The 62,427-nt window shown below is 44.3% G+C and overlaps 1 protein-coding gene across 3 annotated transcripts; it reads right to left on the bottom strand.

Annotated features, from left to right (window-relative positions):
- Positions 1 to 22,930: 22,930 nt before the first annotated feature.
- On the bottom strand, positions 22,931 to 53,624 carry NPL (N-acetylneuraminate pyruvate lyase). 3 transcript variants are annotated; one of them, XM_077453123.1, is made up of 12 exons: positions 53,461 to 53,624; positions 39,665 to 39,733; positions 39,429 to 39,505; positions 36,161 to 36,248; positions 35,103 to 35,160; positions 32,866 to 32,941; positions 31,576 to 31,668; positions 29,910 to 30,052; positions 29,746 to 29,792; positions 27,737 to 27,821; positions 27,582 to 27,621; positions 22,931 to 25,308 (listed from the first exon to the last, which is right to left on the bottom strand). In XM_077453123.1, the coding sequence occupies exons 2-12, from the start codon at positions 39,727 to 39,729 to the stop codon at positions 25,163 to 25,165; spliced, it is 918 nt and encodes a 305-aa protein (XP_077309249.1). In that variant the 5' UTR covers positions 39,730 to 39,733; positions 53,461 to 53,624; the 3' UTR covers positions 22,931 to 25,162. The 3 variants fall into 3 exon arrangements, with proteins under 3 accessions (XP_077309249.1, XP_077309250.1, XP_077309251.1); XM_077453124.1 differs by lacking the exon at positions 53,461 to 53,624 and adding an exon at positions 51,941 to 52,079; XM_077453125.1 differs by lacking the exon at positions 53,461 to 53,624 and adding an exon at positions 52,013 to 52,036.
- Between the last annotated feature and the right edge of the window lie 8,803 nt (positions 53,625 to 62,427).

Genomic DNA, 62,427 nt, shown 5'->3' with positions numbered 1-62,427 from the left:
TGCTCTCACACTTTGAATGACAATTACTCAGTCATGCAACACTGTACCCAAATGAATTTTTTTGTCCTTTTTTTCCCACAAATAGAGCTTTCTTTTGGTGGTATTTGATCACCTCTGGGGTTTTTATTTTTTGCGCTATAAATTAAAAAAGACCGAAAATTTTGAAAAAAAACGCATATTTCTTTGTTTCTGTGACAAAATTATGCAAATTATTAATTTTTCTTCATAAATTTTGGCCACAATTTATACTGCTACATATCTTTGGTAAAAATAACCCAAATTAGTGGATATTATTTGGTCTTTATGAAAGTTAGAGATTCTACAAGCTGTGGTGCGAATCGCACAAAATTGATCACATCTGATGTACTGGTGGCCTATGTCGCTTCTTGTGACCCGAACAAGCCAGGAAAGTACAAATACCCCCCAAATGACCCCTTTTTGTAAAGTAGACATTGCAAGGTATTTAGTAAGAGGCATGGTGAGCTTTTTGATGTTGTTATTTTTTTCCCACAATTCTTTGCAAAATTAAGATTTTTAATTTTTTAATTTTTTTTCCACAAAATTGTCATTGTAATAGGTTATTTCTCTCACATGGCATGTGTATACCACAAATGACACCCCCAAAAAAATTCTGCTACTCCTCCTGAGTATTACAATAGCACATGTGTGGGACTTTTTCACAGCCTGGCCACATAGCGAGGCCCAACATGCAGGGAGCGCCATCAGGTGTTCTAGGAGCATAAATTACACATCTAACTTGTTGACTACCTATTACACTTTTGAAGGCCCTGGAGCACCAGGACAATGACACGTGACACTGATGACAGATGGCACTGATAAGTGGCAATGATGACACTTATACGTGGCACTGATGACAGATGGCACTAATATGTGGCACTGATGACAGATGGCACTTATACGTGGCACCGATGACACGTGGCACTTATACGTGGCACTGATGACAGGTGGCACTAATACGTGGCACTGATGACAGATGGCACTAATATGTGGCACTGACAGATGGCACTTATACGTGGCACTGATGACACGTGGCACTGATGACAGGTGGCACTAATACGTGGCACTAATACGTGGCACTGATGACAGATGGCACTAATACTTGGCACTGATGACAGATGGCACTAATACGTGGCACCGATGACGCGTGACACTGATGACAGATGGCACTGATAAGTGGCATTGATGACACATGACACTGACAACAGATGGCACGTGACACGTGGCACTGACAGATGGCACTAATATGTGGCACTGATGACAGATGGCACTATGTGGCGCTGATGACACGTGGCACTGATGACAGATGGCACTTATACGTGGCACTGATGACAGATGGCACTGGGGACAAATGGCACTGACAACAGGTGGCACTGGGGACAGATAGCACTAACAGGTGGCACTGGGGACAGATAGCACTAACAGGTGGCACTGGGGGCAGGTACCACTGGGGTGGATAGCACTGGGGTGGATGGCACTGGGGCAGATGGCACTGGGGTGGGATGGCACTGGGGGGTGAGGAGGGAGAGGGACGGCCTCCTGGACGAAAGCGCCTGCTCTATAGCCGTCATTCGGCTATAAGGCGGGCGGGAAGAGGTTAAGGAAAAAAATGTTTTCCCTATATTATTGTAGTTCACTAAATATGCACTTGATTGATTTTCTGATTAATTATGAATTAAGAAAAACCTTCTGTGTACAGCAGCCCCTCTAATACTTATCTGAGCCTCATTGCGATCCAGCGATGTGCACAAAAGCCTCGACTCTCCGGGGACTCTCCCTCCTCATTTTCAGAGTCAATCACAGCCAGTGAGCAAATGAGGACACTGGACACGCAGAGCAGAAGTTCTGAAGCAAGCCTGCTTGGGTGCCCCCAGAGCAAGCTGCTTGCTCTGGGGGCACTCAACAGGAGGCAGGGCAAGGAGAGCAGGCAGGGGACCAGAGAAGAGGAGGATCAGGGCTGCTGTGTGCAAAACCATTGCCCAGAGCAGGTAAGTATAACATTTTTTTTTTTTTTTTTTTTTAAATAACAAAGGAAAATTATTGCCTTTAACATCATTTTAAAGTGGTTGTAAACCCTTTCATATACATAGTGAGGTGAACAGCCTCAGGTGATACGCAGAGATGAAACAAATCCTCCTACATAGGTTTTACTTATTTATCTGGAGCCATTACTTCTCTACATCCCTTCAAAAGTGCACAATTGTGATAAAATACTTTGGCATCTGTGAGCAGTAGAGAGGAGGGGGTGGAGAGTTGCAGTTAGAACTCTTATAGTGTGAGAGCTGATTGGAGGAAAGGAACCTCCTCCACACATGGCACAAGAACAAAGGAACATGCAGAGCTGTGTTGTGAATAGACAAGCTGTGTGCTGACCTCCCTCCCCTGTAACAAATTTATCTCATGTGTCCGGAAAACTTCTGAGAAGTAACCAAGGCCGTCTTTAATATTGATTAGACCCTGGGCAAACATTTTCTTGCAATGCAATTTCACGCTCCACCTGTCTGTACACCATGTACTGGGGTGGTGAGGGGACCCATCAATAGACAGAAAACTATTAGGGATCCTAGAACTCCTGGGATTAGTGGCAGTGCCGTGGGGAGGAGAGGGTGTGATCAATGACAATGCTGTTTTTTTTTTACCGACGCGACTACCAATATAAAGAGGAGTTTCAACACTGGCCACCAATGTAATACGGGTTTACACTGACCACTAATGTAATAGGAGCATTCACAGTAATCACCAATATAAGGAGAGATTTACACTGACCACTAATGTAAGGGGGACCTTCACACTGGCCACTAGTGTGATTGAAAGGATTCCACACAAAGCCCCAATGTAATGAGAAGATTTACACTGACCACCAATGTAACTGAGACATTTAGCCTGCGTTCACATTGATGTGTGTCGGGAATGCATGCAAAATTGCTTTCCTGAAACCACAGAAACGTGTTGCTCTTTAGCAGATACACAGCAGTGGCATTAATTGTTAATGACACCCTCACGCATTTGCTGATATGTCCTGTGCAACCGTGTGATTTTGAAAAAGGGTTTGGGACTTTCTCCAGCATTTTTAGCACATAGAGCAGCTCATTGAAATAATTGGGCTGCCCTACACACAACCTACAACTTTATCCACAATGTCAGTACACCTTTGCATCCTAAAACCCCTGCACCCCAAACATCCCCCATCCTCTCCACTCCAACGCTCCACACCTTTAACTCTACCTGCCTCCTCTGCTCATCTTTGCACCCACCTTCATTACCTCCATATATTCCCTCCTTGCTCACCTGTGCACCCCAAACTGTAATTCCTTCTCTGCCTACCTCTGCACACCCCACACTAACCCCCAACAGAACAGGTTGATGTTAGGCTGAATAACCACAGTTGCAGGCAGGACTCAAGCATGCCCCTTCATCTCCCCAGTGGGCAGCATTCAGTATAGGTGATGGTGGATATGACCTCAGGGGGCATGATATACATATGAATGCGGCCTCTATTTACATATGAATGTAGCCTCCATTTACATATACGCAACAATAGGGCAGCGCTGGGCCGCATTAATAGCAGCACTTCACACTAAGATATCGGGATGCAGCACAGAACTAAAACTTCAAGGGGCAAAGGAATTTAAACCGGGATAGTTGGCAAGTATGAGGTAGCTGCTCTGGGACCCTCACCAATGACAGGGCCCAGGCAGCTGCCCCTTTTGCCCTGCCTTAAAGACGTTCCTGGAAGTAACAGAGGATTGAAGCATCAGAGAGAGACACTTAGAACCTTGGAAACAGATAAGTAAACAGTACAGACAGTGCAGACATCAGAAATTAAGGGGCCCCTTACACAGTTTTAGGCCTGGGCCCACCACCCACATTCCCCAAGGACTGCCTACTGGCCTTCCCACCAAATCTACCCACTGGCCATCCCACTGAGTCCTTCAGTGCACTCACTTTTATTTTAATACCCTTACAACATAATATATCCTCCATCCCATTTCCTCTGACCTCCTCTAGCCCCATCTCCAGCTCCTCCAGTCCCATCTCCATCCCACATCCTCCTACACAACCATGTCCTCTCTCCCCAACCCATGTCCTTCCCTTACAGTCCCATGTCATTCTTCTCCATCCTTTGTCTTCCTCCTCCAGTTCCCTGACCTCCACCTCATGTCCACCTTCAGCCCCATCAGCCCCATCCCCCCATTCCATGTCCTCCTCCTCCAGTCCCATCTCCTCCTTCTCCAGTCCCATCCCTAAATCCCATGTCGTCCATTGGGAGGTGGTGAGAGACAGTGAGATAGAGAGAGGGGGCTAGAGAAAGTGAGGTGGGGTGAAAGGGAGAGAGAGAGGGGGTGAGAGAATAAGGTGAGAGAGATAGGGAGGTGGGAGAGAATGGGGGCAGGTGAGAGAGAGAGAGAGAGGGAAAGGTTATGTGTGTGAGAGATAGGTGGGGGGGGGGGGGGAGAGGAAAGGGGTGGGAGGATGAGAGAGACCCCTAGCCCTGCCCCAGTCCTTGTCTGCGAGTAGGTGATGGTGTGTGATAGCCGGTACCTTCCAGGGCCCATTCTCCTAGGTGAAGATGAGGGTGCTCAGTAGATCCTTGGCAGCCTGTGCTTCTCACCAGTCCTTATCCTCTGGGCCGCGGTCTCTGTTGATGGAGCGGAGAGGAGGTTGAAGGAGTCTAGGCTCTGGGAGCCAGGGATGCTGTGCCAGCTTTGCTCTTCGGGGGTCAAGGAGGCTGTGTAGGTCTTCTCCAGCTTAGGCTCTCGGTCCTAACCGCCCTTGTTGCTCACCTTACCCGCGGTCGCCTGCTCGCCACGTGGAGAGGTGGTAGGTGCTATTATGCTGGTTGGTTGTACCCCGAGGATGCTGCTGTTTGCTACCCTGCTCCAGCTGGTTGCCGCCACCGGACCCGGTATCTGTAGTCAGGGCCCCAATCATAGCCCTGACTACAGATATATGTGCTTAGTTCAGATTTCATGACTGAGGTTTACAACTACTTTAATGAAGACTAAAAGAGCCACTCTAGCTGTGTTTGAGCATCGTACAACCATGATAGAAATGTCCTATTTTGTATCAAGTATATGCACTCATCTTAGAATCTGCACAATTTACTAAATTTAGGCTGGACATACTGTACATTGCAGTTGCATTTAGTTATTGCCAGAGCCTACTGTTACAATCAATTTACAATATATCCAGTCAGGTGGGGCTTGTACTACATACAGTAGCTGCTGGTAAGGGCCACGTCACACTGTTGATCCAGTCGCTGGTGACAGTTCAGTTCACCTGCACCAAGATCATAATGCAGAGCAAATACTCACCTGGTTCCACATGTTGCTACCTCCCAGTCCAGATAAATGAGCTGTTGCTCAGTCGCTGAAACATGCTGCAGAACGTTACTTGCCAGTGACAGATCATTCATCCAGACAGAGAGAGTTATCAACATAAGATGGGAGCAGGGAAACACTTACTCTGCTTTGCATAGTAATAGGATTACTAGTGTGCTATCATACAAATCTAAAATTGGTTATACACAGCTCAACAGAATCAAGATCATTATGCAGAATAAAAGCGTACCTGGTTTGACGTGCTACTCCCATGCAATCCAGATGAGTGAGCTGTTGCTTAGTCGCTGAAACACGTTGCAGAACATCACTTGCCAGTGACTGATTATTCATCCACATAGGCAGGAAGCAACATGGAATGTGAGCAGGGAAATATGTACTCTCCTTTGCATAGTGATAATATTACTAGTGTGCCAAGACCCAAATCTAAAATTGGTTATACACATTAGCATTTGTGCACGAGTATGTGAATACTGTATTTATTGGTGCATAACATGCACCTTTTCACCCTGAAAATTGGGTACAAATAGTGTGGTATTATCATCTAGCCAACAGGTCCATACCTTTTCAAATTTTTGTGGACAACCCCTGCCCGAGTAGGTGGCTTTATGCAGGGGTAAACTGGCATTCACTAGGCTTTTCCAGAATCTGACAGAGGGGGGAGACGATTGTTTCCAGTTCATCGTATTGGCCTTAGTACAATAGCAGGGATATAAGTATTTTCCTGGCTCTGAGCATTGACAGTTGTTCCACCAGCCCCAGCAGACAATATTTAGGATCATAAGGAACACGAGTCTTAGTGACCTTAGTAATCACCTGGAGTACTATGTTCCAATAATGTTCAATTGCTGGGCAAACCCAAAAAATGTGGAAAAAGTCACCCAGTTGGTAGGAGCAACGCCAGCACGCCGGAGAATATGCCGGCGGCATCTGGTGCAGCCTGTGATGCGTGTAGTGAACTCTATGCACAATTTTGTATTGGACCAGTTTGTCCCTAGCCGAGACCAGAAGGGAGAAGGGAAAGTCCTAAATCTCCCTCCTGTCATCCTTGTCCAGCTCCGGTATGTCCGCCGCCCACTTCCTGCTGAAGGGGTACATCTCGGGACCAGCAGCAACCAGCAGGGACCTGTAGAGCTGAGACGTGGGTTTCTCCAAGTCTTGCACCCGAAGGGTGGATTCAAGCTCCGAGTATGCCAATTCAACTGGTTGGCCTAAGAACCGACACCTGTAGGCACGAGCGATTTGAAGATACCTAAAATAGGCCCGTGCAGGCACATTAAATATGGTGTGTAAAATGTGAAAGGGGGTGAGCTCTCTGTTGGTGATAACATGCTCAAGGGTCAGTATTTTGTATTTGGCCCAGGCCTGTGGATCCAGGATGGTATTGAACTGTGATAGGTTAGGGTTCAGCCACAGGGGCGTGTGAGGAGACCAGGAGTTCAGCTGGGGTGCCCTCAGTGCCTCACCCATCTTCTGTGCCTGCATAGTAGTATGCATATAAGGGGCGAGATGGTGAGGCATTTTAGGCCCCCTGAATAGCAACCCCTTCCAGGCCTCCAGAGACCCCACTATAGCCTCCTCCAGCACCACCGCAGAGTCGGTCAGGTCTTGCTGCAAACACCAATGGGCGGTCACAAGCTGAGTGGCCAAGAAATACTTGTGGCAGTCAGGGAGAGCCAAGCCTCCACTGTCCACAGTCCTGGTCAGAGTGGTATATTTGAATCTAGGCGGTTTGGGCCCCCAAATAAAGGAGAGGAAGAGTTGCTTAATAGAATTAAAGAAAGTTTTGGTCAGCCATTGTGGGGAGTTCTGAAAAATGTATGTAAATTTAGGGAGGACTTTCATTTTGAGACGATTAATGCGCCCAATGAGGGAAAAGGGAAGATTGCTTCACGCCTTCACTTTGGTTTTAATTGCTACCAAGACAGGGTCAAGATTTAAGCCCCATACACACTATCAGATTGTCTGCTGAGTTTTTCCTTCAGATTTACCAAAACCATATAATATAAGGTCAAACCTTAGGCGTTTCAATGTGTATGCAATCAGGCAGGCCCTTCTACTACGTGGTTTTGGTAAATCTGAAGGAAAAACTCAGCAGACAATCTGATAGTGTGTACGGGGCTTGAGCCGCACAAAGTCCCTACTCACTCTTGAGATGATAATTCCTAAATCGGTAAGACATTGTTATATTTGGACAATTTTTGTGTAGATTTTTCTCCATTTTGTATAAACAGGATGGTTACAACAACAGCCCTAATCATTGAGATAGTATAGCTAGCTCTGAGGAGGAGGCTTAAGGAGATTGTGGCAAACAAGACGATATTGAGTACATCAATTGCTGTCACAAGGTGAAAATGAAGGGCAGTTTTGGACCTTTTATCAGGATTTACAAGGACACCTGCAGAAAGTCTTTGAATATATACGGATGTCCATAGCTAGGTAAGTATTTAACCCAACAAACATATTACATAATTTATTTTTTTAAAGTACAGAGTTAGTGAGGATTAACGATGGTTAGGGTGCGTGTCAGGTTAAGGTTATGTTCAGGGCAAAGTTAGGGTTAGACCTAGGGTTGCCATCTGTGCGGGATTCACCTGGACAGTCCGGGTTCTGAATCATCTGCCCGGTTTTCAGTCTGCCTGAAACCCAGACAGAACCATTCTGGCAGGGGGTAGTTTCATTAACATACTTGTCATTGTGGAGACAGTCACAGCAGCAGTATAATTTCTTCTCAATAAATACACACACTGTGCTGTGGAATCTGAAGCTCCTTTCTGTCTCCCCCCTCCAGGCTCTTGCAGTCTCTGTTATCTCTGACCCTCCTCTCCAATCACTAGTGCCGTATTCTGAGAGAACGGGGAGGCGGGATGCGGAGCTGAGGAGATCACTGGAGCTCTTGTCCGGCTGGCTGCTGCTCACTAGGAGGCGAGCTGACTTTTTATTTTACTAAGGAAAGTTTCCTAGGCTGCAAAGTTCCAGGAGCCAGTGGGGCCAACTAGAAAGATACTGAAGCTTGGCCCAGTGGGAGATTCCTCCATTCACACAGTTTAGCGTATATGGAGAAATCTGTTTTGCACTTTTTCCATCTAACCCTAGAAAATCTGCAGATAATCTATAGGTGTATGGCCAGCTTAAAAACGATGACATTATGTTACACATCACCTGCTTTGGTGATGCTTTTCTTCCTCATTGTCCACTTCCTCTAATGTCGCATACACACGATCGGAATTCTTGTCGGAAAAAGCTCTGATGGTTTTGCTGTCGAAATTCCACTCAAACTGTGTTGCCAAATTCCGACTGCCGGTGACGTACAACACGTACGACGGGACTAGAAAAAGAAAGTTCAATACCCAGTAGCCAATAGCTTCCATCTCGTAGTTGAATCTGAGCATGCGTGAGTTTTTGCAAGTCGGAATTGCATACACACGATCGGAATTTCCGATAGAAAGTTTTTCCATAGGGAAAATTGAGAACATGCCATCAAATTTTTGCTGGCGGGAATTCGGTCAGCTAAATTCTGATGGAGCATACACACGGTCGCATTTTCCGATGAAAAGCTCTCATCTGTCTTTTGCTGGTCGAAATTCCGATCGTGTGTACGCAGCATAAGATGGCCACTGATAAGGGTCCAAAATGTATTAAAAAACAAGCCTTTTTTTCTGACTAGCGTGGCACTGAGTTGCTCTACTTTTACACGTGTTGGCCAGCGTTGCGCTAAAATGCATACATGTTGCATTTTAGCACAACGCAGGACTGTGGTGTAAACAGGACACATAAAAATTTTTTTTTTTCATAGGTGTCCTTGCGTTGATTTGCATTTTATGGCTGACCTAAAACGCAGATCAATGCACTAGTGTGAACTGACCCTGAAAACAGCAGAAGTCCATATAATCACGAATGTAAGAATTCCATACAACTTGTTAGCCCTTGTACACAAGGTCGGACATTCCGACCACAAAATCCGTCTGATTTTTTCCAACGGATTTTGTCTGGAACTGGTGTTGCATACACACGGTCGGACAAAGTTGTCGGAAAATCCAATCGTTCGGAACGCGATGACGTTTGTTCGTTACGTTACGTTAGTAGCCAATAGCTTTGGTGTAGGAATTTGATCTGAGCATGCGTGGCACTTTGTCCGATCGGAATTCTCTACAAACCTGTTGTCGGAAAATTTTATATCCAGCTCTCAAACTTTGTTGGTCGGACATTCCAATGGAAAAAGTCAGATGGAGCCCACACACGGTCGGATTATCCGACAACACGGTCCGATCGGACATTTTCCGTCGGAATTTCTGACCGTGTGTACAAGGGCTTAGAGATAAAAAAAAAAAAAAAATTATATATATATATATCAGTTCTAGGTAAGTACTGCAAGAACATGATGACATCATTAAGATGAAAGGCCTAGGGGCAGGCCCGGATTTACTCTCTCTGTTGCCCCAAGGCCGGGTCCACACACCACCATTCTCGTTATTTATCAATGACTGCTACAATAGAAACATATCTCTACATACGAGAAAACTGAACATAACTGGCTTTTATTGTAGAGACTGAAAATACTCTAATGCAGAAAATGCCTTTTAAAGATTATAGCAGTAAGAAACTCCCTAAAATTTTTTAGTTCTAAGGCCGCGTACACACGGGCGGACTGTTGGCTCAACTTTGTCCGCTGAACAGTGTTTCAGCGGACAGTCCGCTCGTGTGTGGGGCTTCAGCGGACAGTTTCAGCGGACAGTTTGACGAACAAAGTTTTTCGGAAATTCCGAAAAACTGTCCGCTGAAACTTGGTTTGAGCGAACAGTCCGCCCGTGTGTAGGCTACTTTCGAAATGAGCAAACTGTTCCCGCTCGGAGGGAAGTCTGCTCATTTCGAGCGCGTGTGCAGGTAGGCGGGGCCCGCGACGGAGACGTCGCGGGCTCCGCCGCCTGGAATGGACTTAAAGGGGAACCCCAACGCCGAAAAAAATCGGCGTGGGGGTCCCCCCAAAGTCCACAACAGACCCTTGTCCGAGCACGCTACCCGGCCGGCCAGGAAAGGGGGGCGAGCGAGCGCGCCCCCCTCCTGAGCCGTACCAGGCCGCGTGCCCTCAACATGGGGGGTGCCTTGGGGAAGGGGGGCCGCGCGGCCCCCCACCCCAAAGCACCTTGTCCCCATGTTGATGAGGACAAGGGCCTCTTCCCGACAACCCTGGCCGTTGGTTGTCGGGGTCTGCGGGCGGGGGGCTTATCGGAATCCGGAAGCCCCCTTTAATAAGGGGGCCCCCGGATACCGGCCCCCCACCCTATGTGAATGAGTATGGGGTACAATATACCCCTACCCATTCACCTGTAAAATAAAAGTACCCAAAAAAAAACACAACACACGAGATAAAATATTTTATTGCACAGCTCCGGGGGTCTTCCGTCTTCGGGGGTCTTCTCGCCGGACTCCTCCGCTATCTTCTTGTAGCTCTTTTGCTAGCGGAGGAGTCCGGCTTTCTTCCTCCCCGCCGCCGGCCTCTTCTCCCGACTTCGGGGGTCTTGTCCCCCTCTTCGGTTCTTCTGCCGGGCCACCGCGCCTTCTTATAGCTCTTTTGCAGGCGGTGGCCCGGTCTTCTGTCGCCGCTGTCGCCGCCGCCTTCCGTTCTTGTTCTTCTTCTTGTTCTTCTCCAGGAGATGTTGACACGTCGCTCTCTCCGGCCGGAATGCCAGAGCCACGCTGTGCGGCCACTTATATAGTGACAATGGGGCGGTGTCACATGGTATATGTCACATGGGTTGGTCACATGGGTTGATGTCACATGGGGACTATGACATCGTAAGGGGGCGGGGTCACCATGTGACCAACCCATGTGACATATACCATGTGACACCGCCCCATTGTCACTATATAAGTGGCCGCTCAGCGCGGCTCTGGCATTCCGGCCGGGGGGAGCGACGTGTCAACATCTCCTGGAGAAGAACAAGAAGAACAAGAAGAAGAACACGAACGGAAGGCGGCGGCGACAGCGGCGACAGAAGACCGGGCAACCGCGTGCAAAAGAGCTATAAGAAGGCGCGGTGGCCCGGCAGAAGAACCGAAGAGGGGGACAAGACCCCCGAAGTCGGGAGAAGAGGCCGGCGGCGGGGAGGAAGAAAGCCGGACTCCTCCGCTAGCAAAAGAGCTACAAGAAGATAGCGGAGGAGTCCGGCGAGAAGACCCCCGAAGACGGAAGACCCCCGGAGCTGTGCAATAAAATATTTTATCTCGTGTGTTGTGTTTTTTTTGGGTACTTTTATTTTACAGGTGAATGGGTAGGGGTACATTGTACCCCATACTCATTCACATAGGGTGGGGGGCCGGTATCCGGGGGCCCCCTTATTAAAGGGGGCTCCCGGATTCCGATAAGCCCCCCGCCCGCAGACCCCGACAACCAACGGCCAGGGTTGTCGGGAAGAGGCCCTTGTCCTCATCAACATGGGGACAAGGTGCTTTGGGGGTGGGGGGGGCCGCGCGGCCCCCCCTTCCCCAAGGCACCCCCCATGTTGAGGGCACGCGGCCTGGTACGGCTCAGGAGGGGGGGCGCGCTCGCTCGCCCCCCTTTCCTGGCCGGCCGGGTAGAGTGCTCGGACAAGGGTCTGTTTTGGACTTTGGGGGGACCCCCACGCCGATTTTTTTTCGGCGTTGGGGTTCCCCTTTAAGTCCATTCCAGGCGGCGGAGCCCGCGACGTCTCCGTCGCGGGCCCCGCCTACCTTGACACGCGCTCGAAATGAGCGGACTGTTGCCTCGTGTGTGGGCGAGTCCGCTCATTTCAAAAGTTGCGCGGACTTAGTACGACGAACAAAGTTTGCCGTATTTGTCCGCTCAAAAAGTGCCGTGTGTGGGCGTGTTCGTTCATTCAAAAGTTTGAGCGGACTGTTTGACGAACTTAGTTTCGGCAGACAGTCCCCGCGTGTGTACGCCGCCTAACTTTTCTTTTGGTAAACTCATAGATAATATCTTCGTAGGACAAAGTATTTAAAAGTTCTGACTCAATGGCAAATAAAGCTAAACTGTTCAGTCTTTCTTGACCCAAAGATGATTGTAAATCATCAAACGCTGCCACTGTGCCCATTACATTTTAAAACTTTCTACTTTTCCAGTTCTACACATGGGGTGTGGGAGCCAGGGGAGGAGAAAGAAGACCTACCTTGTCCTCCTGGCCAGCTGATCAATTCCTCCACACTGCTGCTGCTAGTTTCACTTGACCCCACTCTGCGGCAGACTCCTCCTACTGAGGCCTATGTTACTCAGAGTCCGATCGCGCTTGCTTGCAGGCAGCATAGCAAGGGGTGGGGCCAGAGCATCAGTGGAGCTCAAGGCCCCACCCATCCACGGCCCGCTCCTTGATCAAATAAAAAGCAGCAATGGCACTGCATGTGCGTGCTGCTCATGCTGGCTGTCTGATGACTGTCTGTGACAGACAGTGGGGATTTTCAGCGCGGATTTGCGGGCAGCGCATGCGGCACCGCCCCTGCACCACTGCCGCCCTGAGGCCTGGCCTTGTGGGAAATCCGGCCCTGCCTACGGCATCCTCATGGTACTGAGAAGGATCCAATCTATTGCCATCCGCCCTGACGGTTGCAGACAAGAACTTTTGTTCATGTCTTGTCTTAATGTGAGTGGCTTTCTATTTATTATTTCTTATTTATAAAATAACAGTTAGCACTATATAGGTCCTCATTGTCTTTTAGGCAAAAGTTTGTATACCCAGTTCTTAGTACCGTGTATTGCCCCTTTTAACATCAATGACAACTTTAAGTCTTTTGTGGATGAGGCTCTTTATCTTCTCAGATGGTAAAGCTGCCCATTCCTCTTGGCAAAAAGCCTCCAGTTCCTGTAAATTCGCGGGCTGACCTGCACATTTGAGATCTCCCCAGAGTGGCTCAATGATATTGAGGTCAGGAGATTGAGATGGCCACTCCAGAACCTTCATTTTATTCGGCTGTGGGACTTGGCTTTGTATTTTGGATCATTGTCATGTTGGAATGTTCAAGTATGTCCCAGGCGCAGCTTCCTGGCTGATGAAAGCAAATGTTCCTCCAGTATTTTTTGATAACATACTGGTTGTTTCTACAGCGGCTGTTTATGGCTTCAAGCTTTTTTTTTCTGCAGCCACTAAACTCTCCAGCATGTTATCCTATGTGTACATGCACATATAGGGGGGTTATTTACGAAAGGCAAATCCACTTTGCGCTGAAAGTGCACTTGGAAGTGCAGTCGCTCTAAAGCTAAAGGGTAGATCTGAAATGAGTGGAAGCTCTGCTGATTTTATCATCCAATCACGTGCAAGCTAAAAATGCTGTTTTTTTATTTTCCTTGCATATCCCCCTTAAATCTACAGTGACTTTCCTTCCAAGTGCAAGGTGGATTTGCCATTAGGCAGGGTTCCCACTGCTGCGATGTCCAAGATCGGATGTGATTCACACAGATAGTATGGCTGAATTCGCATCGCATTCAGACCAAACTCATACAGGACCCTTTTTTGGTCCACAGCAGAATCGGATCGCATGGGCGTTCACACCATGCGATCCGATTCCTGTCCGAGTTTGAAGATTGCATTGCGATATGCAAACTGATTTGGGGGTGTTATTAACTTTTAACTGACACTCCCAGCAGTTCGCATAGGGCAGTGTGAACTGCCACTGGGAGACAGGCAATGCGGGAACCTGTAGTAGATTTGCAGCGTTCCTGCATCGCAGCAGTGGGAACCGGCCCTTAGTAAATAACCCCCATAGGCTGCAATCCATGTTTTTTCTGTCTGGTTAAAAAAACAGAACTAGTGGGTTTTGAGATTTTCAGCTGTAAAACTGAAAAACGCCACTATTCGATATTTATCAGCTTTTTTTTTTTTGAGTCATAAACTTTTGTGGGAATATAGTTTTACTAAAAAAAAGCTAAAAACCGTAACAGCTGAAAAAAGCTACAGCAAAAACGCTACAAAACTTACTCTTCAGCTACAACGCTGCTGGCATTAACGTCCAGTGTGCAGGAAGCCTTACAATGTAAATCGGGTGCACAATTGTTTGAAGAGCGAGGGCCACTTAAATAATCTGTTCCTCTTTTAGCTTCTGTTGGCATCACTTTTCAGGCTATTGGAAAGGTCCCAGGCAAAGTGCACTTGGTATCACTCCTGGGACAGGAACCGGCGCTACAGCGGAAGCATCGGCTTATGCAGCTCCTGCTCCCTCTGCTGCTGGCACCAGCTCCATGCAAACTGTTCTGGGATGGCGGGTCGGCAACCCATTGAGCGCATTCTGGACTTGCCAACCAGCCACTTTAACCACTTTCAGACCGGACCAATTTGCTGGTCAAAGACCAGACCACTTTTTGCGATTCGGCACTGCGTCGCTTTAACTGACAATTGCGCGGTCATGCGACGTGGCTCCCAAACAAAATTGACGTCCTTTTTTCCCCAAAAATAGAGCTTTTGGTGGTATTTGATCACCCCTGCGGTTTTTATTTTTTGCGCTATAAACAAAAATATTTGTTATAATAAATATCCCCCAAAAATATATTAAAAAAAAAACATTTTTTTTTTTAACCAAAAATATGTAGAAGAATACGTATCGGCTTAAACTGAGGGGAAAAAAAAAAAAAAAAAAAAAAAAAAAAAAAATCGCAATAAGCGATTATTGATTGGTTTGCGCAAAAGTTATAGCGTTTACAAAATAGGGATAGTTTTATAGCATTTTTATTAATTTTTTATTATTTTTTTTTTTACTAGTAATGGCGGCGATCAGCAATTTTTGATTTCAATATTTCTTTATTGAATTTCAGTGTTTGAAACAAGATGAACAATTATAACAGCTTATCAGAGGTTCCGACTAGAGAAGCAGATACAGATCCTATATATCAGAGTAACGTAACACATAGCTAGTCTAATATGCAAACTAGGTAAAATAGTATTGGGTACAGATACTAGAACAATAGAGTAGATATGCAATATCTCCAGTCGTTGGGAAGGGGGGAAGAGTATAGATAGGAGAGCACCAGTTAGGAATATAATGGATACATCAGGAGGGAATGGTTACAGATGAAAGTACATCAGTCGGACAATACTATTGATAAGGGATATCAAGTAGGAACTAAGTTTAGGTAGTTACCGTACATTTCGGGTGCGAAAGCCAAATACGCCAGTCAGAAAAAAACTTTTTCATACTTAATTGTTTTTGAGCTACTATCCTTTCCATCTCACATTGAAAGTTTAAGTCTGCTATTGTGTGTATGAGAGAAGGAGAAGAAGAGGTTTTCCAAAGTTTAGTTATGTTCAGTTTCGCTGCAAGAAGTAGATGTATGATCACAACTCGTGTATTCGTTGGAAATTTGTCAATACTTAAGTGCAAAAGAGCCAATGAAGGGTCGGGGGGTGTAGGGATTTGTGACAGGTTGGATATCAAGGCAAAAATTTGTTTCCAGAAGGAACTCAAAGATTTGCAGAACCATAGGGTGTGCGCTATGGTACCGGTACTTCCACATGATCTCCAACAGGTAGAAGGATGGTCTGGGAAAAATTTAGAGAGACGATAAGGTGTGAGATACCATCTATGGAGTGTTTTTTGATAAGATTCCCAATGATTAGAGCAGCGGGAGGCTGTGTAAGTGAATCTAAAGGCACGTGTCCACATGTCAGGTGTGACCTGAGTGTTTAGTTCGTCCATCCATCTGGATAGAGATGGTATGTGCGAGTAAGGCCGATTATCATTTAGAATAGAGTACATCAATGAAATACCGCGTTTCGGATATGTCGAGTTAGTGTAAAAATCGTGGAATTTCTCAGGAAAAGTCAAGACTGTAGAAAGGTTGGTATGGCGAAGAAGGTGTGTGATCCTAATATATGTGAAAGTTTCAGTGTCGGGGAGGCCAAATTAGTTTTGGAGAGTAGTGAAGGTTTTCAGGTTGTGGTTAGTGTGGTATAGATCTGATAAAGTAGATATTTTACATTTCAACCAATTTTTTAAATTTACGCCAGGTAAGTGTGACAGTATCGATCTAAATGGAATTTGTAGTAGGTGACTCGGTTGATCTAAGATTTTCCTCTGGGTGACTTTCTTCCAGACTGTTAAAGAGGCCATTATGGCCGGGGATTTATGAGTTGAAGGGAGAGGGAAGCCTGCCGAAGTAGCGAGCAGAGATTCCCGTAGGGTGTTAGGATGGAATGACAAGGATTCTAAAACAGACCAGGCCTTATTAGGAGTTGGATGCCACCAATAGTATAGTTGGTCTAGAATGGAGGCGTAATAATAGTTCTGAATATTAGGAAGGCCGGTCCCTCCTTTTCTGTGATGTCTGGTTAGGATATATTGGGCACATCGTGGTGGTTTATTGTCCCATATAAATCTGGAGATTTGTTTTTGAATGGAGGTGAAGAAGGAGTGGGGTATTGGTGAGATTACAGTCCTAAAAAGATAAAGTAGCTTAGGGAGAATTAACATTTTAAAAGATGCTATACGACCTAGTTTGGAGAGACCCGTTGTGCGCAACTGAGTCAGCAAATGGGGTAGCCGTTTTTGGAAGGCCCGATAGTTGAGGTCATAAAGTTGGGACAGGGTAGGGGCTAAATTTATTCCAAGATATGGGAGAGAGCTTTTAGTCCAAGAGTAGGGGAGAGTACTCTCTAAAAGAGATTGTTGTCTATGTGAGAGATTAAGTGGAAGGATTAAGGATTTTGAAGAATTAAGTTTGTAATAGGAGGCCGCACTAAATTGGCTAATGATGTCTTGAATTGCAGGTATGGAGATATTTGGGTTCGTGACCATTAAAATGACATCATCAGCAAAGAGACTGATTTTATGTTCAGTGCCGTTATGTATAATTCCTGAGATGCGCTTGTCCTCTCTAATCCTTGCCGCAAGGGGTTCCATAATCAGGGCAAAAATGAGAGGGGAGAGCGGGCATCCTTGGCGAGTACCATTAGAAATCTTAAAGGGATTAGAAAGAGTACCATTAGTCAGTACTCTGGCTGAAGGATTTGAGTACAATGAGAGTATGGCCGCTTGGAACCATCCTGTGATGCCAAATTTGGATAGTACTTCTCTGAGGAACCCCCAATGCACCCTGTCGAACGCCTTCTCTGCGTCTAGCGACAACAGCAGAGAAGGCGTTCGAGTTTGGGTGGTCTGGTGAATTAGGTTAAGGACCCTTCTAGTGGCGTCCGGGGCTTGTCTAGCTGGCATAAAGCCAACTTGATCAGGGTGCACAAGGTCGGGAAGATAGTCTACAAGTCTGGAAGCAATAATTTTAGCAAATACTTTTATATCAGTGTTGAGGAGAGAGATAGGTCTGTAATTTTTTGTGGAGGTGTGGTCTTTTTCCGGTTTGGGGATAGTGGTGATGGTGGAACGCAGCATATCTACCGGTAGAGAACGAGAGGTGGCAGCAAAGTTGAAGAGGTCTGTAAGATGGGGAGCAATAATGGAGGCAAATGATTTATAGAATTCATTAGTGTATCCATCTTCACCTGGAGATTTGTGAAGCGGAAGAGAGTTGATGGCCTTGAGGGTTTCATCTAAGGAGAATGGACGGGAGAGCTCCTCTAGTTGATGGCTATTTATAGTCGGAAGATCCAGTGAGGATAGAAAATTTTGGATAATTTGGTCATTTGGTTGAGGGGTATCTACATCTTTAGACAGGTTGTATAGCGAAGAGTAATAGTCGCTAAAGGCATTAGCTATATCCTGAGGATTTGTCAAGAGTGTGTCGGAGGTAGGGTGCCTGAGGGAACTTATCTTATTTTTAAGGCGTTGGGCTTTGACCTGTCTGGCTAGTAGAGCACCAGCTTTATTGCCTAAGGCATAGTATTTGGCTTTGGTCAATTTGAGGTTGTGCTCAAATTTGGAAAGTAAAAGAGATCGGAGTTTCTGCCTCTGTTCTAGGAGCTCAGCAGTCAATTTTTGGGAGGGTTTCTGTTTATTTTGATGTTCCAGGAGAGCAATTTGGCGGAGGACCTCGTCAACTTGCTGAGACCTCTGGTATTTAACATTACTATGTAGCTTAATTAGAATGCCACGCATGTAAGCTTTATAAGCTGACCAAAGTACAAACTTATCAGTGCTCGGTTGATCATTGGTTTGGAAATACAATTGGTGTTCAGCAGTGAGAAGTTGAATAACCTTGGGATCCGAGAGGAGAGAAGAGTCAAGTCTCCACAACCGAGCAGTGTTAAGTCTGCAGTTTCCCACATAAAGGGAGACAGGTGCGTGGTCCGACCACGTGATACTGCCAATCTCAGATTTCGTTACATCTTGCAAGGTAAGTCTATCAACAACAAAGAGGTCAATTCTGGAATAAGAAAGTTGGGATGAGGAGAAGTAGGAGAAGTCCCGTTCATTGCTGTGGTGGCACCTCCAAGGATCATAAAGGTCATTTGCATGAAGAAAGGGATTCAGTATGAACCGTTGGGTTTTAGGCGTAGAGGTAGTGTCTAAAGAGGAATCTCCAATAATGTTAAAGTCTCCGCCCATGAGGAGCCTCCCTTTTCGAATTTGCGTGACTTTTTTGTATAATCGGTTAAGGAAACGCAGTTGATGTGTATTTGGACCGTATACATTTACCAGAGTGTAGGTAGTTTGGTTAATGTCGCAGACGATAATTAGGAATCTGCCTTGTGGATCGACAATTGATTGATGTAGCGTAAACTGTACAGTGTTTCGTATAGCAGTGAGTACACCATTTCTTTTCTTCGGCCCTGAGGCTAAGATAATATGGTCATAGTTTTTTATCTTGAGTGTAGGAGATTTTGCAGCTGCAAAATGAGTCTCTTGTACTAAGAGGATGTCAGCTTTGTGGTTGGAAGCCTCTTTAATGAGTGCAGATCTTTTTTGAGGGGAGTTTAAGCCCCTAGCGTTAATAGAGACTAGTTTGAAAGCCATTCTTAGGATTGGATAGAAGTATGGACGTCCGTAAAAACAGCAGAGTAGTAAGATATGTAGGGCTGTTTTGCTAGTCCGACTATGGGAGGAGTGCGCTGTATGTTATAGTGCTAGATGCCTGATGCAATTTAGGAGAAGAAGTGAGAGAAGAGTAACTGGTGCTGGGTATGGACGAGGGATAGGGATTAAAAAATGAGAGCTCAGTAACAAAAAAGGGTCTGAGCTCAATGTGCAGAAATTACTGCAAAAAAGAAAGTGGGGTAGAGAGATCTTACGTCCGCAACGTGGGACAGGGATCTCTGAACAGGCAAGCAAGTGCTGGATAGGAATGCTGCAGTTAGCCAGCCATAGTGGTTTTGTAGAGAAGGGTAAAGTTTACGCAGGATGTCCATCAGAGGGATCCCCTCCGGTTTCCATGAGAGTCGGCATTTGGACAGAAGGGGTCAGCAAGTCGTCTGGGATGATACGCCATTGCTTCAGGAGAGAAAGCCCCATAGGGAGGGTACGCACTGCATGAGTTTTGTTTTGATGCGTGATAAGAAGCTTAGTAGGGAAGCCCCATTTATAGGGTATATTATGATTTCGAAGCGCTTTTGTGATGGTGACTAGTTGTCTGCGATTATCCATCGTTGCTTTTGAGAGATCCGCATACAATGCAATGTTGGTGAAGGGGTCAGGGAGATTCGTTGCTCGTTTGACAGAAAAAAAATGGATGCGCGCCAATACATCCCTGGGAGTAGAAGCAGGAAGGTGCGACGGCTTGGGGATTCTGTGTGCTCTGTCGATTTCCAGATCACGGGTAGTCAGGTCAGGTAAAAGAGCCTGCATCAATGCTTGTATAAATTGTATGAGCTCGGGTTGTTGGATCGATTCTGGGACATTGCGGAATTTAATATCGTTCCTTCTGGAACGATCTTCCAAATTTGCGATTTTAAGGTTGATTAATTGGAGCTCGTCTTCATGGTCTGCAAATCCGTCAACCAAATCATTATGTGGAGTAAGCATGTCTCCCAATTTATTCTCTATATGGGTGATAGCAGTGTCATGTTGGTTCACTACTATAGATAGTGAGGAGACTGCTGAGGAAATATCAGAATACAGTGTCTGCCTCAGTGAGAGCAGCATGCTCTTCATAGTGTTTTCTGATAGAGGTTGATCTGAGGCAGGGAAAGTCTCCAGCACAGAGGCCTGTTGCGGTGGGGGGAGGGAGGACAAGCTGGGAGCTGAGGGAGGATGTAATGGCTCCTCCGTCCTGAGCCTGGACTTAGCAGGGCTGGAAGTTGTAGGAGAGGTAGGTGGGGAACACTCACCCTGAGCGGTGTGTAAACGCTGGGGTCCCGAGGCCAGCAGGGAACTCCGAGATGGTTGTGAGGAGGAGGACCGCGCTGAGGAATCACGGCCGCCGCCGCCATTTTGGCTGCCCAGCTCGTCAGGTGAGGGGAAATAATCCGTAAATTTTTTAGGGAGAGAGGATCTCTTTCTTCTTTTAAGCATGACCGCTTACTGTGTGAAGCCTTCGGATGCTCTAGGAATGTTTTCTCCCTTCTCTAGAGCTGGTTAAACTGTCGCTGTGGCTGGTTTACTGCGGAGCAGAGGAATCAGTCAGCCATCCGCACGAGCCGGCAAGCCACGCCCCCGGCGATCAGCGATTTTTATTGTGACTGCGACATTGTGGGGGACCCATCGGACATTTTTGAGACCATTGTCATTTATACAGTAATCACTGCTATATAAATGCAGTGATTCCTGTGTAAATGACACTGGCAGTAAAGGGGTTAACCAGTGGGTGGCAGTGTAGGGGTTAAGTGTTCCTAGGGGCGTGTTACTAACTGTGGGGGGGTTGGGCTTTCATTTAGTGAACACTGATCTCTGCTCCAATCACATGGAGCAGAGATCAGCGTCACTAGTTGCTAGGCAGAATGGAGAAATGTTGTTTACAACGGCACTTCTCCATTCGGCCGCTCCGTGAGACGATCGCGGGGATGCCCGCGGCGATTGAGTCCGCGGGTCCCGCGACCATACTCACGGGGGTCCCGACCAGCGCGCCGCGCTCCCGATGGCAGGGCGGCAAATTTAAAGGGACGTACATGTATACCCATTTGCCTGCCCGTGCCATTCTGTCGACGTACATAGTCGCGCGCTGGTCGGCAGGTGGTTAAAGCATGGGCATGCTTTTCCCTGCCACTAAATCATCCATCCACCCACCTTAGCTGCTGAGGTTCTCCAAGAGTCCTTGCTAATTAAGGAGGCCATCTAGTGTACATATTGATCTTTGTTGTGGGGCCAATACAGACCGGCGAGTTTACCCATAAGATATTTAATGGGGTGGAGGCCTTTCTCACTTGCATGTTCTTGCAGCACTTACCTGGGAGTGATATACACTCAACAGAAACTTTATTAGGCACAACTTGTTAGTACCAGGTTGGACCCCTTTTGCCTTCATTAGTGCCTTAATTCTTCATAACATGGATTCAACAAGGTTTTGGAAACATTCCTCAGAGATTTTGGTCCATATTGACATGACAGTATCACGCAGTTACTGCATATCCATTATGAGAATCTCCAATTCCGACACATCCCAACGGTGCTCTATTGTATCGAGATCTGGTGACTGTGGAGGCCATTGACCTCATTGTCATGTTCAAGAAACCAGTTTGAGACGATTTGAACTTTGTGACGTGGTGCATTATCCTGCTGGACGTAGCCATCAAGATGGGTACATTGTAATCATAAGGGGATAGACATGGTCAGCAACAATACTCAGGTAGGCCGCGGTAAACAATGCTCAATTGGTACCAAGGGGCCCAAAGTGTGCCAAGAAAATATCCACCACACCATTACACCACCACCAGCCTGAACTGTTGATACAAGGCAGGATGCATCCATGTTTTCATGATGTTTACGCCAAATTCTGACCCTATTATTTGAATGTTACCGCTGAATCAAGAGGCATCAGACCAGGCAACTTTTTCCAATCTTCTTTTGTGCAATTTTGGTAAGACCTGTGCGAATTGTAATCTCAGTTACCTGTTATTCGCTAACAGGAGTGTCCCCCGGTGTGGTCTTCTGCTGTTGTAGCCCATCTGCTTTAAAGGTTCAATGGGGGTTATTTACTAAAGGCAAATCCACTTTGCACTACAAGTGCATTGCAAGTGCACTTGTAAGTGCAGTTGATGTAGATCTGATGGGAAGCTCTGCTGATTTTTATCATCTTATGTGCAAGCAAAAATGCTGTTTATTTTGTCCCCTTCATATCTACAGAGAGTGCACTCGTAGTGCAAAGTGCATTTGCCTTTAGTAAATAACCCCCAATGTGTTGTGTGTTCAAAGATGGTATTCTGCATACCTTGGTTGTGGTTATTTGTGTTACTGCTGCCTTACTATCATCTCAAAACCAGTCTGCCCATTCTCCTCAGACATCAACAAGGCATTTTCTGCCACACAACTGTCGCTCACTGGAAAGTTTCTCTTTTTTGGACCAGTCTCTGTAAACCCTAGAGATGGCTGTGCATGAAAATCCAAGTAGATCAGCAGTTTTTGAAACGCTCAGACCAACTCGTCTGGCACCTACAACCACGTTTAAAGTTACCTGGGGAAAAAAAAAAAAAAAAAAAAAAAAAAAAAAAATCGATGGACCTGGAAATATTTTTAACAGGTATAAGTGGACAGACAAAGATGGAACAGAGATAAAATGAAAGACATAATTGGAAAGCTAGAAAATGGTTTATTAGACTTTACAGTGAATCACTTTTGTGTAATGTATACAAAATTTCACCCACAGTGCTCATTACAGGCTGTGTACATGTGAAATATATTCACGTCTTCATACAAACAAAATGACAAGACTGACAGGACCCTGAGCTCTTTAAATAAATTCAATACAACTAAGTAAATTGAACAAACACATGGTTTCCCTTAAAGGAAACCTGTGGCAAGACATATGTGGGCTGGCATTGCTCACCTTGACCTGTCGTGCTTTTTTGCAGCAAGTGGACCAACCTGAGATATGCACCTAAGATACAGAAGTCAATGGCTTCAGCAAACCAGCAAATATTTTGTATACCAGTTTGGGGTGTATAGCCATTTATTAAATATTTTTGAGTAGAAGAAAAGTGTACAATTGGTCCAGGATTTCACCTGTCTCACAGCATCTTCTACAACCAGTAAACCTGAGAATGCCACAGTCGTTTTTGAAAGCAGCTAGCTAGTGTGACAATTGTCAGATATGGCCCAGACAAATAAGTGCATGTGTGGCAATAAATCTACATTTTTGACAATTAAAAGATCTCTCTGTAGGTGTCAAACAAACCTTAAAGCGGAACTCAACCCAAAAGGGGACGTTCCACTTTAAGGCCTCCTCCCCTGGTCCTCTGATATTTGGCATTTTTGGGGGGGGGGGGGGGGGGGAGGGGAGCGGGTACCTGGTTTTGACAGATACCCGCTCCTAATTCCGCTTTGATTGCTGGGGCGATCTGAGAAGATGTCATCTCTCCCCCCCCCCCTCCTCCTCGCACAGGTCCTAGAAGACTGCAGGACCAATCACATTGTCCATCGCAGTTCATGCATATGCACTGGCCATCCGGCTGTGACGCCGCAAGCTGTCACAGCTGGGTTGCCCACAGTTAAGCTGCCGGCGTTGCGGACGAACACCCGCTCGTGTGAACACAGCATTTGATTCTGGTACAGGTAAGTGTTTGATTATTAAGAGTCAGCAGCTTCTCTTTAATCTATTTAATCTAAATGTGATTAAAAAGGTTCTAGAGACCATCACAGCACACAATTTCTAAAAACAAAGTTATTTTTAAAGGTTATGTTGTTTGGTCCATACATTTTTTACACTTCTGTAAAACTCAAAGAGGTCAGGGTAGCCAACCATTAAATGGAACCTGTCAGGGTGAAAATGATCATTGCAACTGCTTTTGCAAGAACAAGCACCAGGGTTGTGAACTTATCCTTATTCTCTTTTTTGGGTCAGTGACTCCCTAAGTAGCAAAACAAGCATAAAGAGGACTCCTCCAAAGCAAGCACAAAATCACCAAATGACACATACTGCTAGATACAAGAGTTAAATACATAAATGCTTATTAGTTTATCTGCCAAAGAATGTGTCACTTCTTGTGACACACACCCCTCTTCTAGTCAGAGAAAAACAGCTTGCTATGTCCTCATTCAGTATTCCTAGGTCTGTACACACTTACTGGACAGAAATTATGTCTACTTAATGTCCAATAAGGAGAGCTGGAGCCGATAAACCAGAAATATGAATTGCTCAATTAGTAATTATGTGTCCCCTATCCAGAATTGCAGTGGGCAAAAAAAAAAGTTTAAGGCTGGATTCACACCTATGCAATTTTAGTGCTTTTTGCAGATTTGCATTACAAAAAGTGTTTCATAGGAAACCATGTTAAATGGACTGTAGTGTAAATCTGCAAAATGCAAAAAGCATTAAAACCGCATAGGTGTGAATCAGCCTAAGTCGAAGATTAGTTGCCCAGAATTACAAATCCCTTGGCAAGCAAAATAATAAAACATATTTAAACTGTATTTGCCTGGAGTTTCACTTTAATGTCTTTGGGAACTCCTGATTCAAACCAGCTAACATCTGCAGGCCCACCAGATTCTCCTGGCCATAACCTGGGGATTTCTCTTTCTTTTCTTGGGTAGAAGCGATAGAGACTCTCCCAGCTATAATCCAGTGAAGATGGTGTGAGAACCAGGAGTTCCAACAGGATATTTCACTATTGAAATTAACAGCTCTCAGGAGCAAACAGCAACAGTTCAACACAAATATTAGTTCTGGGTGGCCTGAGCTTTACGTACCAGTGTTACACAAAGTTAAGCTCTGCACCTTTTCTGAACACTAAATGCCAAAATAATGAGTCTTGTGTCACAATGCCATTATAAAAGTTCCGCCTTGTCCACTCCAAGAATCCTCCTCACATTAGTTCAAGCCTTTTTAGCTCTGCTCTAACATTTTCATGGTGCTCTGGTTTCCAATTTGCCATCAGAGGTAGTCGTGGTGGGCCTAAATCTATTCCGGATATCAGAGACATTATGTTTTTAAAATCTGGTAAACCCCAGCCTGGAAAGAAAGAAAAAAAAAAAAAAAAAAAAGACAATACAATCAAATATTTCAGAATAAAATTAGCACTGCTCCGACTTCATAAAAAAGTGATTTCTTATTGGTTGGTATGGTTTACTACCCCTTGCACGTTGTACAGTGTGTGAACATAAAAACTTTCTATATTGTTTGGCACCTCTGGACAAATAAAGCAGCACAGTGGCTTAGCCTAGCAACACTAGGGTCATCAGTTTGAATCCCAACCACAGGACTACCTGGCTGGAGTCTGCATGTCCTCCCTGTGCCTGCGTAGTAGGTTTCCCCCCGGGTACTCCTATTTTCTCCCACACAATAAAGACATGCTGGTAAGTTAATTGGCTCCTGTCTAAATTAGCCATAGTATGTAAATGTGTGAGTTTGGGACCTTAGATTGTAAGCTCCTTGAGGGAAGGGACCGATATAAAATGTAGCATTCATATGTAAAAGCAGTGTGTAAATTCATGGAGCTATAAGTACCTTAATATACTATTGCCTACTGTTCTATATGAGCAATGATGCTGGAGCACTAATTATTTTCATTGGCTTTAAGGAGCAGGCCCCTACCTTCAGAGAGCATTGCATACAATACCTGTTGGGGCCGAACTTCCGGATCAGTTCACCACTGCCAAAACTAGGTACCCAATCCTCCCCTCCTTCATAAAAAGGTGCCAAATGTGGCAGCAGAGGGGGGAGGCAGACAAGCGGAGCTTCCCCTTTAACACACACACACACACACACCCCATTTTAAAAGAAATCGGTCATGCAAGAATAATGCAGGTTGCAACTGCTAACCATGCCTTTTGAAACGGCTAGTTACCTGGCTGTCAGGATCAAGCAAAGGCTTTAATACTTTGAGTCACTAACCTGGAACAAGAACAGAGCCATGCAATTCTGGCACTCATTTTAGATCTGCGATTCAAAGTACTGATGCCAAAGCCAGTTTAGAACCCCTTAACACATTTTGGGGTTCATTTAAAAGGCCTGTAAGTGTGTGGACACCGAGTGCAGTGTGATGACAATGATGCAGAGACTCAAGAGCCAATGCCATGTTCAACAGATAATTTACTTACAAGGACTGTTTTAACACAAAAGGACACAGTCAAATATTATTAATTAGGATAGTGTGAGAGAGTGTGTGTGTGTGTGTGTGTGCGTGTGTGCGTCCTTTTACTGATACTTTAACCACTTCGCGCCCAGGCAATTTCTGACATTTCTCTCCTACATGTAAAATTCCACATTTTTTTGCTAGAAAATTACATAGAACCCCCAAACATTATATATGTTTTTTTAGCAAAGACCCTAGAAAATACAATGGCTGTCGTTGCAACTTTTATATCGCACTGTATTTGCGCAGCAATTTTTCGAACACGTTTTTTTCAGAAAAAAAAAAAAAACAGTAAAGTTAGCCCAATTTTTTTGCATAATGTGAAAGAGGAGGATACGCGAGTAAATAGATACCCAACATGTCACGCTTCAAAATTGCACACGCTCGTGGAATGGTGCCAAACTTTGGTATTTAAAAATCCCCATATGCGACGCTTTAAATTTTTTTCACTGGTTACACGTTTTGGGGTACAGAGGAGGTCTAGAGCTAGAATTATTGCTCTCGCTCTAACGTTCGCGGTGATACCTCACATGTGTGATTTGAACACCGTTTTCATATGTGGGCGGGACTTACGTATGCGTTCGCTTCTGTGTGCGAGCTCACGGGGACAGGGGAGCTTTACTTTTTTTTTTTTTTTTTTTACAATAAAAAAAAAAAAAAATATTGATGACTTATTCCTATTACAAGGAATGTAAACATCCCTTGTAATAGGAATATGGCACGATCGGACATATTTACAGTGAGATATGGGGTCAATAAGACCCCATATCTGACCTCTAGGCTGGGAAGAAAAAAAAAAAAAAAAAATAATAATAAAAAAAAAAAAATAAAAAAAAAAAAACACACACCGATCCTGGCTTCCCTGCCAAATCGGCGCCGTTATTTTGAATACCGAGGCCGGGCGTGACGTCATAACATCGCGCCCGGCCTCCGAATGATCATAGAGACTCAGGGGACGATCTGGTCCGCCGGAAATCTGAATGATGTCTGTGGCCTAAGGCATCACTCAGATATAACCACTGAAAGCCCATGACGTCAATAGACGTAGTATGGGCGCCAAGTGGTTAAAAAGGTGCCAGCCTTGTGCTTCTTAACAAACAGAACATTAGTTACCAGCGATAAATGTAAAAGAAAAACAAAAATGACTTACCCAAGGCAAAAACAAATGCCAAGAATTCCTGTGTTTTCAACTGTGAAAACAACAGAAGTACAGATTAGCAAGAATTTCAGAATAAGTTGTATGGTATTAGAAAGCAAAACTAACAAAAAAAAAAAAAAAAAAAAAAAAAAAAACAGTAAAAGTACCTGCATTTCCCGGGCCTTTTGTAAATTGCCCTCTTCAAATGCCGCCAGCATTTTATTAGCGGTAGTACCCAAGTAGTTGTAAGTACTGCAGAGAAATGATTTTTTCATGTTAAATTACTAAATCGGCTTTACAAGCAACTCAAAATTATTTTCTCATTCCAGCTGACTGATTACAAATCTCTAAAAGCTTGGACACGAACATCATGTACTGGGTAAAAAAGAACTCCAGCAAAGCTTTATGAATAGAGGCAGGGTGTATACATTTTGCACACAAAAACAATAAAATGTGAAAAGTTAAACACAAAAAAAAAAAAAAAAAATAAAAAAAACCCCCATAACTCAGCAAGAACTTGTGTCTATAATTGCAGCTTTCAATCAACAAGCTCAAAAAAGGTATTAACATTTTCACCTACATAAAAAGATAGGGTTTTTTATTTTTTCACATAAAAAAAAAAAAAAAATGATCATGATCATTGATGCACACAAAAATCAGCAATAGGTTGAGCACCATAATAATCCTATGGAAGAAGGTGAAAACTCAATCCAAACGATGCCACGTTACTTCTCATCCATATTGCAACAAAAAGCTCATTGTAACATAGCATTTTAGCACCCAGAGTGCATAAAAACTCTTGCTCATAACATTAGTTAAAAACAGTCTATACCTTACTTCCCCCCCTGATGCTATCTGTCCCACGCCAAACACAGCTGGGTCCAACTCTTCCCAAACCAAAACTAATCTGCCTCTGTGCTGCATCAAGATAGAAGATTTTCTTATAGGAATCTATGGAGAACCTTCTGATAGAAAAAGGCAGCAAGTTGCGGGAGGACTGGAGGAAGAAGTGCTTGATAAACTGTTCCAATGGACAAACCCCCCTCCTGGGCTCTTATACTCTGATAGCCACCAGCAGTGGCTGACAGAATAATTGAACAGATGCTGCATCTCACTGGAAGAAGTTACTGTTAATTTTTAGCTGTTCCTTCAATTTTTGAATTGAATGACACTGGGCAGCAGGGGGCCAATGGAACAAAATGTAATCAGAAACTGGCCAAAATGGACATAGTGTATGGCCAGCTTTATTCTTGATTACGTTAAGGCCTCATGCACACTGGATGTTTTGCTATCCCTCCTAGACGCTTTGCCTCCTGACAGTGGTGTTTTGGCAGAAAAAAAAAAAAAGGCTTGATGTATCTTAATGTGTGTAGAGTGTTTATGCGTGTCAAGCACATGGGTGAGAATGCATTTCACTGGCCAGAATACAAATTTGAAATAAATTACCGTTCAAGTGCTAAACGTGCATAGCTTTATTTGCATTTACAGGTGCCAAGTGTTTTTTTCTGTCAAAACGCCTCTGCTCCTGGACGCACTGGCGGTGGGGTTTTCTTTTTTCCTCTAAACTCCTCTGAAGGCCTATGTGTGCATGGACTCATAGGCTATTATAAGGCCTTGTTTATTATTTGCTCTGTCTACTCCTCTCCTGCATCTATTTAGTGGATGGTGAGGGGTCCCACCATCAACAATTTATCGGTATTTTAAGCTTGTATGTGGGGTTATATTCTTATGGTTTTACACACATTTGCATACACCCTTTCCTAGTCACTATAGGTAGCGCCTGGCCCCTTTCAATATAATTATTTGATACTTGCCATTACTTGCGATCCTTTTTAGGATTGCAAGATATAGGGGTGGCGACACCATTTTTAGTGTTTTGTTAGTTTATATTGTGGTCTGCCAGTACCTCCATAGCGCGGTCTGGGTCCGCGAGAGTGTTTATTATATCATAGGCTAACATGCAGGCGTGTTTAGAGGCAGGGAAAAAAAAAAAAAAAAAAACAAACAGTCAGGCACCCCAAGGGGCAGTAGAAAAAACATCCAGGGTGCACGAGACCGAAGTTCAGCAACCATACAATTGGTCAATAGTTATGCAAAAAAAAAAAAGAGGGGGGGAGGGAGAAGGAGGTTTGCTCTTTGAGAATATTTTCAAACCATAACAAAAAGGTTTGTTTACCTGCCCACTGCTCCACGTGCACCAAACACTAGACCTCCTAAGAGTTGCTGTACCAAAACAAAAATAATAAAAAAAAAGGTTATAAAAGCTTAAAGTTACATAAAAATAACCTTAGAAAAAAAATAAAAAATAAAACACACAACAGCACATAACAAAACACACACCTCATCTACACCATAGAGAAAATCAAGGTCCCGATACTTGTGGATACACAGGCTGAAATCCATCAGATTGACATCAGTAAATTTGACCCCTCTGAATGATGGGATGTGAAGCTGCATCTTTCCCACCAGATTGTTCATTTGATCTATGTAGGACAAAACATAAATCATAAGAAATGAAGCAAAGCACATCTGTATACGACCATAGGAGCTTAAGACAATCTGTCACCTATATAAAATGATCCACAAGATCGAAACGCCCTGGGAATTTTTGAGTCAGGTGAATATGGTTAGTCAAGAAACAGGTCATGGAAGTAAAATAATGTAGATTACAATGGTTGCACATATGAAACAACAGCAATAACTACAAGCCGATAAAATATGCTTATAATGTGAACATGAGATAAACCACATACATGGTAAAACAATATATACCAATATACAAATAAAGAAATTTGCAAGCATGAGTAGTACCCCCACGACATTTCGCGAGACCACGCTCGCTCTTCAGGGGTAAATGCTTTTCTAAATCTGTAATACAAATAGTAAATCAAATGAATGAATGTATGTTGCATCAAATAGGCAGGAAGGTGAGTAATCATCGTGGTCAGGCTATGGACCTCATACTCACCAATGGGCTGGACCAGGCTATCAGTCGCCGATTCCACCATTCACCATGTATGTGGATTGTCTCACGTTTACATTATATGCAGATTTTATCGGCCTGAAATTATTGCTGTTGCGTTTCATATGCGCAATTGTAATAAATCTACATTTTACTTCCATGACATGTTTCTTGACTAACCGTATTCACCTCACTCAAAGTTCCAAAAAAATACAGATGTTTAAAGAGCTACAGTAGCCATGTATTCAAGTAGAGGGGCATTAGGCAAATTTGATAAAGTGTGGGGCGGATGGCTTTCCTCCACTACGGTCTCGGATTGAGAGAGTACATATTTGTATTTCCTAGTAACAGCAATTGTATAGGTTTTCCCACTTTTGTGTCGCTATGGTTTTAAGATGCAGAGCTGTTGGAGAGATTTGTAAACCCCTACATGAGGTATGGGCATCTTTATTACAATTGTACCTTTCCTTATGTTATTCACCATCTTTATGTCCAGATTGGTCGGGGAGGGCGGGGCACACACTGATGGGCTATCCTTGAGCTAACGCTCCGAGTGAGGACTGCACTTAACAGGTATTGGGGGTTATTTACAAAAGGCAAATCCACTTTGCACTACAAGTGCAAACTACAAGTGCAAAGTGCACTTGAAATTGCACTGAAAGTACACTTGGAAGTGCAGTCGCTGTAAATATGAGGGGTAGATCTGAAATGAGAGGAAGCTCTGCTGATTATCATCAAATCATGTGCAAGCTAAAATGCTGTTTTTTATTTTCATTGCCTGTTCCCCTCAGATGCTTGTAGTGGAAAGTGGATTTGCCTTTAGTAAAATAACCCCAATTGTCTCATTTTTCAAAGGCCGAGCCTGTTAGTTTGGTTTTATTTTATTTTAGTTTTTTTTTAATTGTTCTTTTGTATGTAATGCTGAAAGTCTTAAAAAAAAAAAAAAAAAAAGGGAGGAAGAAGAGCTACAATAACACTTCATGATCCAGTCTGCAACCACTTTGAAACATCTACTCATTTATTGCACCTTGCACTCATACTTACATGCCACACCAGATAAACTTGGAATGTGATAGTAGTAGAAGGGAAGACTGGGTGCAGCAGCTGCCACTTCTTTAAGGTAAAGGACTAAAGCATCTAGAAAATAAAAATGTAAATAGCAAAACTTCATATAAAATAAATCAATTTATAAAAGTGTAATACAATCCAGGAAACACTGTGGCTATGCTAAAACCAGAAAGATCAGCCAATCTTATACCCAATTCTAGCCACACACACACGAGTCTTGAAATTTGAGCCGTTCTTAGCATTGTTGGTGCCACTTGGCTGACAAATGGTTAAAAAAAAAAAAACCTGAGGGTTCCAGGTGGAAAATTATCAGCCAAACAGTGACTGCCTCCTATCAGACGCATTCAGTGTTTGTGTATTCAAACAGCCACTGGAAGCAGCAGGTTCCTCTATGTACGCTCTTTAGAAATATTGCAATGTATGGCTACCCTTAAGTTGGCCATAGATGGATGGAAAAATCAGCTGGTTCCAGAACCAGACGAATGTTGATCCACCTACAGCCATTTCTGCTAGAGAGAAGTCAATAGTGGTATGGAATCCATCCAGTTTTTATATTTTATTTTTAGATCAGCTGGCTGGCTGATCAAAAAAAAATAAAAATAAAAAAAAAAGCGCAAGAGCGATCTATAACCAGCTTTGCTTCTCAAACCACTCAGATGGGAATAGAACTCTTGTGTAACTGTATGAATTTAGGCCCACTGGATACAGGAAAAAATATTTTTTTAGATTAAAATGCACATTTTGCCTACCAATAACCTGCAGTTACCTCAATGATAAACACAGGCTTTAAAGCACAGAGTACCCTATGTACATGGTCATACACTGCCTGCTTTATAAGGCGAATCAGCTTTTTTAATACAAACTATACATGCTTTATGCATTAATTTGCAGCCACATGATTCAGATATGGACAAGGAGGTTCTTAAAATTCACAACCAACTGGCAGCGGAATAACAGTTGGTAGCAGATATAGCTGTTGCAGCAAACCAACCTGGTATTTAGTCTACAGAATAAAGAAGTTTTTTTTTTTTTTTTTTCTTAATCCAATAAAAGTCATAAGTTCTAGCTGTAAAAATATACGGTATTTTTAATGAAGAAGATCAGAAGAGAATGAATGGTAAGATTGATTCACATTTACATGGGTTTCTACGTGAATTCCACAGCAGCCCAAATAATTATTCTTTACAACAGTTGTTGTGAAAGCAATATAAACTTTTAAATATGGATCCAAGGCACCAGGTGGTACACAAAGATTCTTTTATTTACCTTGGCTGGATGGCTTGAGAAAAGAAGGACTCACAGAACTAATTGCATCAGCTCCACAAGAAGCTGCATGAGCAGCCTAAACAAAACAAGAACAATAAAGAAAGCCATTAAGTTAGCAACTAGAGCACTGTCCAGGCAACTACAATTAAAGTGATACTAAAGTCTTGCGTTTTTATGTTTAAAAATAAACTTGCGTGGTCCATAGAGTGGATTGGCGTTGTGCCAATCCTACTTTTACTGTTGTATGTCCTAAAAATGAACATGTTATACTTGCCTCCTTTGTGTAGTGGTTTTGCACAGAGCAGCCCCAATCCTCCTCTTTTCAGGTCCCTTGCCGATGCTCCTGGTCCCTCCTTCCTGCCAAGTGCCCCCATAGCAAGCAGCTTGCTATAGGGGCACCATTCAGACACGGAGCTGTGACTCAGTTCCGCCCCCTCTCCTCATTGGCTCATTGACTTTGACAGCAACAGGAGCCAATGGTGCCTGTTGTGTGTCTCAGCCAATCAGGAGGGAGAGTCCCGGACAGTCGAGTCTCTCGTGCAACATCGCTGGATCAAGAAGGGGCTCAGATAAGTATTAGGGGGGCTGCTACACACTGAAGGTTTTTTTTTTCTTTTTTCATCTAAATGTATAGAATTCATTCAGATTAAAAACCCTTCTACCTTTATAACCACTTTAAGCTGGCCATACACTAGTATATTTTCATATGAAAATTCTCAGTAGATTCAACGGCTTGATAAAGAATGTTCAAACTAACATCACAATTTAGCTTGCTTTTAACATTCGAAATGAAAGGATTTTACCAAACAAAATCCACATATATGGCCTCTTGCACACAATACTCCTGTTTAGCATTGACTTTTTCAGATTTTTTTTTTTTTTAAATGCATTTGCACACGTTCTTGTTCCGCACAATATGTAAATGGACATTTGCACACAATGGCACATATTTGCATGCACGAGGCATAAATTATTGATTTTTTTAAATAAAATTTTTTTTTGTTACTCAAGAATGCACAGCTCTTGTTTACACGACTGTTTTCATAGGCAAATTACAGTTAATTGCTTGCATTTTAGCTCAGTAAAGTTGTATTGAGCTTTTTCAAGCTGCAGTGTGCAAGAGGCCATACTGTTAGAAATGTGTTCGTTAGAGCAAAAAAACTTCCATCCTGCTTTGAATTTTGCCACCACTGAAGTCAAAAATCAAATGACGATTTGATCCCATCAATTAGAAAATCAAAACCAAGGACTTGTGCTATGTGGAATTAAATAAGCAACCTGGGGCACAGGACGACGTCATCTTGTGAAAAATGCATAGGCAAGAACGATGCACTGTCACCGCGTTTGCGCAGCTCCCAGAAGGACAGGCGGCTAACATCCAAGCCGGCCAGTTTATGCGCACATTTTTAATTACCTTTTGCAAGTTCAATTATTTTATACAATAAAATAGATGGCCCCCCACCTGCATGACCATATTATTCTTCACCTCTGTTTCATCATAACCTGCCATTTCCCCTTATCACAAGATGGTGGACTCTATATATAGCATGTTGAATTTCTGCATATCCAGCTTGACAAAGTAGTGCGCCTGTCCATTCCACTGACGGTGTTACAAACACTTCTGGTGACGTCAGATGCCGCTGCGGTCCATGAGTGCCTCAGACCTCTCCTCTGTATTACCATCTGAGCCACAGAGTGTACAGAGCCAGCGGACAGCTTTCTATGGGTTTCCGAGTGACACAGCCTGTTGAACCAGTGAGCAAGGAGACGCACCACTGCAGGATTTTCCTCATGCTGATCGTTTTTAACCTGTGATCTATAGGAGAAGTATAGCCAAAAATGCTTTGGCTATACTTCTCCTTTAGGAACGGGAACTGCCAACCATCAAAAGGACTTTGGGCCTAAGCCTTAGAACCGGTGTCCGCGCCCCGCCCCACCCCACCCCACAGCTTCTTGTCCAATGAGATGTCCTCTGTCGATAAGCTTGTCCATTTCCAAAGCAAAAAACAAAGTGAAAAGGCTTTGGAAATAGCAGCCATTCTTTGACATGCAAAAAACATGTCAGTACTATACATATATAAAAATATACTGAAAACAATACCATAATAATAATAATATTATTAAGTCTTGTATTGGGTAGGAGAATTGTATTCAAATATAAATATTTCTACTATACAGAAACTAAGATGTTTTATAAAAAGATTTACATCAAGGATCAAATGTAAAATAAAACTCACTAAATCCTTTGAATCTTCCAGGCTGAGACAACCAACATGTACTATCACATTATCCATTCTAGAAAAAGAAAACAAAATTAATCAATATCCTTAAAAAAAAAAAAAAAAAAAAAATCTGCTAATTTTGTTAAAAAATAATTATAGCTGTTATAGCATCACTTAAAGTGTAAGTCCAGGCAAAAAAATAAAAACACTAACTCTAGACCTAATCTAACCCTGTAAAGCAAGATCAGTGAACGGTGTGGCTTGGTGGGTGCAAGGAGTGTACGCTGTGCACCCTTTTTTTTGGGTCCATGCATATAAGGCCTGTGCTAGATCTGGTCCGGGTTCCAGTAGCGGAAACGGTGTGCAGAAGAGGAGCGACAACAGCTGTAAAATGCCTGGAAAGTGACGTCACCCACAGCTGATGCTGAGACCGGACCTGCTGCAGAATAGGCAAGTACAGCGATTTGTGCTTTACAGGGTTAAAGAAATTAGGTTTAGAATGTGGCAGAGAGCAGGTTTATAGTTAGTAAACCCATCTATTTTTTACATTGCTAAAAGCAGAATTGTATAACTGATGAAGAATTCTGTTTCCAGTCTAGCACAGATCTTGAACACCTGGACTCAAATAAAGGGTGCACAGTGTACATTCCTTACACCCACCAAGCCACACCTTTCACTGATCTACATGCAGCACGAAGATAGGTAAAGCCCCATACAACTTTTTTTTTTTTCACTCCACCAGCAGGTCACTGTATCAACACTAGCGATGTTGGTGTGGTGATCTTCCCTGCTGTGCTATTGAATTCAACCTTCTGTGTTTGGGAACCATAAAGGTGCCTACGACAGTGATTTCCAGCTTCCACAGTGACCAACTAGGTATAGCACATACATACATACTAATATAGTATTGGTCAAGCTGAACCAATTTAAATTGTGTAAAATTCCTACATTCCTTACAAAATGTATACAGTATAACAGCCAATATTTATTCTGTAGATACATCAACTCCCTGGCCCTTGGATTTAGCCAGCTCTCATGTAATGGAAGAGATACCATTTTAATGGGCTACTCACTTGCCTCTTGCATGCTTCACCCATTCTTCAGCCAGCCTCTTCCTCTCCTGTACACTCAACGACATTCCCTCTCCTGTTGTCCCATTTACTGCATACAAAAACATAGAAACACAAATGATTATAATCCTAGTTTAGAAAAATTCAACAGGTACTGGTTTTCCCGCTTTTCTGTTTTAAATTTGAACATTTGGCAAATCAAACAGTTAATACATTGATAAATTAGGATAACTAAAGGTCTTATATTTTCTTAAAGTTGCATGGTATTAGTAGCTACAGTAGATCAATCCAAGGCTTTTTTTTTTATTTTTTTTTAATACGATGAATTCTGTTAAAAAGATAGGTTCACCTTTCATAACATGTTACACCCGTATTCAGGGTGTAACTTGTTACTGATGCAGCAGCCCCGCAACCGCCCCACCCCCCCCCCTCTGCGCCCGCCCGACCGTGTCATTCAATCACAGAGTTCTGTGGATGGTAGAACTTCAACTATTGGCAGCCATTACGGCTGACAGCTTGTAGTTCTTAAAGTAGTTGTGAAAACGCCTTCTGTGTGTAGCAGCCTCCCCCCGGGACACTCCCTCTTGAATGGCTGAGACACAGCAGCGGCACCATTGGCTAACTGACTTTGACAGCTGCAGGAGCAGATCAGGAGAGAGGAGAAAGGGCTTCCCTTTAGCTGAATGGACACACAGAGCTACAGCTTGACTTGGGTGCCCCCATAGCAAGCTGCTTGCTGTGGGGTCACTCGACAGGAAGGAGGGGTCAGGAGAGCAGAAGAGGGGCCCAAAAGTGGAGGATCTGGGCTGCTCTGTGCAAAACCACTGCACAGAGGAGGAAAGTATAACTTTTTTATTTTAATAAACGAGACTTTACAAATCACTTTAATGAAGTACCAGGGTGCTAATGAGTGCTCTAGGTAGTGAATTGATGCTGTCACTTGGTAATGTACAAAGTACAGCAGACAGCTACACTGACAGCCTGCAGGAGCCTGGGATTGCACCTGTGATCTGTCGATTGTGGGTGCAATGATTTACAGGTGCCCAATAAAAAAACAAATAAAATAAATAAATAAATAAATAAAAAACACACCACATAAAACCGAGCTAGAAGAATAGTGGTGCGCTGTACTGGAACAGGTTTAACCTGCCCAAAATCAACAATACACAGCGATACTAGTTGTGCTACCTTCGCAAATGCTGTTACTAAATAAATAATTGCTAAATTATTCTTGTAGGCCAAGAACAAAGTATATTTAGCGTAACGTGCAATCGGATGCTAAAATAGGTTAAAACATTACGTAAAAATTCATATAACTCACAACTACAGATAAATAGTTCCCCTACGTGTTCAAGTAAATGTGACATTCATTTCAATATTATGGCATAGGTAGAATAAATAAACTTTGTGAAGAATGTATACATAGAACCAAAATATCCTTAAATCATGCAAGGTGCAGCGATTATTTGCAAAAGTCGCATAGAGTGCCAGTGCTTAAATGCAGTATAAATAAATAAACCTCCAACAAATTGTGTGTATATATAAAAAAATCGCAAATGTCCTTAAATCATGCAAAGTGTAGCGATTAACTCCAAAATCGCATAAAGTGCCAGTGCTTAAATACAATAGTGCAAAAGGTGGTCCTGTGTGGTCTTCTTATGGGTGTCCCCTTACCTTACTGCTGTAAGGTAACAGCATGTAAATAATGTGCCTTTGGGGTCCTTGGTGGCCTTTCCCTTTAAGAGTCCCGTTGTGATGTCCCAGATCCTGGCGTTCCTATCCTGCCTATTGTGCTGTGTGGCCCCTTTAAATAGTAGCTCTGGGGTAATCAGCAATGAGGGTCTCTCGGCGGATGGCGTATGTATGCGATCAGAGAATAGAGGAAGGATGTCCCATAGTGTAGTAAATTCAATATATCAATTTTATTTAAAGCGGAAGTTCCGCTCATCTGATCCCTCCCCCCCTCCGGTGCCACAATCGGCACCTTTCAGAGGGGAGGGGGGTGCAGGTATCTGCACCCACTTCCGAGACAGACCGCCGCAGATGTCCCACCCCCCCCCCCCCCCCGTTTTGTTCTGGGAAACAAACAGTTCCCAGGACACAGCGGGACCAGCAGAGACATGCAGCGCGACTCGCGCATGCGCAGTAGGGAACCGGGCAATGAAGCCGCAACGCTTCACTTCCCGATTCCCTGACAGAGGATGGCGGCGGGGGCAGCAGAGAGACGAGCGATCGCTCGTCATCTGCCGCCGACATCACTAGACCCTGGGACAGGTAAGTGTCAATTTAATAAAAGTCAGCAGCTGCAATATTTGTAGCTGCTGGCTTTTAATATTTTTTTTTTTAAGGTGCAGAACCGCTTTAAGAATAAAACAGCAAATACTCACAAACACAGAGTTAAAAGGGCGTTGTACAAACGAGCGAGTATGCATCACTTCCGGTAGCTATTGTCCCGACGCGTGTTCATCCCCTGATGAAGTCACGTGACGAACACGCTTTGGGGCAATAGCTACCGGAAGTGACGCATACCGCGCTCCGAGCATCCTATGCATTAAGGTGAAAAGAAAAAAAAAAAAAAAAGAAAAAAACACTTGTCAAGTGACCGGCTCCCCAGTTTAACTTACCTGAACCCTCGAACTTGACCCGGCAGGGATGTGCTGTCTCTCTGCCTGGGGTCTTGATTCGATAGCTTGCCACTGGCTCCCACTGCTGTCAATCAAATCCAATGACGCGAGCGCAGAGTCCTGCATTCGGCCTCTATGGATGCCGAATGCTGGACTTGCGAGCGCGCCTGCAAGGTAACCCCCTCAGGGAAGCGCTTCCGAGGGGGTTATCAGATGTTGGGAGGAGCCGCCGGGGGACCCCAAAAGATCAGGTTCAGGGAAACTGTGCAAAACGATTAAAAAAAATAGAAACAAATTTATTTACCTTTACAATCATTTTAAAGTATTTGTAAAGTCAAAACTGCACCCCTCCATCATTTTGAAAAGACAGGGTATGAATAATGCCAATGTCAGGTTGTTGCCATCTGTTCCCCCATTGGGAAGATTTCCCTTCATTTCCTGTCCTGTATACACAGCAGGATGGGGGATAACCTCTTAAACAGTTGTCCCCATAGGAAGATTTTCCATGTACTAGTGACAACTGAAAATTTTGGATTTTATATACACTATTTCAGGGTAAATTAAACTTTCAATGATACTTCCAGAACTCATCAATGCTAATGGTAAAGACAAGTATTAAACACATAAAAGACAGCACACAGGCTCACCAAATATATTCTTAACACTTTGTTTGTGGACCAGATAATCTACATACTCCTGGATGACAGAGAGGTTGATGTCATTGCTGAAAGAAGAGAAGAGAAATTACCAAAAAATATTATGTTATTGTGCAGTTATCAATAGTGGTCAGAAATGAATGCTGAAACAATCATCACTTTGACTACACAGGTCTACAGGAAGGTGACCACACAAACCCTACAAATGAATACAATTTCATATTCACCTGCTTGTCATTGGAGTGAAGGTCGCAGCTACAAGGCCCCTCAACTTTTTCCCAGCTAGCGCCATGACCCTGTGTATTAAATTTAAAAAAAAAGAAGCAAAATGAGCAATCTACTACCATGTCTCACTCTTGTAGTAAATGTATACTGTCATTTACGTTCCAGCACATCCTCGGCACAAGATAGACAATGAAAGCAAAGAATAGACAACCTACAGTGGAGAATCCCTGCAATTTGTAACTCCAAGAGCTAAATAGTCTAAAATAAACGAGATTTTCAAATGATTAAATTAAATTTCAATGCATGAATTTCAGGGAACTCGAAGGCACCTATCAATATTTCAATACTATACTTGTGATGCTACATGTGGTGAATCCACCACTAGTTACACCAGCCTCTCACCTTAACGTTTGAACCAAAAGCTATAGGTCAAGATGTACTTTTCCCTTTAAGGGGCATATAGATTTTTTTTTTATTTCTGGCTGTATAATCATTTTGATTCATACAGCTATTGAATACTATTGTGACTGACCACAGCTATCACATGGTACAGGTCCACTGTGACTGGCCCTGTGACTGCAGTGACCAATCACAGAGATCACATTAGTAAACAATAGTGTCATGATGATCGCTGGTGTTAACAACTGGTAATGTAATGGATATGATGAAATTCATTTTTAATGCACAGATTTCAGGGAACTCAAATGGAGGCACCTATCAGAGATTATATACACACACGCAAATTAGGGACACCCTGATACCAGTTTTTTAAGACTGAGTACAAGTAGTGATACTTTTTTTCTTAAGTACACGCTGATGTGAATTATCAATACCTATTTTTAATGTCACGATTTTTTTAGACTAATGAAAAATTATTACTTAACCACTTGCTTACTGGGCACTTAACCACTTACAGACCGGACCATTTTGCTGGTCAAAGACCAGACCACTTTTTGCGATTCGGCACTGCGTCGCTTTAACTGACAATTGCGCGGTCGTGCGACGTGACTCCCAAACAAAATCGAAGTCCTTTTTTTCCCCCCACAAATAGAGCTTTTTGGTGGTATTTGATCACCCCTGCGGTTTTTATTTTTGCGCTATAAACAAAAATAGAGCGACAATTTTGAAAAAAAAAAACGCATTATTTTTTACTTTTTGTTATAATAAATATCCCCCAAAAATATATAAAAAAAAACATTTTTTTTCCCTCAGTTTAGGCCGATACGCATTCTTCTACATTTTTTTTTTAACCAAAAATATCGCAATAAGCGATTATTGATTGGTTTGCGCAAAAGTTATAGCGTTTACAAAATAGGGATAGTTTTATAGCATTTTTATTAATAATTTTTTATTATTTTTTTTTTTTTTTTTTTACTAGTAATGGCGGCGATCAGCGATTTTTTATTGTGATTGCGACATTGTGGGGGACCCATCGGACATTTTTAACACATTTTTGGGACCATTGTCATTTATACAGTAAATCACTGCTATATAAATGCAGCGATTCCTGTGTAAATGACACTGGCAGTGAAGGGGTTAACCAGTGGGTGGCAGTGTAGGGGTTAAGTGTTCCTAGGGGTGTGTTACTAACTGTGGGGGGGGGTTGGGCTTTCATTTAGTGAACACTGATCTCTGCTCCAATCACATGGAGCAGAGATCAGCGTCACTAGTTGCTAGGCAGAATGGAGAAATGCTGTTTACACGGCATTTCCTCCATTCAGCCGTCCCGTGAAACGATCGCGGGGTTGCCCGCGGCGATCGAGTCCGCGGGTCCCGCGACCGGACTCACGGGGGTCCCGACCAGCGCGGGAGCGCGCTGCCGGCGGCTCGCTCCCGATGGCAGGGCGGAATTGAATATTGGACGTACCTGTACGCCAATATGCCTGCCCGTGCCATTCTGTCGACGTACATTGTCGTGCGCTGGTCGGGAACCGGTTAAACACCCTTCCTGCCCGGACCAATTTTCAGCTTTCGGTGCTCTCACACTTTGAATGACAATTACTCAGTCATGCAACACTGTATCCAAATGAATTTTTTGTCCTTTTTTTCCCACAAATAGAGCTTTTTGGTGGTATTTGATCACCTCTGGGGTTTTTATTTTTTGCGCTATAAATGAAAAAAAGACTGAAAATTAAAAAAAATTAAAAAAAATAACCAGTTACACTTACCGGTAACTGTGTTTCTGGGAAGTCTTCCAGGACGGCACCCTGAGAGATGACTGGTCCACCTGACAGGAAACACAATCAATCAAAGAGGTTAAAAGCCCCCACCCCTCCCCGTGCTCCTCAGTTGTGACAAAGTATTGACCCACACCAGTGCACGAGAGTGAAGAAAACCACACCACACCACCACACTCTATACCTTAATTTATACCTAAAGAGAACGGGTGGGAAGTAGGCCTGCCGTCCTGGAAGACTTCCCAGAAACACAGTTACCGGTAAGTGTAACTGGTCATTTTCTCAAGTCGTCTTCCAGGACGGCACCCTGAGAGAGGAGCAAGTAGCTCAGGCCTACCTTAGGGTGGGACAACCGCTTGCAGGACCTTCCTGCCAAATGCCAGATCCTGAGGGGACAGTAACTCCACCCTGTAATGCCTCAGGAAGGTGTTCTGGCTTGTCCATGTAGCGGCTCTACATATCTGCTCCACTGAAGCTCCGGCCCTTTCTGCCCAAGAGGTTGCCAGAGATCGCGTGGAATGAGCTTTCAGGTCCCTAGGAACTGCATTACCTGACTGCTCATAGGCTAAAGCAATGGCATGCTTAATCCATCTAGCTATGGATGCTTTGGAGGCTTGTTGGCCCTTCTTTTGGCCAGAAAAATTAACTAAAAGATGGCTGGACCTTCGAAACTCCTTAACTTTTTCTAAGTAGGATAATAAACAACGTCTGACGTCCAGACAGTGAAAAGAAATTTCCCTCTCATTTTGGGGATTATTACAAAAGGAAGGTAGCACTACTTCTTGAGTCCTATGGAACCTGGATGCTACCCTTAGGGAGGTACAGGGGGTCCTGCCTAAGTATAACCCTGTCCTCAAATAAACGAAAGTATGGTTCCTTGACTGAAAAAGCCTGAATATCGCCTACTCTCCTGGCTGATGTAATAGCAAGCAGAAAGGCCAACTTAAAGGTGAGAATCCTGAGTGGGATCTGGTCTATTGGTTCAAAGGGGGGCCTTGTTAAGCCCTCTAACACCAAGGTAAGATCCCATGGTGGGAACCTAGACACCTGGACAGGGGACAACCTCTCTCTGACCAAAAGGAACCTCTTGATCAGAGGATCTAGTGCCAAGCGTCTCTCCAAAAAACAGGATAAGGCTGCGACCTGTGCCTTAAGTGTCTTGGTTGCCAACCCCTGCTCTGCTCCATCCTGGAGAAACTCCAGAATGGCCGGGATCTCTTGCTGAGAAGTCCCTCTCACCTGACACCAGCGAGAAAAAATCCCCCAGGTCTTAGCGTAAATACGCCTTGTGACCGGCTTTCTACTAAGGAGGAGAGTATCCACTACTCTGTCCGACAGGCCCTTCTCCCGCAGGTTCTGCCTTTCAAGAGCCAGGCCGTCAGCCTGAAGAAGCTGGGGTCTGGATGGCAAACTGGACCCTGAAGGAGAAGGTCGCGCCGAACAGGAAGGTGTAGAGGCGGGGCTATGGACCAACCCTGCAGGGTTGGAAACCAAGCTCTCTTGGGCCACCAAGGGGCTATCAGAATCAGGGCGCCTTCCGAGAGAAACAGCTTTTGAAGAACCCTCGGAATTAGCCCCGGGGGGGGGGGGGGGGGAGGGGAGGCATAGGCCAACCGGAAGTCCCAAACCTGGGCCAAGGCGTCTATCCCCTCTGAGCCCCCCTCTCGGGCAAGGGAAAATAATCTCTTTACCCTTCTGTTCTTTCTGCGGGCGAACAGATCTATCTCTGGATCGCCGAACTGCCGACATACCAGGGAGAATACCTCTGGATTCAACTCCCATTCTCCCTGAAGAATCGGCTGACGACAGACTGAGATAGTCTGCCTCTACATTCAGGGACCCCTTTATGTGGACTGCGGAAATGGAGATAATCCGATGCTCCGCCCAGCCCATGATCTCTAAAGATAGAGCCAGTAGAGTTGGAGATCTGGTGCCCCCCTGATGATTGACAAATGCCACTGCCGTGGCGTTGTCTGATAGGACCTGAACTTCCTGGTCCTTGATCCTCCTTTCGAAAGCCTTTAATGCCTCCCCGATGGCCAAAAGTTCTCGAAAATTTGAGGATGTCTTTCTCTGACTCATGTCCCAGGAACCCTGGGCTGTTAGATCCTCCAGGTAGGCCCCCCACCCCCAGGAACTTGCGTCTGTTGTTATCCTGAGCGGCTGAAGCTGACTCCAAAGGAGACCCCCCTGAAGCCTCTGAGGGTGAAGCCACCAGTGAAGAGAATCCTTTACCTCGATCGGAATGGCCACTTCTACTTCTAGAGAAACCCCTTTCCTGTCCCAAGAGGAAAGGAGGAAGTGCTGGAGGGTCCTGGAGTGCAGCTGTGCCCAAGGAACTGCTGGGATAGCTGCCGTCATCAGGCCCAGCACCCTCATAATCCCTCTGTATGGAGATGTCTTTGCCTCTAACAGAGAAAGGACCGCTGAAATTATACCCTCTACCTTGCTCTGGGGTAGAACTAACTTCTGTTGCGCGGAATCCACCAGGAATCCCAGATACATTTTCGTCTGGTCCGGAATCAGTGAGGATTTTTCCTTGCTGATGATCCATCCCAGGGATTCTAAGGTCTCCACTAGCCTGGCTAGATCCAAAAGGAGCTGATCCCGATTCTGATTGTAAATCAGAATGTCGTCCAAATAGGGAATCAGCGCTACTTCCTGGAGATGCAGGAAGGCCACTACTTCTGCCAGGATCTTTGTAAAAACCCTTGGACTGGATGCCAGCCCGAAGGGGAGGGCCGCAAACTGCCAATGCTGAACTCCCTCTGGAGAGGCAATTGCAAATCTTAGGAAGACCTGATGGTTTTGAAATATAGGGACGTGAAGGTAGGCGTCCTTTAAATCCAAGGTTACCATGAATACGTCCCTGAGAAGGTGTCTCCTGAGAGAATAAACACTCTCCATGCGGAACTTCTTGTACCGCAGGAAGACGTTGAGATGCCTTAGATTTATGATGAGGCGATATCTTCCTGAGGGCTTTGGTACCACAAATATGTGGGAGTAGAACCCCTGACCCTGCTGGCCCTCTGGAACAGGCACTATGACCTCCTGCCTGGCCAGTTCTTCTATATTCTGTAGGACTCCTGCTGCCTTGCCAGGATCCCTGGGAAAGTGGGTCAAGAGAAATTTGGTGGGAGGAGGGGAAAGAAATTCTAATCTGTAACCCTCTTTTATGATCTGTAGAATATGGGGGCTCTGAGTGACCCTTTCCCACTGAGGGACAAAGTGGGAAAGTCTTCCCCCCACTCGAATGTCATTTGGAGGTCTTGTCGCCTGACTTCTGGCTGGAAAAGAGAATGCCTGACCTTCCCAGCCCCCCAACGTCTATTAGGGGAGACCTTTTTCTCCGAGAAACGGTTCTTTGCCTGGGGGCCACGAAAAAACCTCTTCCTATCCCTCCTCGGTTTAGTAGGGAATTTCTTCCCCTTTTCGGTCGACCTAGCAAGGGCTTGGTCTAGGCCAGCACCAAAAAGGAGGGAACCCTCAAAAGGGAGGCCACATAGACGGGTCTTAGATGAGCCATCCCCGTCCCAAGTTTTAACCCATAGGGCTCGCCGAGCCGAGTTTAGTAAGGCACCGGACTTGGCGGTTGTGCGCACCGTCTCCACGGCCGCATCCGCTAGGTATGCAACAGCGCTGCCTACGACCTCCAATGAATCTAAGACCTCCTTAGACTTGGAAGTCTGGGAGATGTGGTCTATCAGCTTAGAGATCCACATGTCCGCATTTCTAGCGATGCAGGCTGAGGCCAACGCGGGGCTCATAGCCGACGCGTTGGCCTCCCAGGCCCTGCGCAAAATAGTTTCTGCCCTCCGATCCATCTGATCCTTGATGTTCCCAGTGTCTTCAAAGGAAAGATCGGATTGTTTAGAAACTTGTGCCAGGGAGGCGTCTAGCCTAGGAGTCTTGAAAAACTTCTCCTCATCCTCCTCAGTAAAGGGGCATCTACGCTTCCATGTTTTGTACTTTAGGAGCCTCTTCTCCGGATCCTTCCACTCCCTTAAGATAATATCTTTGAGTGCAGGATGTACCGGAAGAACCCTGGTCTGTGGTTTAATTAAGCCCCTATACATTTTGTCTTGGGCAGAGACCTGTGCCGTGGGCTCCTGAATCCCCTCAGAAGCGTAAACCGCCCTCAGTAGTCCCTCCATGTCATCGGCTGAAAAGATATGCCTGCTAGACCTGGAGTCCTCCCCCTCATCCTCCTCCTGGCTGTCCAACACACCCTCGTCCGAGAATCCCTGCCCATGGGATTCGGACTCATCCTCCTCCTCTGAATCCTGAGACTGGAGATACCTTGGGTTGTCTGCCCGCCGTCTAGACCCCCTAGAGGAAGCGGAGCGCTCCTGGGAGGAGGCGTCCTTGCTGGTGTGAGCCTCTGAATCCCTAGACTTAAGGGAGGACTGAAAGGCTTTCAGAGTGGACAGCATCTCAGTTTGTACTGTGAGAAACTTCTCCATTATCTGAGAGGTTTCCTTCCCTGTCAGCTTCTGTATACATTTAAAGCAGAAGGGTTTAGGATGATCTGGGGGTAATCTAGCATTACAGTTTCCACAACGCTTAGAGTGGGTGGAAGATTTCACAGGACGGCTGGCAACCCCAAGGGCAGTGGCATCGTCCCCTGAAACAAAAACATACAGGCATTACAATACAGCACTGTACCACCCAGAGGAGAAGAGTTGGGGTACCCTCCCCCATCTAAACCTCCGGCGGCCGGTCAGACTCACCCCCTGTGGTCTCCTCCATGGCCATGGACCCTGCGGGTCTCTCCTCACGTTCCATGCTGCTGGCACCAGTGAGCTTCTTCGGACAGCTAACACAGGCGAAGGCAGCCGGTCTGTGGGAGAAGTGGGCGCCTGCTCCTCCTGGATTTATGTCCCCGATTTGGCAAATCAGCTGTGAGGCTGAGGCTGTGGTTACCTCCATGCTGATACGGCCACCATTTTGCTGTAGACAGGAAATGACCCGAACTCTGAGCTCACTTCCTGTTCTGTGGAGGAAGTGATGTCATTCCTCCACCAAGCTCCAGGAAGATGGTGCCAAACCTCCCCAGAAAGCTGAGCACCTCTGCTGCAAAGGGGAGATACTGCCTCCAGCTGCACCAAGAACCCTCTGGATTGCTGGACCTGGAGTCTTCAGAGAGATACCCTGAGCCAAAAGGGACACCAGGCTCCTTTTCTGCACGGCCACCGCACAGGTAAGGAGAGGAGAGGAAAATTGGCCCCTGAAGTTCTGGGTACACCACTGTACCCAGGGTCCTTCAGTGCTCAGGGGGGCTCTTCCAGTTTCTGCTGCCCCCCCTGAGGAAAATATAGGGGAACCCCCCAGGAAGGATGAGAACATCCTGCCAGACCCAGAGGCTTCCCAGGCATTTGGTCTGGCTCCCAGGGGGAGACCACCAGCCCCAGGCTTCGGGTCTAGGAAAAAACAACAAACGGTTTCGCTGTGGGGAAACACAATCAAAAACTGAGGAGCACGGGGAGGGGCGGGGGCTTTTAACCTCTTTGATTGCGTTTCCTGTCAGGTGGACCAGTCATCTCTCAGGGTGCCGTCCTGGAAGACGACTTGAGAAAAAACACATTTCTTTGTTTCTGTGACAAAATTAAGCAAATTATTAATTTTTCTTCATAAATTTTGGCCACAATTTATACTGCTACATATCTTTGGTAAAAAAAAAAAAAAAATTTGTGGATATTATTTGGTCTTTGTGAAAGTTAGAGAGTCTACAAACTGTGGTGCGAATCACACAAAATTGATCACATCTGATGTACTGGTGGCCTATCTCATTTCTTGTGACCCGAACAAGCCAGGAAAGTACAAATAACCCCCAAATGACCCCTTTTTGGAAAGTAGACATTCCAAGGTATTTAGTAAGAGGCATAGTGAGCTTTTTGATGTTGTAATTTTTTTCCCCACAATTCTTTGCAAAATTAAGATTTTTTTTCCACAAAATTGTCATTGTAATAGGTTATTTCTCTCACATGGCATGTGTATACCACAAATGACACCCCCAAAAAAATTCTGTTACTCCTCCTGAGTATTACAATACCACATGTGTGGGACTTTTTCACAGCCTGACCACATAGAGAGACCCAACATGCAGGGAGCGCCGTCACGTGTTCTAGGAGCATAAATTACACATCTAACTTGTTGACTACCTATTACACTTTTGAAGGCCCTGGAGCACCAGGACAATGACACTGATGACAGATGGCACTGATACGTGGCAATGATGACACTTACACGTGGCACCGATGACAGATGGCACTAATACGTGGCACCAATGACACGTGACACTGATGACAGATGGCACGTGACACTGACGACAGATGGCACGTGACACTGACGACAGATGGCACGTGACACTGACGACAGATGGCACTTTCCTCCTCCTCCTCCCCCCCCCCCCCACTTACGGCCGCTGCAGCCGTTCATCTCGCCCCTCTCACACGCTGTCTGTGTGAGGAGGGAGAGCGGCTCTGAAAGATGATCTCATATGTTTACATATGAAATCATCTCTCATTGGATAGGCCGATCGCGCTGTAAACGGCTGCTGTGATTGGCCGTTTACAGCGATCTGCGTTTGCCTGTCTCCGGGGGACACGGCAAACACAAAACTTCCCTGATGCGCGCCCTCGGCGGCGCGCATTGCGGAAGTAAACACGAGGATGTCCAAGGACAGCCTCCCGGACGAGAGTGCCTGCTCTATAACAATCATTCAAGAAGTTCGCCCCCCTCCCCCCCCCCCCGCAGTCTTCTGGGACACATCAGAGATCCCTGACAACTATGGGACCATTCACAAGGCGCAGCTCGACTCGCACATGTGCAGTAGGAAACTGGCTTCACTTCCCTTACTTCAGATGCCGGCTGAAGATACCAGACTGAAGAATCGCGACGGGTGAGGACAGTGCTGGATCCCTGGTCAGGTAAATGTCCTTACACTAAAAGCCATCAGCTACAGTATTTGTAGATGCTGAAATAATTTTTTGTGGGGAGTCTGAAGCTCCACTTTAAGGCGAGCCCCCCGGTTCACACGTGTGCTTTCAGATGCGACTTTAAAGGGTGAATTCGCATGACAACTAACATAGAATAGTTTCCTTTTGAGGATGTTCAGATGCAGGTGAATCGCATTGCATTTAAAAAAATTATTCCTGTGCGAGTTTGATCCAGTGCAATTTGAAATTGCACTCTATAGATTACAATCGGACTATTGAGAAAGCACGTTTTTGCTTTGAATTGCCTTTTATACAGACTTTCCGGGGGGGGCCGGAATTTTAGGAGTGTCCTCTGCGTATTTTTATTAAAAACGCCCATAAACGCTCATACAAAACACTGTTTCAGGGCTAAATTCAGGCAAATAGTCAGCCCTGATTCGTCCCTGAAACAAACAGAACAGGGACGCACTGGACCCCTGCTGCAAGCCACATGCGTCGGAGGTGTGAACCCAGCCTCAAAACTGCTGTAAAAATCACATCAAAAAATGGACTGGTATTCATATACAACTGCATGTGAATCGCATGGCTGAGCAAATGTCTCAGCATTTGCACAAATGTTACAAATAATCTCTCTAGTGTGCGCCTTAATAGAAAATGACATTTCACACCTAACTGCCTATGATTGCCAGCTCCACCTAGTGGCCAAAATGTTGTATTTTTTCTGAAATTTGGCAATCAGGAAAGTATCTCATTATAGTCACTAGATGAAGCGGACGATCATGGGAAGTAAACAGAAATGCCGCATACATTCAAGGAAATTATTTGCAATGGCTTTGGGAACTGAGACATTCCTGCAGCCAATTTTTTAAAAATAAATCTCTATAAAAATGTAGAAGGTAAAACGTCTCACTAGTGCCCATCAATCATTTCCAAGCGGGGTTAGACATTAATCATTTCTCACTAATGATTCATCCAAAAGGTCAGTTTGAGACTCTGTACACAAAGTAAAACAAACATTCAGACGATACTCTAGTACCAATGGCTTTTTGATAACACTAATAGCTTCTCCTTTAAATTGTTACTGCCATTATGCAATGTCGATTTTGCAAAATCATCCAAGTTTTTTTTTTTTTTTTTTTTTAAATATGTAGTTAATGAGTCATGTGATGCAGATCAACTTTTGAAAGCACAAGAACTCAAACGAGTATAAATGCCAAAGTTAAACAAGCTGTATGAAAATCTTCCTAAAAAGATCATTGGTATCACTTATCAATGAATGTTGAAGTGTCCATTTCCACTAATACGCAACCTGAGCTGCCATTTCAAATACAAAAATGTTTCACAGTGAAAAACTGTCCAGACACTAAGCCTTGTTTCACACTAGGAACCCGCACCACATTTCAGTGCAAGTCACATGCGATTCAGTGAAGTGCGATTTGAGGCCATTCGTTTTGAATGGGCTCGAATCACACCAAAGACGTGCATGCACCTTTTTGGAGCCGCACTGCAGCCGGATAACATGGCCGTTTTGCACCAAGTGATCTGGGGTGAGCAAACGCACTGCCTTTGTGGCAACAACCTCAGCAGATCGTAAGGGCAGTGCACAGATCGTGGCATTTCTCACACCGCATTAGTGTGAACATAGGCTAACGCACGCTCCTCACAATTAATGGAGAAGCATGAGCAAATCTTTGTTGGCCATGCTTCTGTGCATCACAGGAGTGCGGTTAGTTCTACACCCCTGTGACCGTTTTCAGCCAACAGTGGGCTAAAGTCCGCTGCTGGCTGACATTACAGAGCCAATCCAGACTCTGAAAAGATCCTGACCATATGGTCGGGATCTGCCCAGAAGCCTGGACTGACAGCTGGTTCAGCCTCTCAGCGAGCCGCTGTGTACTTGAGCCAGATGCTTTTGTCTCCTCCACAGCCCAATGTTCCAGTGAGCGCTGGAGGAGCAGAGTGCTGGCGACTGACAGGCACCCACTTTCTGCAGAGGGCTGAGAGCTGAGCGATCAGTGGAGTTTGATTGCTCGGTTCTTGGTCTTAGACATGGCAGGGAACAGATGCAGCTGGGATCGGTGCTGCAGCCACCTAGTATGATTTATTTTGTTTTCCCCATTCCCACATTTTGCTTTTAAAAGAATATGTTTTGCCGATTCCCTTTAACACCTAAAAGGGAGAACTATGGCCTCCCATTAAAAAAAAATATGAGCTGCAGCACTTAAGCACATTTGCGCTATTTCTACATTCACTTGGCCACGTGTGGGGGCTGCTGATTTAGTAACATGTTACACCCTGAATATGGGTGTAACATATAAGATAACAAACAGTGGCCTTATCCTTTAAGCCTAGGTAAATATAGTGAATCTAAAGAAATAGTTGCCGCAACTTTCAAATAGGTTTCACCATCCTACTTAAAATCACATATTGCAGATCCCCTTTACCTCCGGTTCTATATCAAATGAGCACCTGCACGGGGAAGTGCTACAATGGCCTAAATTGCCCAATAATGGCCACAATGGAGACAAAAAAAGTAAAGTCTAAGATCCCATACACACTATACAACCTTTGTTGTCAGATTTCCCTTGGATTTACCAAAACCATGTAGTGCAAGGGCCTATCTGATTGCATACAAATAGAAAGGTGATTGTAAGGAGAATTTTTTTATTTTTAAATAACAAACATGTCATACTTACCTCCCCTGTGCAGCTCATTTTGCACAGAGTGGCCCCAAACCTGCTCTTCGGGGTTCCCCCAGCAGTTTCTCCCCACATCAGATAACACCCTGGGAGGACCCCCCCCCCCCCGGGGGATTATTGTGTGGGCGCACTCCTGAGTCCAGCATTCGGCATCCATAGAAGCATTTGATTGACAGCAGCGGGCACCAATTCTATCAATCTATCCAATCAAGAGCTGGAAAGGGGGGGGGGGGAAGAGAGCCCGCTGACTGAATGAAGGGGTTCAGGTGTTTTTGCATTAAGGTGAAAAACAATGTACCGTTACAACCCCTTTAAAAAAGTTTGACCTCCTATTATATGGTTTTGGTAAATCTAAAGAAAACGATCTAGTGTGTATCCAGCTTATAAAAAGGTACACTGACCTTTGTTACAGAAATATAGCAAGGGGGGGGGGGGGGATTGATTTAACCGTACCCCTTACTTACCGAGTGTTTATCAGAGCAGAGCCTGGACAATGTGCAACCAGCTGACCTCTTACATCCAAAGAAAATACTCACCAAGCCGGAGTTTGTTATATGTTAATCCTGTTAGGAAACTAGAAGGAAACTGCTCACTACAAGAGAGTCACATGAACAGGAGACAGTTTTGCTGGGGTTGCACATTTGCATCCTATTTTGCAGAAGCAGCAAACACTGTGCTATAAAATCTACACAAGTGGATATAATGGGGGGCTTTGCAATCTATCTTTAATGCTTCAACCACTTGACCTCCGGGAGATTTACCCCCCCCCCCCATTCATGACCAGGCCATTTTTTGCAATACAGCACTGCGTTACTTTAACTGAAAATTGCGCGGTCATGCAACACAGTACATAAATAACATTCATGCAATTTTTTTCCCCACAAGTTTCTTTTGGTGGTATCTGATCAGCACTGTGGTTTTATTTTTTTGCGCAATAAAAAAAAAAAAAAAAAACACTTTCTGATATAAAACATAAGAGAAAAAAAAATATCTAAATTTCTTCATCAATTTAGGTCAATATGTATTCCGCTACATATTTTTTGTAAAAAATAAAATAAATCTCAACGAGCGTATATTGATTGGTTTACACAAATGTTATGGTGTCTACAAAACTATGGGATATATTTATAGAATTTTTTTTTTTTAAATAAAGCACAAACAGGAGCACTTGTTATTAGAACACAGAGGGGCTGAACAACCACTTTAACTTTGGAGTATTTTTTTTTTTAAATGAAATTTTGTGTTGTCTTAAAGAGGAAGTAAATCCTGATGGGTTTAATTCCTGTTTGATTCCCTGCAAAGGTAAAGCATAATGAGCTACTATGCATCGCACAGTAGTCCATTATGTGTCACTTACCTGACACAGGAGCCAGCGATGTCACTGCTGTCCCCTGTAGTTCCGAGCGTCCATCTTCTTGGTGGGTCTCCATGGGTCTCGCTGCTCCGGCGCTGTGATTTGCCGGAGCAGCGATGACGTCACTCCCGCGCATGCGCAGGAAGCCGACACTTGCGGCATATCGCCACGATCTGTGGCTTACCCAGGGCGCTTGTGCGCTGTAGACAGCGGTGGCTGTCTTCAGGTAAATATCTCCTAAACCGTGTAGGTTTAGGAGATATTTCTTGGACCTACAGGTAAGCCTCAATCTAGGCTTATATGTAGGTCAAAGTGGTTTGTAAGGGTTTACAACCACTTTAACTGCTGTTGTTAATATTGTCTAAAATAAAATAATACATTTAAAGCGCCACTATTTTATTCTCTTAGGGATCTGCTTTGAGAAAATTTATATTTTGGGGATTTATGTAATCTTCAGGCATAAAATAATTGTTAAAACATATTAGCAAAAAACAACAAAAAAGGTTAAAGCTGGGAATGATCTCCATCCTCAGTACTGGGCGCCCAGTCATAGTATGACATTTACAACCTGCAATACTCTCCTGCCTACCATAAATGGGAGAAGAAGATAAGGAGACGTCAGTACTCTACCTTGCTCTGGTAATCCGCTAGTCACAGTCTCTCTCCACCAATAGCAGTCCCCCTCTCTCTCTACTCCGAGCTCCAGCCTGAAGCCTCTTTAGAGGCTGCGATCACGTGACTCGCCGGGAAAATGCGACTTCCGCTCTCTGATTTCCTAGTAATGATAATTTATTTCCTGGTTAGAAAACGATGATATCAGAACCACGGGATGCGATTCCCAGCATGCCCCGCGGCACACCCGCTCTATGTTATGAGCCAATGGGTTGTCAGTCCTGGGATGTGAGGTGATGGTGGCCTCCTAGTCATGTTCTAAGCTTACCATACACATTCACATCACACTCCCTCTCACAGCCGCAGATTTCATGCACATACATTCCCCTGAGCCTGCTTGTCCTTCTCCTGGAGTCAGACCCTCAAAAAGCCCGCCAGAGATTCCCTTTAACCACTTAAGGACCAAGCCTCTTTCTGAGATTCGGTGTTTACAAGTTAACGTTTTTTTTTTGGCTAGAGAATTACTTAGAACCCCCAAACATTATATTTTATTTTTTTCTAACACCCTAGAGAATAAAATGGGGGTCATTGCAATACTTTCTGTCACACTGTATGTGCGCAGCGGTCTTAAGCCTCATACACACGATTGGACTTTGTACAAACTTTCCCGTGGACTTTTGTACAAAGGGCGTTGGCTGTAAGTTTGTATTGCATACACACGATCAGACTTTTTAGGCAACAAACACGAACGTAGTGACGTTTCAACGTACTGACAACACTTCAAAAGAGGGCATTCAATTACTCCAGCGCCACCTTTGGTCAACTTCTGTATTGTTTGATCTTTTGCATTGGTTCTGAGCATGCCTGTTTGTACTTTGTACAAAAGTCCGATGGTTTTGTGTACACACGATCGAACTTTGCTCCATCGGACTTATGTTGTCAAAAAGTTTGTCCGCTCGCACAGCCAACAAAAGTCAGATGAAAACCAAAAAAGATTGTTCAATATGGTTGTCACCTCATCCCTTTAAACCTGAACACATATTAATTGCACAGGTTCTGTGGCTGGTAAGGTGGTAATTAAACTCAATTAGTGCCTTACCTGCATTTAATTAGCCTCAGAACCTGTGTAATTCAAAGGTGTTCGGGTTTAAAGGGATGAGGTGGCAACTCTATTGTTCGATGGAGCGTACACGCGGTCGGATGTTGCTCCAAAACAGCTAATTTGCATGTTTTTTGTCTAAAAGTCTGATCGTGTGTATGAGCCTTTACACACGCATTTTTTTTGGAAAAAAATACACTTTTTTTAATTAAAAAATAAGACGACAGTAAAGCTAGCCCAATTTTTTTTATATTGTGAAAGATAATGTTACGCCGAGTAAATTGATACCGAACATGTCGCATTTCAAAATTGCGCCCAATTGTGGAATGGCGACAAACGTTTACCCTTAAAAATCTCCATAGGTGACGTTTAAAAAAAATCTACAGGTTGCATGTTTAGCGTTACAGAGGAGGTCCAGGAGTAGAATTATTCCTCTCACTCTACCGATTGCGGCAGTACCTCATATGTGTGGTTTGACCACCGTTTTCATATGCGGACGCTACTCACGTATGCGTTCGCTTCTGCGCGCGAGCTCGTCGGGACGGGATGGGTTTAACCCTTTCATGACTAAGGCTATTTTTGGCATTTGGTGTTTACAAGTTAAAATACATATTTTTTGGTAGAAAATTACTTGGAACCCCCAAACATTATATATATATATATATATATATATATATATATATTTTTTTTAAGCAGAGACACTAGAGAATAAAATGGCGATTGTTGCAATATTTTATGTCACACAGTATTTGCGCAGCGGTGTTTTAAACGCAACTTTTGGGGAAAAGGGACACTTTCATGAATTTTAAAAAAATGAAACAGTAAAATAAGCCCAATTTTTTTGCATAATGTGAAAGATAATGTTACGCCGAGTAAATAGATACCAAACATGTCACACTTTATAATTGCACGCACTCGTGGAATGACGACAAACTACGGTACCTAAAAATCTCGATAGGCGACGCTTTAAATATTTTTTACGGTTACCAGGTTAGAGGTACAGAGGAGGTCTAGTGCAAGAATTATTGCTCTCACTCTGACGATCGCGGCGATACCTCACATGTGTGATTTGAACACCATTTATATATGCGTGCGCGACTTCCATATGCGTTTTCTTTGCTGCGTGAGCTCGTGGCAAACGGGGGGCACTTTAAAAAAAAAAAATTTTCTTATTTATTTTAACCACTTCAATACAGGGCACTTAAACACCTTCCTGCCCAGACCAATTTTGAGCTTTCAGCGCTGTCACACTTTGAATGACAATTGCGCGGTCATGCTACACTGTACCCAAATGAAATTTTTATAATTTTTTTCCCACAAATAGAGCTTTCTTTTGGTGGTATTTGATCACCTCTACGGTTTTTATTTTTTGCGCTACAAATAAAAAAATACCGAAAAGTTTGAAAAAAAAATGTTTTTTTTGTTTCAGTTTCAAAACTTTGTAAATAAGTACGTTTTCTCCTTCACTGATGGGCACTGATGGGGCTACACTGATGGGCACTGATAAGGCGGCACTGATGGGCACCAATGAAGTGGCACTGATGAGGTGGCATTGATGGACACTGATAGGCGGCACTGATAGGCGGCACGGATGGGCGGCACGGATGGGCGACACGGATGGACACTGATAGGTGGCACAAATTGGCACTGATAGCTGGCACGGATTGGTATGGATGGGCGGCACAGATGGGCATGGATAGGCGGCACAGATGGGCATGGATAGGCGGCACAGATGGGCATGGGTGGGCACTGATAGGTGGCACAGGTGGGCACTTATAGGCGGCACAGGTGGGCACTCATAACAGGTGGGCACTCATAGGTGGCACAGGTGGGCACTCATAGGCGGCATTGGTGTTATACTGTACTAATGGATGCCAATCAGTGCCAAACAATAATGCATGCCAATCATGATGCCCATTGTGGGCACTGATTGGCATCCATTATGGGCACTGATTGGCATCCATTGTGCTGACCATTGGCATCCCTGGTGGTCTAGGGAGGATTACCTTTTCCCTGGTGGTCTGGTGGCGTCCCTGGTGGTCCAGTGTGGGCATCCTCGGGGGGGGGGGGGGTGTGTGCTGATAATCGATCAGCACAGACCCCCCCTGTCAGAAGAGCAGCCGATCGGCTCTCCTCTACTCGCGTCTGACAGACGCGAGTGAGGAAAAGCCAATCACCGGCTCTTCCCATTTACACTGTGATCAGCCGTGATTGGACACAGCTGATCACGTGGTAAAGAGTCTCCGTCGGAGACTCTTTACCGAGATCGTAGTTGCCGGGTGTCAGACTGACACCCCGCAACAACGATCGCCGCGATGCGCGCCCCCGGGGGCGCGCAGCGGCTCATAATCCTGAGGACGTCATATGACGTCCGGTCAGGATTATGAAACCACTTTGCCACCGTCAATTTGTAATAGGGCGGGCGGGCGGCAAGTGGTTAAAATTAATAAATTGTTTAAAAAAAAATAATTTGATCACTTTTATTGCTGTCACAAGGAATGTAAACATCCCTTGTGACAGTAATAGGTGGTAACAGGTACTCTTTATGGAGGGATCGGGGGTCTAAAAGATCCCCGATCCCTCCTTTACACTTCAAAGTATTCAGATCGCCGTTTTCGGCGACTCTGAATACTGTATATGTTATTAAATCCGGCCCCATTGGCAGCTGAGTAAATGGGAAGTGACGTCACTTCAGTGTTTACAATTAGGAGACTGGAATGAAGCCACTTACGGCTTCATTCCAGTCCCTCCCTAGCAGCCAGAAGCGGCGGATGTGCGATTGGTTCTCCCGATTGAACGGGAGCACTGGTAAGAGCGGCGGGAGGCTTTTAGCCGCATCGGTTGTTATGGCTGGAAAGCCAATCGCCCACTCTGAAAAACGGTACCGGGATGATGCCTGCAGGTGCGGGCATCATCCCGGTATAACCACCGGAAGCCGAGTACGCACATCTGCGTACGCTCGGCGGCAAGGGGTTAAAAAAAAATGTCTTATTTATTTTACCTTTTATTTTTTATTTTTACACAGTTTTTTAAAAAAAATAAATGTCACTTTTATTCCTATTACAAGAAATGTAAACACCCTTGTAATAGAAAAAAGCATGACAGGACCTCTTAAATATGAGATCTGGGGTTAAAAAGACCTCAGATCTCCTATTTACACTAAAATGCAATAAACAAAAAAAAAAATGTCCCTTTAGGAGCTATGGGCGGAAGTGACGTTTTGATGTCGCTTACTCCCGGCAATTGTATGGAGACAGGTGGGGGCCATCTTCCCCTCACTCGTCTCCATATCTAACAGGAGACAACACGCGATCGCCACCGCCACTGCCGATGGCTCCAGTAAGCGGCGGAGGGCACTGGAGGACGGTGGGAGGGGGGCCCCTATCCCGCCGCCACTAAAAGTGATCTTGCGGCAAATCCGCTGCAGAGACCACCTTTATCTTGTAGCAGACCGCCCGCTGAAGAAGAGAATACCGGGGTTATGGCAGCTACTGTAGCTGCTGCCATAACAACGATATCCTTCAAACAGCTGATGTAAAACTGCAGTGGGCGGTCCGTAAGTAGTTAAAGCGGAGTTCGGACAAAAAAAATAAGAAAAATTATTAGAAGTCAGCAGCTACAAATACTGCAGCTGTTGACTTTTAATAATTTAAAACTTACCTGTCCCAGGGTCCAGCGATGCAGGGGAGCGAAGCCCCGCTCTTCTCCCCCTCCTCTCTGCGGCGCCGGAATTGTCACTGTTGGCGCACGGCTGTGGCTTCACAGCTGGGCACGCACTGCGCATGCGCAAGCTGCACGGCACACTGTGACTGGCTGGGCAATCATCTGGGACCTGTGACATGTCCCAGATGATTGCCAAGAGGGAGGGGGAAGAAGTGAACTGACTTCCGGTGCCACAGTGCACCAGAAGGAAGTGGGAGCTGGGACACTCTAAAAAGAGGGTTTCCACTCCCCCCCCCCAAGAAAATGAGATGCCAAATGTGGCATATCAGGGGGTCACCTTCCCCTGTAGAGGAAGTTCCATTTTTGGGTGGAACTCCACTTTAACCACTTGCTGACTGCTGCACGTCGATATACATTGGTACAATGGCAGTGGTGGGCAAATGGGTGTACCCGTACGTCCCCTTTAAGAGGCGGGGATAGCAGGCGTGCACCCTCTGCGTACAGCGGGACCAGGAGACTCGATGTCTGCTTGTCTCCCGACGATTGTGTCACAGAGCCATATGTAAACAAAGCATTTCCCCATTCTACCTTATGACATGACAAGAGTTCACTGCTCTATGTCATCGGGAGCAGTGATCGCTGTCATGTGAGCTGAAGCCCCCCCACAGTTAGAATCATTCCCTAGGACACACTTAACCCCTTCATTGCCCCCTAGTGGTAAACCCCTTCCCTGCCAGTGTCATTTACACAGCAATCAGTGCATTTTTATAGCACTGATCGCTGTATAAATGACAATGGTCCCAAAATAGTGTCAAAAGTGTCCCATGTGTCCGCCATAATGTCGCAGTCATGATAAAAATCACAGATCGCCGCCATTACTAGTAAAAAAAAAAGAATAATAAAAATGCCATAAAACTATCCCCTTTTTTGTAGACACTATAACTTCTGCGCAAACCAATCAATATACGCTTATTGCGATTTTTTTTTTACCAAATATATGTAGGAGAATACATATCGGCCTAAACTGAAGAAAAAAACATTTTTTTAAATATATTTTTGGGGAATATTTTTTTCTTTTTGTTTTTATCGTAAAAAATAAAAAACACAGAGATGATCAAATACCACCAAAAGAAAGCTCTATATGTGGGGGGAAAAAGGACGCAAAAAATGCTCTAGTCAGGAAGGGGGTAAAATCTTCTGGGACTGAAGCAGTTAACTGACAATTGCATGGTCATGCAATGCTGTACCCAAATAAAATTTACATATTTTTTCCCCAAAAAATAGAGCTTTATTTTGATGGTATTTGATCACCTCTGGGATTTTTATTTTTATTTTTGCGGTATAAACAAATAAAATACAGACAATTTTCAAACAAAAAACAATATTTTTTACTTTCTGCTATAAAACATATCTAAAAAAAATCGAATTTCTTCATAGATTTAGGCCAATATGTATTGTGCTACATGATTTTGTTAACCACTTCAGCCCTGGACCATTTTTCTGGCCAAAGACCAGACCACTTTTTGCGATTCGGCACTGTGTCATTTTAACTGACAATTGCGCGGTAATGCGACGTGGCTCCCAAACAAAATTGACGTTCTTTTTTTCCCCACAAATAGAGCTTTCTTTTGGTGGTATTTGATCACCCCTGCGGTTTTTATTTTTTGCGCTATAAAAAAAATAGAGCGACAATTTTGAAAAAAACGCATTATTTTCTACTTTTTGTTATAATAAATATCCCCCAAAAATATATAAAAAAACTTTTTTTTCCCTCAGTTTAGGCCGATACGTATTCTTCTACATATTTTTGTTAAAAAAAATCGCAATAAGCGATTATTGATTGGTTTGCGCAAAAGTTATAGCGTTTACAAAATAGGGGATAGTTTTATGGCATTTTTATAAATCTTTTTTTTTTACTAGTAATGGCGGCGATCAGCGATTTTTATTGTCACTGCGACATTATGGCGGACACATCGGACATTTTTGACTTATTTTTGGGACCATTGTCATTTATACAGCAATCACTGCTATACAAATGCAATGGCAATGAAGGGGTTAACCCGTGGGTGGCAGTGTAAGGGTTAAGTTAGGGGTGTGTTACTAACTGTTGGGGGCTGGGCTTTCTTTTAGTGAACACTGATCTCTGCTCCAATCACATGGAGCAGAGATCAGTGTCACTTGTTGCTAGGCAGAACGGGGAGATGATGTTTACAACGGCATCTCCCAGTTCAGCCGCCCGTGAGACGATCGCGGGTATGCCCGCGGTGATCGAGTCCGCAGGACCCGCGACCGGACTCACGGGGGTCCCGACCAGCATGCGAGTGCGCCGTCGGCGGCACGCTCGCGATGGCAGGGCGCCATTAAAGATTGGACGTACATCGGCGTGCGCTGGTCTGGAAGTGGTTAAAAAAAAATTCAATAAGTGTATATAGATTGGTTTGCTCAAAAGTTATATCGTCTACAAACTATGGGATAGATTTTTGGATTTTTTTTTTTTTATTGTTTTTACTAGTAATGGCAGCTAGCAGCAATTTTTAGTGGGACTGCGACATTGTGGCAGACACGAACACAGTGATCAGTGATAAAAAATGCACTGTCACTGTATAAATGATACTGGCAGGGAAGAAGTTAACATCAGGGGTGATCAAAGGGTTAAATGTGCTCCTAGGTAGTGCTTTCTAACTGTGGAGGGCATGCTGTGACTAGAGGAAAACAAAGAGCCATGTTTCTGCTTAGCAGAAATACAGCAGCTACATTTTTCTCCTTCACAAAATGGCGGTCTGCCTTGTTTACATAGCAGGAGTACGGCTCCAGCGGCATGCATGTGCGCCCCAGAGCCGTTCACAGGGATCACGTACAGGTACATGATTTTGCATTTAACCACCTCAATACAGTGCACTTACACCCCCTTCCTGACCAGACCAATTTCAGCTTTCAGCACTCTCACAGTTTGAATGACAATTACTCAGTCATCCAACACTGTATCCATATGAAACTTGCGTCCTTTTTTTCCACACAAATAGAGCTTTCTTTTAGTGGTATTTAATCACTAGTGTTTTTTTTATTTTTTGTGCTATAAATAAAATAAAACGTAAATTTTGTGAAAAAAATGCCTTTTTCTTTGTTTCTGTCATAAATTTTTGCTAATTAGTAATTTTTCTTAATAAATTTTGGCAAAAATTTATACTGCTACATATCTTTGGTAAAAATAACCCACATTAGTATATATTATTTGGTCTTTGTGAAAGTTATAGAGTCTACAAACTATGGTGCCAATCGCTGAAAATTGATCACATCTGATCAGGCCTTCAGTACATCAGGTGAGTCTCATTTCTTGAGACACTAACAAGTCAGGAAAGTACAAATACCCCCCAAATGACCCCTTTTTACAAAGTAGAAATTCCAAGGTATTAAGTAAGTAGCATAGTGAGTTTTTTTAAGTTGTCATTTTTTCCCACAATTCTTTGCAAAATTAAGATTTTTTTTTATTATTATTTTTTTTTACAAAATTGTCATATTATCAGGTTATTTCTCACACACAGCATATGCATACAACAAATTACACCCCAAAATACATTCTGCTACTCTTCCCGAGTACGGCGATACCACATGTGTGAGACTTTTACACAGCTTGGCCACATACAGAGCACCAACACTGATGTAGTACCTTCAGACGTTCTACGAGCAAAAATGACGCATCTCATTTCTCAACCACCTATTACACTTTTGAAGGCCCTGGAGTACCAGGACAATGGAATTTCCCATAAAATGACCCCATTTTGGAAAGAAAACACCCCAACGTATAATCTGTGAGTCATAATGAGTCTTTTGAATGGTTAATTTTTTTCCAGAAGTTTTTGGAATATGTGGAAAAAAATTTAAACGCATAGCATGTATATAGCAAAAATTACACCCCAAAATACATTCTGCTACTCCTCCCGAGTATGGCGATACCACATGTGTAGGACTTTTACACAGCCTGGCCACATAGAGAGGCCGAACATTGAAGTAGTACGTTCAGGCGTTCTAGGAGCATAAATGACACATCTCATTTCATTCCTACCTATCACACTTCTGAAGGTCCTGGAACACCAGGACAGTGAAACTACCCACAAAATGACCCCATTTTGGAAAGCAAACACCCCAACGTATATTCTATGAGACATGGGCTGCAAATAGGTACTCGGGTACTCTGATGGCCTGGTGACAGGTTCTCGGGTACT

Source organism: Lithobates pipiens, unplaced genomic scaffold (genome assembly GCF_037356315.1).
Source record: "Lithobates pipiens isolate NorthernLeopardFrog02 unplaced genomic scaffold, aLitPip1_a1.2 Scaffold_23, whole genome shotgun sequence".
NCBI lineage: Eukaryota > Metazoa > Chordata > Amphibia > Anura > Ranidae > Lithobates > Lithobates pipiens.
This window is presented reverse-complemented; position numbering and strand designations above follow the sequence as displayed.

Excerpts from the sequence above, each read along its gene's own strand:
- NPL (XM_077453123.1), bottom strand. The coding sequence starts at position 39,729 with ATGGCGCTAGCTGGGAAAAAGTTGAGGGGCCTTGTAGCTGCGACCTTC. Across the intron at positions 39,506-39,664 it reads TTCACTCCAATGACAAGCAG|CAATGACATCAACCTCTCTG; the intron begins GTGAATATGAAA and ends CTCTTCTTTCAG. Across the intron at positions 27,622-27,736 it reads AAAAGGCCCGGGAAATGCAG|TTGAAAACACAGGAATTCTT; the intron begins GTACTTTTACTG and ends TTGTTTTCACAG.